The following is a 72,089-nucleotide window of genomic DNA, read 5'->3' on the forward strand; positions in this document are numbered from 1 at the left end:
GAGGTGGGTGTAGCGTCCCAAATTTGCTAATAAGGCTTAGGGCCTTGATTAGCCTGCCTGGAGGGAAATAATTGATTTATTGTATTAATATGTGAATTTGATGAGTATGTAATTAGAAATGCATGTTTAGGTGAATTAAATATGCATGTTGGCCCCATTTGGTTGTTAGGGGTATGTTTTTAATTTTAGCCCGCTATGGGCCATAAATGCAATATTTGTGTATATTGTGGTTGACACCACGTGTGAGTGGTGATATATTTGTGATGCATGAACCGAGACAGTCCTAGGGAGCGGTTTAGCTAGAAAGTAACAACGGGGTCAAATGCCCAGGTCGGGAGGAGCATGGGGGTATTTTGGGCATATAATATGTGTTTGGCAATTATTGAGTAATGGATGTAACTTATCAATGATTTAGTATGTTGGGATTAAACGAGGGTTTATAGGAATACTCGAGGGATTAGCGGGACACGACAAATGACGGAATTTCCCATGGGGTTACTTAAGGGTTGTGGTTAAGCTTAAGGGGAAGTTTGGTCATTTGGCAGGGGTATTACTTAACTGAGATAATTTGAGAAACTACTGGAATTAAGTAAAGGAAACAAAACTCTCAGCTTCTCTTCACTCAGTCGGTTCAACACTTCTCCTCTTGGTGCTTGGTTTTGAAAGATTTTAGACCAGAAATCTAAGGTTTGGAACTTGGGAGGAGTAAGCTTGGGAAGTTGAAGAGCAAGTGTAAGCTTGAATTCATCCTTGAGGTAAGGAGCCTAGCATTAAATTATCTAAGTTTCTGCTGAGATTTCGTTAGAATTATAACTTTGCATGTGAATTGGATTCTTAAGTTTAATTTGGTTATGGGCTGAGTTTATGTGATTATTTATGGACTTGTTATGGAGCCTAGATTGTGTGGTAGGGAAGTCCAAGCTTTATTATGGGTTTAGATATTAAGTTGGGTTAATTTTAGAAGAGTTGGCTCGAAGGAAATGCAGAAAAAAATGGAGGTTTTCTGGGTTCGGAGGCTCGAGCCGCGGCCCAAGGCTGGGCATGCCGTGGCCCGTGTGTGTGTGAAGGCTTGGGGAGGCCTCTGTTCTTGAGGCACACCATGGCCCATGTCTCCCAGTAGGGAGGCACTTTTCCTCTGTTGGAGGCATGCCATGGCCCTTAAGGGGCTGGGCCGTGACCCTAGTTCAAAGTGTTGGTTGTTTGGAAGTTTTTGGCTCGGGAACCCAAAAGTTAGGGCTCGGGATGGATTTTATCACCCCAATTGATAGAATCCAAGGTCCCGGAGACTAGAATTATATCCCAAAGTTATTTAATGAATTAGAGATTGATGGATAGCTTTTGTCAATGCGTTGTGACTAGGTTTCAGCGAGGCCGGACTAGAGAACTGTGCTCGGGATAGCGATGCTCAGGAAGCTTGGGACACAAGTAAGAACACTATTGTACCCGTAGAGCAGGGCGTGGCATTGTAGTTTGTATTACAGGGCACGGCCCTATGTGATTGAATTGCAGAGTGTAGCCCTATTATTTATGTTCTGTATTTGTTTAAGTATTTCTTGATTATATGCTATGTATTGCATACTGGTGAATGAACAGCAAAGGTCGGGAACGGCGAAGGCCGAGAACGGCAGGAAGCCAGGTATGGAAAGGGGCCGGGAATGGTGTTAAGCACGTGGAGTGCAAGGCTGAGTACGACAAGGGGCCGGGAGTGGCATTGAGCACGCGGAGTACAAGCCGCTAGGGTGAAACCCTTCATAGAAGCATGAGTCATCCTCACGGTGTAGACAGCGAACCCAGGGCCTAATAAAGTGCCTGGGATGGCATTGTCGCTATGTGTCTAGCCTATTGGCTGCTTTGTTATATGTTTATTGATAGATATGCATATGTTAATTGTTTGTGTTGAGTTTTCTTGCTGGGCTTCGGCTCACAGGTGCTCTATGGTGTAGGTAAGGGCAAGGGAAAGGCAAACCAACCATGAGTACGGAGAGCGTGAAGCGATGTGTACATGTTAGGCCTGCCTGGCTGCCACGGACAGGGGTATTGGAAATGTGATGTACTAACCTGAATTTTGTTGCCTAGTCGACCTTGGTTGCATTTTGAGTTGTAAATATTTTCTAAACAATGTTTTGGGATCCCAACTGTAAAACTTTATGAGATTTCAATGAGTAACCAAATGTTTTATATTTTATGACTGAAACAATTTTATTCCAACTTAGCTACACTTTTAACCTAAAACCACGATTAACGAGTGATTAGCACATTTTAAACTCACTTAGTAACTGCTCTAAGGAAGTAGGGCATTACAGTGGGTTAGAGTGTTACCAGTAGAGATAGACTGTAGGGAGTTGTCTATGGATTCTATTGAACTGGTGATGGATGACTTTGATATGATTCTGGGGATAGATTGGTTAGCAAAGTATGGGGCGATGATACACTACAAGCGAAGAATGGTCACTTTTGAGTAGGAAGGAGAGGAACCATTCGTTTTTCTGGGGATAGTGAGTGGACCACAAGTACCTATGATCTCTGCATTGAGAAATAGAGACCTGTTGCAAGAAGGTTGCATAGGATTCCTAGAAAACATAGTGGATACCTCTAGGGTCGTTTCAGTTGGACTAGGTTGGTGTGTGAGTTTCCTGATGTATTTCCTGCAGACCTTCCAGGATTGCAACCACACCTAGAGATCGAATTTGTCATAGAATTGGCACTGGGAATAAAACTAGTATCGAGGCACCTTATAGAATGGCTCCAGTAGAGTTAAATGAACTGAAGATTCTGTTGCAGGAATTACTGGATCTAGGATTCATTAGACTCAGCTTTTCACTGTTCGGTGCTCCAATGCTATTTGTCAATAAGAAGGGTGGGTCCTTAAGAATGTGCATCAATTACAGAGAGCTGAATAAGTTGAATATTAAGAATAATTATCCACTACCCACGATTGACAAATTTTTTTATCAACTACAAGAGAAGACGGTGTTCTTTAAGATCGACCTTCGGTCTGGCTACCATCAGCTGAGGATTAAGGAGGAGGACATACCAAATACCGCTTTCTGTATGAGGTATGGGAATTATCAATTCTTGGTCATGTCTTTTGGGTTAATCAATGCCCCAGCAGCCTTCATGGATTAAATGAATAGGGTATTCAGGGATTATTTGGATAAGTTTGTAATTGTATTCATCGATGATATACTTGTTTAATCCCAATCAGAGACAGAACACGAGCAACATATTCGTTTGGTACTACAGCGGCTGAGGGAGCATAGGTTATATGCTATGTTCATTAAATGTGAATTTCGATTACCCAAGTAACATTTCTAGGCAACATTGTGAGTAAGGAGGGAATTCTGGTGGACCCAACCAAGATAGAGGTGGTTAGAGATTGTCTGAGGCCGAGTAGTGTACCAGAGGTTAGAAGCTTCCTGGGGTTAGCAGGGTACTATCGACGATTTGTAGAGGGATTCTCTAGAATAGCAACACCACTGACTGAGCTGACACATAAGAAGACAAAGTATGTGTGGACAAATAGATGTAAAAACAACTTCAAGGAGTTGAAGCGGTGACTGATCCCCGCTCTGGTACTGAGTGTTCCATTAGATAAGGAAAATTTTGTGGTCTACTGTGATGCTTCGATGTAGCTTTTGGATTGTGTATTGATGCAAGTTGGAAAGGTGATAGCCTATGTGTCTAGACAGCTGAAGGAGTATGAGCAGAGGTATCCCATTCATGGTCTAGAGCTGGCAGCGATGGTATTCGCACTGAAGGTATGGAGGCATTACCTGTATGGAGAAAATTTTGAAATATACATTGACCATAAAAGTTTGAGGTATTTCTTCACTCAAAAGGATTTGAAAATGCGCCATAGGCATTGGCAGGAACAAGTGAAGGACTATGATTGTGAGATTTTGTACCATCCAAGAAAAGCCAATGTGGTGGCTAACATATTGAGTCAGAAGGGCCCAGGGTAGTTATTTAGTTCGAAACAGATATTAGAAAAGCTATCAAAAGAAATGACGAGAGCGGGAATTGAAATGGTAGTTGGTCAGCTAGCCAACATTACTCTTCATTCACACTCTTTGAGAGAATCAGAGAAGCGTAGAAGGAGAATCTCAGTTGAGGAAACACAGGGAGAATGTCTTAGCAGGACTGGCTAGGGACTTTTCTATTTCAAAGGTAGATTTACAAAGGTATAAAGGTCGAATTTAGTTTTTGATGGATTCCGGTATCAAACGAGAGATTCTGGATGAGTCTCACACCATTCCTTATTCCCTACATCCGAGTATGACGAAGATATGCCAAGATCTAAAGACTATGTATTGGTGGTCAGGAATGAAGAAAAATGTAGTGGATTATGTGGCCAAGTGTTTAACCTATTAGTAGGTTAAGGTTGAACATCAAAGGCCAGGAGGGGTGTTGTAGCCTTTAAGGATTCCAGAGTGGAAGTGGGAAGATATTACCATTGACTTCGTGGTTGGACTGCCAAGGATAGTACGGAAACATGATTCTGTATGGGTGATTGTGTATAGCTACACCAAATCAGCTCACTTTTTGCCTCTTAGAATGAATTTTACGGTGGAACAGTATGTTGAGTTGTATGTGAAGGAGATTTTGCGTCTCTATGGGGCTCCAAAATTGGTAGTTTCCAACAAGGACCCCACCTTCACCTCCAAGTTTTGGGAGAGCCTACGAAAGGCTATGGGCATGCAGTTGAGGTTCAGTACCACTTATCATCCTCAGACGGATGGATAGTTTGAGAGGACGATTCAAATACTAGAGGATATGTTGTGGGCCTAAGTACTAGATTTTGGGGGATCTTGGAGTAAGTATCTCCCTATGATTGAGTTTTCTTATGTTGACCTGTGAAATTGGCCAATGGTCGTGTGTGCGGTACATGACACCTTTTGAATGAAATAAATATAAATATACAGCAGAGTTCAAATATCTAAACAAACGCACAGAAATTTATAGTGGTTCAGCCCTGTTCTGATGAACAGTAATAACCTAATCCACGTAGTCTTTAGTATTGAATCACTCGATTGACAATTACAAATATGAACTGAAGAGTTCACTCATCACAAATTTACCCAGATTCTCTTCTCCAAATATATATTTCCTAGCATCCTCCTTTTAATTGAAGCCCCTTGTCCTTTATTTATAGTACCCAGGGGATGTTACATTATCAGCAAGACTGGGGATCGTAGTTTGGTACACGATCATTGGGAGTGGAGATTCATGTCCACCTCCCCATGATTAGAAGATCGTGGTTCTTCTCGTTGTTTCTCTGGCTCGTGGTTGATGATGCATGATTGAAACCTTCGAGAAAATACTATGTCTTTGTTGGTCTATGAGACTTATGGGCTAGGCCCGGTGACCCTTTAGAGCTTGAGTGCTAGGCTTGTTGATCTTCTCGGTGCTAGGCCTGTTGATTTCAGCTTGAATGGGCGTGAACTTTATCCAGCGAAGTGTGTTTGGGAGTTTAGGTCGACCACCCTATGAATAATAGGATGGGCAGACCACCTCATGCAATCCTTGAGCATGCCAGGCCAACCACCCTTAGGGGTTGGGGTTAGGTCGACCACCTCTAGGATGTTTAGGCCTGGTCGACTTCCCTATAGGTCCTAAACCTATCCATTTTTGTTGATCGGTCTTTTTTCAATACTTTGTCATTTTTCAATGACTTGTGATGCCACCTGTCGCTTTCTCATTAGTCGTGTCATCTCTTGAATTTTGAGGGATAACATTTTCCGCCCAATTTTATCGTACTATGTTCAACATTACGATAAACTTGATTTGGCCCGAGAAACATATCGTAGCAGTACACTAACAGCAAAGTCCCTCGGGAAATTATGTAGCACATATTTTTCAAGGATAATTGTAATTCCTAAAAATAATTATATTTTTCAAGGAAAATTTATTTCCTAAAAATCTAGTATATTTTTCAAGGAATTTTGAAGTCCTAAAAATATAATATATTTTTCAATGATATGAATTCCTAAAAATATAAATATTTTTCAAGAAATCTGAATTCCTAAAAATATAAGATATTTTTCAAAGAATTTGAATTCCTAAAAATATAAGATATTTTTCATGGAATTTTAATTTTCAACAATACCAAATATATTTCAAGGAATTTGAATTCCTAAAAATATGGTTAGCCTGAGAGGCTATAAGTAGGGTCTCACTCATCAGACCCCTGACCCATGCTCCTCGTTCAGGAAATTTTGAGCTGTCGAATTCTCCAATTCTTCATCAACTATGCTTATCTTCTCTTGGGTAAGTATTCTCTCCCAATCTTTATGCCTATGATGAATCTTTCTGAATTTCGTTGCTTTGCTCTATTTTGATTTAAAACAACTAACTAGTTTGAATCACAAAACTTGCTTTTAATCAAAGATTGGCTTGATCCTTTTTTGTTTTTGCATGATACTTTAGGGTGTAGAGGTATGTAGGCCTACTACCCTTAGTTTTTCCTTAGCCTAGACGATTTCCAGGACTACAAATCCCTCATAGGCCAACCACTTCTAGGTTTTCATGACTTGTGCGATTTCCAGGGCTACACATCTCATCATGGCCAAGCACCCCTAGGGCTTATTTAGTCTGGGCAATTTCCAGGCTTGTAAACTTCATTATGGGTCGAGCACCCCTAGGGCTTCCTTAGCCTGGGTGATTTCCAGGCCTAAAATTCCAATCATAGGCCAACCACCTCTAGGGTTTCCCTAGCCTGTGCGATTTCCAGGCCTATAATTCCCATCATAGGCCGACCACCCGTAGGGTTTCCTTTGCCTATGCAATTTCCAAGCTTTCAGATACAGGCATAGGCGATTTCCAGGGTTACAAATCCAGGAATAGGCGACTCCTAGGGTTACAAATCCAAGTCTAGACTGCATTTCCCATGTCCTAGGCGATTTTTCAGGGTTCCTAAGTTTGGGTGGTCAACCCAAACCTTAGCATAGACCGACCACCACACTCCCTGGGCGATTTCCAGGGATCCAAGATATGGGGTGGTCGGCCCAACCATAGGCCAACCACCTGGGATCCTAAAAAAAATTCCTTTGATTTGTTCACTTTTTCTCCTTAGTAATGGACATGCCCCTATCCATTCAACTATATGGTTCGTGGAAGGGAGTTTCATTACACCGATATACTAACTTTAGTTTTTGTCATTTCTTTGTTGTAGATGTCCAACTCCTCTTCGTCTAACAAGTCTTTGAGCGGGCATACTCCCCAAGAGCTGTTGAAATGGGTGAAAAGGACTCTCCTCTATTCCGCTCTATATTTATTAATTGACGAAGATTTTTTGAAAATGTATAGCCCAATGGCGAGAGTAAAACAAATGACTCGGAAACCTTCCAAAGATAAACCTCACGTTGCCAAGCACATCACTCAAATCTTTTCGCCTGGCTCCTCTTAGATCTCTTCTCAGCATAGTACTCCCCGTGGCTCTCAGGGCACATCTCAGCGAAGTCATTCTTCTTAGCGGAGTCTGTCTGGTCAGCGAGACTCCTCGGAACGCCCTTTGCATCAGGACACCATTCGAGTTCCCCATCACTCTTTTTCTCAGCAAGAATATACCAAGGGCTCTCATCGCCAGGCTACTCACCCTCAAGAGAGTTCTATTCACAGGTTTTGGCCTAAGGTGGCTCGCCCTTCTCCCAATATCAAGACAGTCTCGCCGACTGCGTAGCAAAAGAAGAGGTGACAAAAAGAGCTCCATTCATTCTGGGGCCACCTTTGCCAGTGATATCTTATGGAAACCGGTTGAGAAGCCTCGCCCTGTTGATTATGAGGTGGTTTGGTTCAAAGGGGTTGCTCTGACATGACTGAAGAGAAGGAAAAGAACTTAAGGAAGGCCTTCGACCTTTCTAGCGTTTCCATTACTATCCCTAGTTTGGATGACAGAGCTAAGGACCCCCCTTTGGGTATGTGCGCTTGGAAACGCTCTGCCATTAAGTCTGGCGCGTGAGGCTACCGAGGCTCAAGGCAGTCTTTCAGATGATACTCCTCGTCCTAGTTAGTCTTCTTTTGGTATTTTATTCTTTGTCTTTCCTTTTGTGCCATTGATGGGGCACCTTGTACTTGACAGTTCTTACATACAATATTTTATGCCGATATGCTTTTTTGTTATGAGTACTTAGCGTATTGATTGAATTTTTTTATTTCCAATGCTTACTAAGTATATCAACTCACAACCCTCATTGGTTCATGTATTAGTATACTCTGAAGACATGTATTTCACGTGTCATACTAACTTTACTCCTTTACGTTTTTCATGCTAACAACCTTGGTAATGCGAGTAATACAATACTTCACCAAGTACCACGAACTAAAATGGTAAGGTCGACCACCCCATGGGTGATAGGCTGACCACCCTATAGGGTGGATGGTCTGGCTGACCGCCCTATAAGGGACTTGGCTAGGAGTCTCCCTACCAATGCCTTTTTTTTTTTTTTTTTTTTTGCAATTTTGGAACATATGTTGAACAAATGTCCTAGAAAAACTTGAGCTTGCTTAGTACTTAGGGTCACATCCTCCTTGCTTGTCCATAAGTCGATCAGTATGTACTACCAAGTGATCATGGGTTTAAAAGCCTTGGTCACTTGCTTCTTGACCATGCCTTGCTTCAAGCGTTTACACACATAGTACTATCTTTTTCACTCAATGATGCAAGCAGCAAATGCTTGTCCCTCATTGGTAGTCGGGTGATGGTTTCATACTCAGTAGTTGTTGGGAAACTTATGCAGGATATTTATTTATTTTCATGTAGATCTAATATTAAACAAATTAATATGAGATAACCTAGAACATATTTCTAAAATTGAGTTCAAAGTGAAACAATGATAAGAATACTTACAGTATACGCAGCGGGATGAATGAGTATTTCCTTCAGTTTCTCTAACCCTTGTATCCTTTCTGTCGCAGAGTATTACCAAGAAACCAAACCGATCTCTTATAATCTTCACAGTCTTCCAAAGTATCCTTAGAATCACCTATACTAGAGTGAGAAATTCTCAACACATGAGATAGATACAGAGAAAATAAGAGAAAATAACAAAGATGCTTAGAAAAGGACTTGTGTTTAGAGAGAATAAAAAAACTGTCAGAAAACCAATGTTTGTCTTCTTGTGACTTATGTTTTCTTCTCTCACTTAGCACTCCTTTTATAGGCTCAATTAGGCCGTTTAATTTAATTAAAAAATAAATAAAATAGTAGCCAATTAACAGCCCTAGGTCGAAATTATCATGGGCTTTAGGCCCGTGAAATTTCTCATTTGATTATAAGCCCATTGGACTTAAAATCCAGGCTTGTATTATTTTCTATAGATTTAATTAGTTAATTAATTATTTAAATCCTTTATCAAATTAATTATTTATAATTTGAACCTTGATTTAAACTTATTTATTAATTTTGATACCAATTTATCTTAATTAATAAATCTTCCCTAATTTCTCTTTTCTTCTCTAAATTACATAACTCTCTGAAACTATCCAAAATAGACCTAGTCAACTTTGATAATTCTAATTGATAATTAAATCAATTAATTGAGACTATCTAGATGATTTTATCGAAGGTGCAGTGGGGACCATGGGCCTATGAAATAAAGCTCCAATAAGTTATCATAAATCTAACAAATAAATTTACTAACTTATTAATTCCTTGTGACTCCACTAAAGACTCGGAATTGCACTCTTGATTTATAGAATGCTCTATAACAAATATAGATACGATATTAATTATACATTGTTACAACTATAATTGTCACTCAATCCTCTATAGACGGTCTACAATAAGATGGGACTAAAATACCATTTTACCCCTCATTGTATTTTATCCTTAAAACACTTAGTTCCTTGTAAATAATATTTCAGTACACTAATATTAATTACTGAAATGAGATCTATATCATTTAACACCTTGAACCAAACTAAAAGGAAACCATCATTTTACTTCTTCATCAGAAACTATAGATGTTCATATCTATGATTAACACTCCCACTCAATTATACTACCGAGTTCCTAAGATGTAAGTATGGGCTAGTCCATAGGGTAAGCTGGTAATGAACAAGTCAAAGAACTCAAATAATACAATCAATTAGATTACTAACCACTCAGAATTAAGATTGAATTGACCTATGGTCAACTATATGATATGACTAGAATAGATAATAACATTATGTTTACTTATCCTATCAACTGTCAATATCGATCCAGGCCAATGTACCAAATACATCCGATCTTATCTACTTTGCTAATATTCTAGAAAGAACATAACACCACAATGTGTAAGTAGATCATATCGTAGATTGGCAAGTCAGTGTAAATCATGTGCATTGACTAATCTTAGGACTAACTTATTTTGAACATATAATCATATTTATATTCCACTGTGATTATGTCACTATAAATATGATTAGTTATATGCTCGGGATTTAATAGAAGTTTATATTAAACAGATAATCATAAAAATAAAACATGTGAGCAAAGTGATTGACCAAGTCAAAAAATGATTTTTATTCTTTTATTGATAATAAAATGAGATTACAAAGAAATTGGGTTTTAATTATAGCATAAAACCCTAACAGTAGTAACGATACCTATACACAGATTCAGATTGTGTAGCAAGTGTCGATCAAGATCTATGTAATCTCTCGTGTACTCGTTATAATGATTGTAGATAGAAGTGTCTAAGTTGGACCAATAAGATCTTGATGGGCTAATCAGGCCTGTAACAAGTCTTAGATCAAATTATCGATCGGTCCCTCAAGGACCAGATTCGATTCTGATCCGATGATGGCGACTGGTCTTCAGACCAGCCTCTTTTTTATCGTATGGGTCGATAAATCCTTCAAGAACCATGATCGAACATGATCAAATAATGGCGACTGGTCTTCGAACCAATCTCTTTTATTGATTGTATGGATCGATAGGTTCCTCAACAACTAGGATCGAACATGATCAAATAATGGCGACTGGTCCTTGGACCAATCTCTTTTGTTGATCGTATGGGTCGATAGGTTCTTCAAGAACCAGGACCGAACATGATCAAATAATGGCGACTGGTCCTCAGACCAGTCTTTTTTTTTGATCGTATAGGTCAATAGGTTCCTCAAGAACCATGATCAAATGATGGTGACTAGGTCCTAGGACCAGTCTCTCTTTTTGATCGTATGGGTCGATAGGTTCCTCAAGAACCATGATCGAACATGATCAAATAATTTGGCTGCAAGGTCCTAGGACTAGTCTCTTGTTTGGATCTTATTTGTCGACAAATCCCTCAAGAACCAGGATCAAACATGATCCATATTGGCAACAGGTCCTCGGACCAGTCTCTTGTTTGGATCTTATTGGTCGATAGGTCCCTCAAGGACCAGAATCGAACATGATCCGATGGGGTTGACAGGTCTAAAGTGACCAGTCCCTGGTTGAAAGAAATTTAAATAATTCATCAAAGCTTAAGAAATCAAATTCATTCATTCATCATAAGAACAATGGATGTTAAATAGATAATTCTAATATAATACATTTGCAAATTAAAAATTGTGTCACCGTTGAATAGCTTCACTGATAGTATCGGTTGAATTGTTCGCCATTCGAGTAGTTTTTTATTAGTTCTCCATTCAGCCGAGCTATCTTGTATGTCCTTGGTGGGATCACCTCCTCCACAAGGTATGGCCCTTCCCAATCAGGACCTAGTACCCCTGTTGTAGTGTCCTTAGTGTTTAGGAATACCCTCATGAGTACTAAGTATCCAACATGGAATTTTTGATCTTTCACCCTGGTGTTGAAGTATCTGGTCACTTTTCGCTGGTGTGCTGCTACTATGAGACTTGACTTTTCTCGTCTTTCTTTGATTAAATCGAGTGATTCTTCTATCAGTTGATGGTTCCTCCCTTGATCGTATGTCTCTCTTCTATGCGATGGAGGAGTGAGTTCAACTGGCAACATGGCTTCATACCCAAACGCCAAAGAGAATGGTGTATGGCCTGTTGTTGTTCGAGCCATTGTTCGATGTGACCATAGGACCTTCGGAAGTATTTTTGACCAGGCTCCTTTGGCTTGTTCAAGGCATTTCTTCATAGTGTCTTTGATAGTCTTGCTCACTGCTTCTACTTGACCATTGGCTTGGGGTGTGCAACCGAAGAAAAGCTCTTTGTGATTCCATGCCTCATACAAAAGTTTATGAACATATCACTATCGAATTGAGTCCCATTGTCTAAGACTATCTTCTTCGATAGACTGAATTGACATTTGATATTCTTTACCACAAAGTCTAAGACGTTCTTCGATGTGATAGTGGTGAGCGGTTCTTCTTCAATCCATTTGGTGAAGTAGTCTCCGGCTACAACGGCAAATTGGACTCCTCCTCTTACCGTGGGTAGATTCCCGATCAGATCGATTCCCCATATAACGATTGGCCAAGAGCTTTATATTTTTGTTAATTCATTAGGTACCTCTCAGGGTATCTTAGAGAACATATAACACTTGTGGCATCTTCTCACATACTCCATCGAGTCTTCATTCATTGATAGGCTCTACCGCCCAGCATTATCTCCACAAAACCCCTCGTGTACCTCGATCATTAACAAATTTGACTGGCCTGGTGTAACACACCTTAACAATGGTAGGGAGTACCCTTGTCGGTATAGGACCCCTTCGACCATCATATATCGTGCAACTTGTCTCACCAACTTCCTTGCTTTGTTCCGATCACTTGGTACTACTCCTTGGTTGAGATAGTTAATAATAGGGGTCATCCATGTATCTCCTAACTCAATAGGTAGTGCCTCCTGCTCAGTTATGCTTCTTTTCGCCAAGTATTCGACATGAATGACATTCAGGGTGTCTACGTCTTTGGCACTGGCCATCTTGGCTAAGGCATCAACATTGGCATTATGCTCCCTTGGGACTTCTGTAATCGAGTATCTCTTGAACTGTGCCAACAAGTCCTTCACCTTGTTCAGGTATTGCACCATCCTAAGTCCCTTGACTTGATACTCTCCCAATACCTGGTACACTACTAGTTGGGAATCGCTGAATATCTCCAGGGATTGTGCATGCACATCTCGAGATAATCGTAATCCTACTAGAAATGTCTCATAATCAGCCTCGTTGTTTGAAGCGTTGAATCCAAATCTGAGAGCGCAATGGATTTGATGATTCTCTAGGGTGATCAGTATGATTCCTACACCTGAGTTGTATTTATTTGATGCTCCATTAACATATAGCCTCTATACGGGAGTATCTCCTTCCTTCTCGGTATCTAAATTCTTCGATTGGTAGGAAGGGTCTTCAAGGTTGGTGCCCTTGGCTATGAAGTCTTCCAATGCTTGTCCTTTTTATCGCCCTCCTTGGATGATAAGTGATATCAAATAGTCCTAACTCCACCGGCCATTTTCTTAACTGTCCCGATGCCTCTAGCTACTGAAGAAATTGTTGTAGCAGTTGATCGATTAGGACTCGAATCGAGTGAGCTTCGAAGTATGGACGCAACTTCCGAAAAGCATTTACTAAATAGTAGGGTATCTTTTCAATAGGGGGATACCTAGACTCCGCACCTACTAGCCTTTTATTGATATAGTACACAAGGTGTTGTAGCCTATTCTCTTCTTTCACCAAAGCAGCGTTGATTGCATGCTCGGTGATTGCCAAATAGATGAATAAAACCTCACTGTCTATTGCCTTCGCTAGGAAGGGAGGTTGAGTGGTATTCTCCTTTAATGCTTGGAAAGCTTTCTCTCATTCCTCAGTCCATTTGGATCATTTTGTTTCCCCTAAGTAAGTTAAAGAATGAGACACACTTGTCTGTAGACTTCGATATGAACCTACTGAGGGCAGCTACTCTCCCTGTTAAGCTTTGCAGTACTTTGATTATGGTAGGTGACTTCATGTCAATCAATGCTTTGATCTTCTTGGGGTTAGGCTCGATTCCACGTGAATTGACTATGTATCCAAAAAACTTAACAGAACCAACTCCAAACGAGCACTTGAGAGGATTTAACTTCATGCGATACTTTCTAAGTATCTTTAAGCATTCCTTAAATTCTTGAACATGCCCTCCATCTTCTTTGGACTTGACCAACATGTCATCGACATATACCTCCATATTTTTGTCGATCAAGTCTCGGAACATGCCATTCACTAAATGATGGTAGGTGGCTCCTGCATTCTTCAAGTCGAATGGCATTACCTTATAACAGTACAATCCCTTGTCTATCCGGAAGCTAGTATGCTCCTCGTCGGGAGGGTGCATACTTATATGATTGTACCCAGAATATACATCTATGAATGAGAGTATTTCATGTCCTGCAATTGCATCGACCAGTTGGTCTATTCTTGGTAGTGGGAAGTAGTCTTCAGGGCATGGCTTGTTCAAATCTGTGAAGTCCACGCATGCCCTCCACATCACGTTTGGTTTTGGGACCAGTACGAGGTTTCCTTATAAAACTTTTTTCCTTGAGCTGCTCGACCTTCTCCTTCAAGGCTTGAGATCGGTCTTTGTCAAGCAGTCTCCTCTTTTGTTGCACCGGTGGGTAGTTTTTTCCCACATTGAGGACATGGCTTATCACAGACGGAGAAATTCAAACCATGTCCTTATGTGACCATGCAAAGAGGTCCTGGTTCTTCTTCAAAAATTCTACCAATCTTGCCTTAATTTCCACCTTTAGTTCCTTCCCGACTTTGATTACTCTAGTTGGATCCTCCTCATCTAGTATGATCAAGATCTTTGATTGTTCCTACCACCATGACGTCATCCCCAAAGTGAGGATCGATGTCGTTTCCCTCACTTTTGGAAACTTGTTACAATAACAAATCTTCGTTAAAAGGAGCCCTCGAATCCAGTAGAATGTTTCTTTCAACATCAACTTCCATGTTGACAACCTCATCGGTCCCTTCATTCCCTTCGTAGCAGGTCACCCCCATGTTATGGTCCTTTCTTTGTTTTGACCACCGATGCGTTATAGCATTCGCATGCCTCCCTTTGGTTACCTTGTACGCATCATTGCCCTGCATTTGTGGGAAACTTCAAAGACAGATGCCAGATGGACATTTTTTCGTGTAATGCCATCAGGAGGGGTCTCCCAAGCTCTACGTTGTAAGCCAATGAGCAATCTACCACAAGAAACTCTGTCATCACAATCTCGTGTCTAGGGGTATCCCCCACCATTACTGGTATTTTGATAGTTCCTTCTGGTGCTAGGAATTCTCTTGTGAACCCATATATCACTTGGAAACAAGGTGTTAGGTCCTTGATTGTGAGCTTCATCTTATCGAGGGATGATTTTTAGATGATATCTACTGAGCTTCCCGTATCCACCAAGCATCTCTTCACTCAGGCATTGGCAATTTGAATGGTAAGGACCACAGGGTCACTATGGGGGTACCTCACATGCCTGGCATCATCCTCCATACAAGTGAGAGTTTTACTTTCATACTTCAAATTTTTTGGAGGCCGCTCCTCGATTGCCATGCACTGGGAATAATCCCCTACCTCGGGTCCTTACATATCGCTCACGAGCATTGTTACTTTTTCCTGCTATGTGGGGCTCCCTACATATGGTGTCCAATGTGAAGTCCACGGCCGCTGGCTCCAGTGGTGGACAACTTTACCTTCGGAAATATGGATTCCTGCTCGAGGTTTCGGTCTTGACTCGGTACCTCAAGAAATTAGAGGAGAAACTCTATCTCATCCTTCAGTTGTTTGCACTCGTTTGTGTCGTGCCTATAATCATTATGGAACCAAAAAAACTTGTTCTTGTCCCTCCTTCCTTCTGAGTACAAGGGAGGTGGCTTTCGGTATGGTACCTCCTAGTATGTTGCCAAGAAAATCTCAGCCTTTGTTGCAGTCAGGACAGTATAGTTGGTGAACCTGGGTTTGTAGGGCTGGTGTTTACACTGTTTTTCATTTGGTGCTGACTTAGCCTTCTTTTATCCATCTTGCTCGGTGCCTGAGGTACTCCTCTTCTTACCATTTCCCCCATTGTTACCCTGAGGATTTGCGCCATTATTGCTTGCCTTGATAGTGGTCGGATGGTTTATGCCTTTTTCTTCCTTCATGATAGTGTCATCTAGCTTCATGTATTTTTCTGCTCAGTCCAGGAACTCTTGCAAGGTGTTGATGGGGTTCCTGTGGATGCTATCTCACAAGGGACTACGATAAATGATTTTTTTCGAGATGGCAACAAACTTCCCTTCATCTCCTACTATGGACACTCGATTTTCTTCTCTCATGAATCTTCGGATGTAGTCCTTCAAGGATTCATCCTTCCCTTGCTTGATGTTAGCTAGCTGATTGGCATAAACTGGTTGAATCCGTCCGGCACTGAAGACCTTGCTAAATTCCATACTGAATTGCTCCCAGGAAGTCATGGATCCAGGTTTGAATTTCCAATACCATTCCTGAGCTGAGTCAGAAAGAGTGGTAGGGAATACTCTTCACCTATAATCATGCTCCACACTGAGTAACTGTATCTGATCCTCGAACTTTCTGATGTGTCGCACTGGGTCCTCCTTCCCAGTGTATGTTGGAAGTTTTGGGGTCTTGTACTCTAGTGGTGGCTGAGCATCTTGGACTTGGCACTAAAGGGACACCCACTTCTATGAGCCAACTCGATATCGGAAGGTTTCTTTGTCAGGCCTTGAACAGCCGTGGTGAGTGCATCTATCTATTCCAGCACTACTGGTGGGATCATTCCTCCACGTGGGGTAGATGTCCCCGTACCCCCTTTTGAGCACTGATTCTTCTGTTGATGACTTCCCTCAGATCCTGAGGTTGTGCATCTTTCCCGAGCGTATCGAACACAGTATTGGTGTTGTTCATTGGTTCCTCTCCTTTGCGAGACTAAGGGTGTAGGGGTGGTAGTCTGCTTTACTCTTGCCAGTGCGATCCTGCCCCCGAGCCTCTCCTCCTATATGACTTTGAGACTTTGAGCGACCATTTCCCTTTTCAATCATGCCTCTTAGATGTCTGACCTTCCTCTCATGTGTCATTTTGTATGCCCCCCTGGGAGGGGACCTTCGGGTTGGTAAAATGACTCTGAGAGTGTCCTTGGGGTTCTACTCCTCCCCTGGGACTCCCTGTTACTACTGTCTCGCATCCCTGGTACTTTAGCCTGAGCCTCCCTCATCGACAGAGTAGCAGCTTCAGTGTTAGCTCAGCCTAACTGGGTAGCTACTTCTAGGGCCACAACAACCTCCTGGTGCCTTCGGCCAGCTTACTGCTCCCTTTGGATCATCCTCTGGACTTGGTCATCTACCTCCTGCCATTGTCGCTCCATAGTCGCCCTCTGGAGGGCAATTTCGGCAGCAAAGGCCTCCTACCTCGCCAGAAATTGTGCTATCTCCTCCTGGTGAGCGTCCTGTGGATCCTCCTCATTAACGGGATCGAATGGAACCTGAGTGGTGGAATCCTTGGGAGCCATCTTCTTCGTCTGATTGGGTTTTGGAGGCATCGTAAAACTGATGAAATTGTATTTTTTTATTTCGTACTCTCAACGAAAGCACCAAAATGTTGACCTGTGAAATTGGCCAATAGTCGTATGTACAGTATACAACACCTTTTGAATGAAATAAATATAAATATACTACAGAGTACAAATATCTAAACAAACACATAGAAATTTATAGTTGTTAAGCCCTGTTCTGATGAACAGTAATAACCTAATCCACTTAGTCTTTAGTATTGAATCACTCGATTGACAATTACAAATATGAACTGAAGAGTTCACTCATCACAAATTTGCCGAGAATCTCTTCTCCAAATATATCTGTCCTATCATCCTCCTTTTAAATGAAGCCCCAGGTCCTTTATTTATAGTACCCAAGGGCTATTACATGATCAGCAAGACTGGGGATCGTAATTTTGTACACGATCATTGGGAGTGGAGATACGTGTCCACCTCCACATGATTAGGAGATCGTGGTTCTTCTTGTTGTTTCTCTAGATCGTGGTTGACAATGCATGATTGAAACCTTTGAGAAAACGCTATGTCTTTGTTAGTCTGTGAGACTTAGATGCTAGACTCGATGTCCATTTAGAGCTTGGGTGCTTGGCCTGATGACCCTCTTGGTGCTTGGCCTGTTGATCTTCTAGGTGCTAGGCTTGTTGATCTTCTCGGTGCTAGGCCTGTCAATTTCAGCTTGAACGAGCGTGAACTTTATCCAGCGAAGTGTGTTTGGAAGTTTAGGCCAACAAACCTATGAAGAATAGAATGGATGGACCACCTCATGCAGTCCTTGAGCATGCCAGGCCGACCACCCCTAGGGTTTGGGGTCAGGCTGACCACCCCTAGGGACTAGGGCTAGGGCCAGGCCAACCACCCCTAGGAGGTTTAGGCCTGGTCAACTTCCCTATAGGTCCTGAACCTATCCATTTTTTTTCATCGGTCTTTTTTCAATACTTTATCATTTTTCACTGACTTGTGATGCCACGTGCCGCTTTCTCATTCGCCATGTCATCTCTTGAATTTTTAGGGATAACATCTTATAATAATAGTTATCAGGCGACTATTGGAGTGGCTTTGTATGGAATGTTATATGGGCAGAAGTGCAGATTGCCCATTCATTAGGATGAGATGGGTAAGAGGAAGTATTTAAGTCCTGAGGTCGTTCAAAGGACTAATGAGGCAATTGAGAAAATTAGAGCTAGAATGTTCGCCAACCAATGTAGAAAGAAGAGTTACTCTGACTTGAAACATAAAAGTGTAGAGTTTCAAGTCGGTGATCATGTGTTTCTCAAACTCTCTCCTTTAAGAGGAGGGAAATTTTTTTTAGTGGAAGGAAAGTTAAGTGCTAGATTTGTTGGTCCCATTGAGATTCTGGAACGAGTTGGAGAGGTGGTGTACAAATTAGTTATGCCTCCAGCTTTATCAGGGGTTCACAAGGTGTTTCATGTGTATATGCTCTGGAAGTATGTATCTGACCACGCACATGTGTTGAGTTATCAAAATCTGGAATTGGATCAAGATTTGACTTATGAGGACAAACCGGTTCAGATCCTAGACAGAAAGGACAAAGTCTTGCGGAACAAGACCATTGCCTTAGTGAAAGTTTTGTCAAGAAACAACAAAGTAGAGGAGGTAACTTGGGAGCTTGAGTATGATATGCGGGATCGGCATCCCAAACTATTCAAGTAAATTTCGAGGATGAAATTTTTGTATGAAGGGGATATTTGTAACGCCCCAAAGTTGCCAATAAGGCTTAGTGCCTTGATTAGAGTGCCAGGGGGATAATAATTGATTTACTTGCATTATTATGTAATTAATCATGATATATGTGTCTCAGTATTTGATTGCTTGAGTTATTATATGATATGACTAGATATGCATGTTTAGGTGTATTAAATATGCATGTGGGCTCGTTCTTGTTAATAAGGGCATGTTTGCGATTTTGGCCCGCTGAGGGCATAAATGTAATTGTGTATGTTATGCTTTTGACCATAGCATTGTAGAGATATATTTGAGATGTATGGTTCGAGGCAGTCTTAGGGAGCAGATTAGCGAAATAGTCACATTGGGGTAAGATACCCGGCTTGGGGTGATCCTACGGGTATTTTGCAGAGTTAGTGCGTGTTTGAGATTTTTCGGGTAACAGATAGTTATTTAGTGGTTATTTGGGTATGCTAGAATTAATTGGGGATTTATAGAACTACTCGAGGAATTAGCAGGTATATGGAAAATGACGGGTTTTCCCTTGGAGGCACTAAAGAGCTAAGAGTTGATTTAGGGGCAATGTGGTCATTTTGGTGCCAAAGGATAGACTTGGACTTAACACCTTAGGAGTCTAGAACTAAACAAAAGAAACATTTAGTCTCCCAGAAGGTCTCTCTCTCTCTCCCTCTATTCGGTCCACTCTCTATTTCCCATGTGTGCTTGGAAGTTTAGTGAAACTATTGGAGAATTGGCTCAGGTTTTGAGGATTTAAAGTTTGGGGACTGGGGTTGAAGCTGGGATTATGTGCAGCAACTCCGAGGGGATCGAATTCTCAGTTGAGGTAAGCTTATCTCTGTTTCTTGACAAATTTCAGCCATGGTTTAAGTGTTTTTCTAGGTTTAAAACGTTTGTTCTGATTCTATGTTTGAGGGTGTTTAGAGGGTTTTTTACGACTATTTTGTATTCTTTTTGTATTGCTGATGAAATTCTGTGATTTAAATGGGTTAGAATTTGAGTTTGCGGGGTCGCGCCGCGATGCTGTTCTTGAGTATCGCAGCCTACATGAACCCAGAAGGCCAAAGGGGGTTGCTGAATTGCCCAGGGGCCACGGTGTAGGTTAGGGCGCGCCGAGACCCGCCTCCCCCATGAGAGCGCCTTAGGCTCTCTGACTTGTAGTGCATCGCGGCCATAGGGGCTGGGTCGAGGCTCTAATTAAGGGAAATGGAAAAAATAGATTTTTAAACAAGGGAACCCAAACTTAAGGGCTTAGAAGGGATTCTACTAGCCGTTTTAGTATAATTCGAGGTCATAGAGACTAGTATTTTATTCCGAAAGCTTTTAGTCGGTTTACATTGTAATAATTATTTATTATTACATTTTGACTAGGTTTTACCGCTAAGGCTTGAGATTAGGGATCGTGCTCGGGATCACCCTATTCTGTCGGCTCTGGACTCAGGTAAGAAAACTTGTTGTGCCTGTAGAGCAGGGCATGGCCCAATTGTTTGTCCCTAGTGTTATATGTGAATGTCTGTAATTATTATGCCATGTATGTATAATGGGATTGAACGGCAAGGGTTAGCATCAGCGTTAAGCATGCTGAATGCAGGCTGCCATGGCATGGCCATCTAGGGTGTTGTGTTCACCTGCTCAGTTAGGACCGTGAACTCGGTGCCTGGTAATGCACCCTGATCGGCCTAGGCCATTGTTGTGAATTGTCTATTATGTGCTATGTGCAGGTAAGGGCAAGGGAAAGGCCGACCAAGCATGAGTTGGAGGGCATGGAGCGGTGCATACATGTTTGGCCTACCTGGCCGTCACAGCTTGGGTAGTTTTGAGGAACACTGTGCAAATGACTGATTTTGTCGCCTAGGCCAACTATACCGTAACTTTTGAGTTGTGATTACGTTTTAAACAATGTTTTGGGATCCCAATATAACACTTTAATGAACTTAATGAATGTCCAAAACTTTTCTATTAAAGTGTCAATAATGAGTCTTCACTTTAATTTAATCACACTTTTTGGTCTAAAACCTTGATTAGCAAGTTAATGGGACTACAAGAAAAAATTCTTTTAATAACACCGAAAATGTGTTATCAAAACATACGATAACACTTTCTGATGTGCTAAGACCGACTATGTTATCGTAGGTCAGGGTACTTTACATAACACTTTATCAGTGTTATACAGCTGTGTTATTGTACTATCAACGATAACACAATTTCTGTGTTATTTTAATATATAGATAAGTGTTTAATTATGTTATTTATAGTCGATTATATAACATTTTTTTTGTGTTATGCTACACTTTAGTATAACACTTATAGTCGATTATATAACACTTTTTTTGTGTTATGCTACACTTTAGTATAACACTTTTTTTGTGTTATACTACACTTTAGTATAACACATTTTTTGTGTTATACTATACTTTAGTATAACACATTTTTTGTGTTAGCTTAGAGAAACATAATCTTTTTTTACTTACACAAAACTAGGAAAACAAATATGAAAGTTGAAGCGAAATAAGGTAACATAAATAGATTTTATTAATTACTCAAATGTAATTACAATATTTAGTCTACTAGTCTAGGCTTAAGAAATCATATTACAACAGAATTTATGCCCAATTCAGATTCCTTTATCACTAAATACAAAACAAGAAATGTATACAAAAATTAGTGAAATACATTCTTCCATTCTAAAGGCCTCAACTACAAATGTTGTCAAAAATTGCTCCAAAGAAATCATCTCAATATACCTGCACATTGTAAAAAAAAAAGTCCTTTTATTATTAAGAACATAAGACTTAAGCTAGTTTCCACCTGTAAGCATATAAAGTTTAAATTAAATTTGTAATAACTCCAAAACTTGACGAAACAGCAGGGTATAGAAAGATGTACTACCATACAAAACAACGACTGAAGCAACAAAACATGCAACTTAAAACAAGGCCTAACTTCTGCCTACTAGTAAAAGCAACAATCAATAAAAGCCAAAATAATCCAAAGTTTGAAACTTTCGAACACACTACTTCCATGTCCAAATATTTTTTCTGGTAACAGAAAAAAAAAATGAGCAACCACTAGCCAAGTGAGATCAGATTCTTATATGTTTATTTTGTATCTTATAGGTACACATGTATATTATAGTGTTCAACCAAACCAATGTATATTTCGGGTGGCAAAAATCCAATTGTAAACTGCCCAACTGATCTTAGTTTTTTCTAGTGTGTAAAAATGAGATTGATTACAAAGATCATGACATATATATATATATATATATTCTCTGAGACATTCTTACTATTCAAACAAACAATCATTTAAAATATGCTTATAATTCTCTGAGACATTTTGTGAAACAAACAATAAGTTCAAAACATCAAATATTCTTAATATTCTCTTACACATTTTGCCAAACACTTGTGTGCTTTAAAAATGAAAAGCTGAGCAAAATAAAAGATTTGAAACCAAATGTCCAAATGAATCTTCTCAAGTGGAAACAAGATATTAAGCAATATATAAACCAGTAACCACATCAATTACTCACAAAAATATAAAGTATAAACCCACTGCTCAATTCTATATTATTTATTTTAGCATTCAATCTTCTCAATAATAACTATTTCAGCTTTCAATCAATTCGATAATAACAAAGAAAAAGTTGAATACAAAGAAAGAAGAGAGCTGACAGAACCTGTTGGAGGAGTCCCTTCCTGCGCCGCTGCAATTGGTCCGAATACAAGAGAATTTACAGAAACATAGATAACAAAATTTAAAGCATTAAAGAGATCTGCCTTTGACCAAACACCTTAACTATAGCCACTATATAGCCAGAATAAACCCAGAAGAAAAACTGGTAGGAGCTATGAACTAGGCTCACGGAAATTGGGAAAGAAAATAAGAATTTAGCCAAATGAAAAGTTGCCATGAAAAAATATTGCATAAAAAAAATGCAGCAACCTATTTGAAAACCTCAAACTATGCACTTTGTACATGCACTTGTGATTGCTGCAACAATCAGAGTGATTTTAACTAAGCACGAGGATAAAACATATAAACTTGTTGCAAGATCAGGTATGTAAAAATCAAATATTCTAGTGTTAGCTGTGTTTTAGTGTCTACAGAGTGATTTTATTCTACATGAGTAATAAATGGTTCAGTTAATGTGGTGCTATTCTTTGTTAGCTATGTTTTAGTGTCTCAATTTCACAGATTCTAGACCATTCATATGTAAGACAATGGCATCAGCCCCCAGCTAATCTGAGAAGCCTTTCCAGTTTCCATAATACTTTGCTTACTATTTTGTTTCTCTCATCTGTTTTCAATCAAAAATGTAGGATACCATACTAACCTATTATTTGTTACCTTATCTGAGTAAGGACAGTATGTTACCAGAAACTATTCTCAATTTTGGGATAGTTAAGTTATAGTCTTCTTTATTTGAATTTTTGTATGTCTATCATAAACAAAGAAGAAGAATAAATCTCTCTACACTCCAGACACCAAGAATAGAGTTCATTTTCTCTCTATACGATATAGCAATATATGATCATCAACATACATACACTCCACTATTCTCCAATCACAAAACCAAACCAATATTTGGCTCAAAAAATACCTCAACTCATTTGATAATAATTAATACTTTTAAAGCATCGCCTCTGCATCTCAAAAAATAAAATAAAAGACATCACCCCATCCTCTGAATGTTGATTTCTTACAAAAATACAAACAACAAAGAAATGAAACCCAACTTTTCATTATCCTCATTCTCAGGACAACCAATGAGAGCAAGAAAAATGATAATTATAAAATCAAGAACATAAACAATAAGTGAAAAAAGAACAAGAAAATCAAAGCCAGTAATTCCCTTTGCTCTGTCTAAAAACAAAACAAACATATAATTGATGCTTTCCAGCCACAACAATAGTTCAGTACATTTGGCTGAAATTTAAAGTTATGGAAGGATTACTGATAATAGCACCAAACCACTTCAAACTTCATTAAAACCAGCAGCAAAAGATAATTCCTTGGTGAGATCAAACAACTTAAGATAATTCAGAAGTGGGTTCTTAGTTTTATGTTGTGATCAGATTTCAAAAATCCTACATCATTATCCATTGTCAAAACCAAGAACCATGAGTCTCCAGCAATTAAAAGAGAGACTTCATCCTCGAAATCCTCTAAAGGTACAGAACATAGTAATATAGAACAAGGTAGCATCATAAGCCTATTAATGTGAGAAATTTTAAAGTGCCAAGTTAACAAGCTTCCATGCTCTCAACTTGACATAAAAATAAGCTCACAAAAAATCACAATAAAATCCAAACTGCAAGCATTGCACACAACAAGTATAAGCATGATTCAAGTTAGATCTGAAAGAATAGAATCATTTTTTGATCAATAGATAATTGAGATAATTATATGCAACTAAATACTTGGTAACATTTATAGAGGGTTTAAGATGATAAAAATAATTTCAAAGCAATTAATGATCCGGATTTAAGACATCTCTCACATTTAATAGCAGTGAGAATAGAAATTATTTAGTCAAAACTATGAAGAGAAGATAGCATAAAAGTGAATTACAAGTCCAGGAGACTAGATGATTTCTTAAAAGAACACACAATGAACACCTCCATTCCTATGAGGTGTTTATCAAAATTAATAGCTACTGAAATAAAATGCAATTTAAACGTTCTTCCACATAATTTATAACATAGTTTGCCTTGACTATATTAAAGTAGAGCAGAATCATTTTAGCCACTTTAGACAAAAAAAAATCACCACATTCAACAACATACTATTAACACAACAAGAAATCAAGCAAGCATGGCACAAAAACTTGACTTAAGTCATATCATTATACATTATGAAGCAAACATCTAACCAGGTTGTAAGCAAAGACATGTCAACCAAATATTATGCTCGATGCAGTCTTAAAGCTTTCTAATGCAATGAAATTCCAGCCAACAAACTAAACTACCAATTCCCAGGATCAAGTTACTAACAATTGATTGAGACATAAAGTGATGCAACAACTACAGTATATTTTATCTTTTTCATTCTTGCTAAAATAAAATTTTATTTTTGACCAAGGAAAACAAGCTCCAAAAATTCAATAACAACAAAAATATAAGTAGAAACTCTTCAGTTAGGTCAAATCAAGAAAATTAAAGGAGAAACTATATAATGAAAAGTAAAATCATGTTAATTTCAAGGAGAAACTATACATGACCCTGAAATTTTCATAGTATTAAAACAAAAGTGACCTTCCAATTTGAAATTCAAGTTATAAATGCTAACCCAAATGCTAAAAAACAAAATCATATTTACAAATTAAAAAAATAAGGCTTGCTCTCTAATAAAAAATCAGTTCTATTCATACTAGTCTCAAGAATTACATGCTATAAAGTCTATTGTTTACTTGGTAAATTATTTTATTTTGAAAAATAGACCAATCATAAACTAAGCAAAGTGAAAGAAGTCAAAGATAAATTAAAGCATAGTATTTACATCAAGTAATATTTGATAGAAATTGTTCCTTTGTGCTGTTTAGATCAGAAAGCTAATAGCCCAAAAGATAGCATTGTGTTAAACCATCAAAAAACACAAAAGAGAAACAATAAGCTAAGAGATGAACGAAGAGAAAATTCCACTGCCAAACAGAGTATCCGCTATCGCTGAATTCCAAGACCACTAACAATAGAGGTACAAAACTAAAAATTAGCTTATAGGAAAAAAAAATCAAAAATAGAATAGAGCTTCTTCTATTTTTGTAAGCAATTAGTAGATTGAAGCAAACAAGGTTCAAAAATAGATTCCACTTTTTAATTATCTTTCATTCCAATACAAAATAGCAAATTAAACTCATAGACACGCTTCAACCATTATCAAATATAACCATTAGAAATAAGTAAGCAATCCAATTCACCTACATGCATTACAGTAGTCATTATGTATAGTAAGTACACATATGAAACCATTAATATGTTTACTAGAAAAGCTCTAGTATGCTTTAAAATAAGTTCTACAAGAAAATAATATAATATCAAGATCCTTAAAAGAAACTAGAAGGCAACACAGAGACAGATGAAGTGAACCAGCAACAAATTTTCAGTAGTCCATATAATATATTCAAGAATTTCATTCTCTGCATTTCATGAAATCACCACAAGCATTTAAATTAAAATGTATAAAAAATCAATGGGTAGGACATTCAAAAATATTTAGGTAAAAGACAACTCGATAAATAATTAACACAGAAAAAAGACCTTACCTTCAGCACATAGTAGGATCAAAACATTATAGCAAGCAATATAGAATGCTATTTATAAGAGTTTGAAAATCCCATAGTTCATGCTTCATCATAAATTTTATGTCTTTTATTGTTTTAATTAAGAAAAAGGAACTCAAATATTGTATGCATACCTGTAAAATCCAGCCACCACCTGCAAACCCATAAACAGAGTCAGCCCTAACCAAATCCCGGGAAGACCAATGACTGCCGGAGTATATAGCAAAAATGCAGAAGACATTCCTCCCACCACCATCTATGAAAAAAAAAAACAGTAGTCAAAATGAGCAAAATATGCAATCTTCGGATCAGACCCAAAAAATAAAATTTTTGAGATTTTCAAAAGTTCAGCATACCATGGCACGGGCAGCATATGCAAAATCTGAAGCACCATAATGGAGACCATAAAAAGCATAAGCTAGTGCGTTCAGAGGTTGACTAGCACTGACAAACTGTAACAGTTTTAGAGAGCGTCATTATGAAGTCTATACATGGCTAGTTACCCAAAGGCAAATGAAAAGCAATTAGACTTATGAAAAACAAATATACACATACCAATACTCCAGTACCAACAATTGCTAGTACTTCAGCATCCTTGGTGAACAGAGTAGCTAATGAACCAAAAGATAGACCCAAAATTGCAGACAAGGCAAGACTTGTGACCAATCCTACCTGATAGACAGTTAAATTAAAATGTATAAAAACTCAATGGGTAGGAAATTAAAAAATCTTTAGGTACAAGAAAACTCGATAAATAATTAACGCAGAAAAAAAGACCTTACCTTCAGCACATAGTGAGCAATTTCCTTCACTGTCTTATAGTCACCTTTAGACATATAACTTGCAGTCAAAGCCTACAAGTAAACAACTCATAAATTAACAGAGACAAATCATGTGCAGACGCTGACTATGCAGAGAGAAATTTCAACAGATTTAAAACTAAAGTATCCCTCTATTATTGACCAGTATGAGCAAAAAAAAAAACAATAATAATAAGCAGAACTTTGCCAAAACTAGTGGTCCAAAACAAGGGCAACTTTAGTAGGATCAAAACATTATAGCAAGCAATATAAGTCAAAGAAAGAGATAATACCTGTGCAAATGCACCCAGAGCATCAACCAGAAGTGAAACAGCCAACCATACTTGTATGCATATCTGATGAGCAGCCATTGCAACCAGGCCTTGACGAGCAGCCATTGATGTCCCCAAAGTCATGGTTGTTAGAACAGCAAGAGTTCTTCCAAGAAGAAAACCACCTATAACATCCCAAAATATATGAAAGAATCAAATAAAAATATAACACCTTAGTTATAACAGGCAAAGAAAAAGGTCAACATGTCTAAAACAGAGAAATGGGTAATATTTTTGCTAAAGAAAGGTAAACTAAAAAACAGAACATACTATATATCAACTGACTGGTTATGCTTTAGTCAAATTGTAAGACAAGAAAGCATCTTCATACAAAAGAGGGAAGTTCAATAACATAAGGATTATTTTTATTTTTTAATATTTTAAGAAAAAAATGAAAAACAAAACCAAATTTACCTGATTTTATGTATCCTCCAAATTGTAATGATCCCATCTTTGGAGGCAGTAGTATTGCTCTCTTATTTAGAAACCATAGCATTAAGAATGTGACAACATATCTGAAATATAAACATTCGAGCAAGATCTTATGTCAAGAGTTTATCACAGCAAAAACTAAAGAAAATTTGCAATGCTAGTCAAAGAACACGTACTGAGACACAACTGTGGAAATTGCTGCACTAGTTGCACCCATTTGGAAAGAATAAATAAGTATGGAAAACAAAATCAGAGCTACAAGATTCCCAATACCTGCATACACAGCACCACATGAACTGACAAGAAGAGTGGTTCAACTTTGAAGAAATGGAAAAGAACACAAGGACAACAAATTGAAGACAAAATATATGATTTTCAATAGTTCTGTCAAATTGAATGGTTTATGAAATCTAAAATACAAATTAAACTAAGTAAAATGAAGCAGCTACTTGATGAAATTGCTGTAATGATTTGCATAAATTACAAGCAAGCAATTCAAATATACCTGAACAAAAATTAGCTTAGAGAGGTGGGACTTTCCTTCAGCTACTCTTTGATACCCGAAAATTCAAATTCAAATAAAAAAAAACTTACAGTAGAACCAAAGTCGGGTCTAATGAGGTAGAACAAAAGAGATTAAATCAGACTAAAAATTGAAATGAAAATTGAATTGAATCGAAATAGGAGATGAAACTCACTAGATTCAACGACCATGCAGTAGGAGAAATCGAAACCGTTCGTTCCAGTAGGCCTTCCATATGTGGATTTTCTCTGCTGCATCTTTTCTTCTTCTTTTTCTCGACTATGGACAAAGGGCTTTAGCTTAAAAAACTTGCAAAATTTTGGACAGATCACTAATTTATTATTATTATTATTATTAAGAAATTTTAAATTACTTCACTATGATCATATAACACAGTTTACGGAAACGAGGGATAGCGATGAATCACAAACAAAATGTCGTAAGGAAAATGAAAAGAACCTTTCATCTTCTCCTCAACGGCGTAAGCTTGGTGATGGCCCGCGAATGGAAGTCGCACTGGGTCGAAGGCACGCAAAGGTGGGCTCGCACCTGGGGTCACTTGGTTCGAGGGTTGGGTTCACGGGCGCCTGAGATTTGGAGCTTAGCTCGGAGAAAAACGACAGTGAGGATGGTGGTTAGGTGGTCAGAGCTGAGGATGATGGTGGTTACAGGAGTGCGGCTAGGGCGAAGGGAAGAGAGAGACGAGAAGGAGAAGGGGAAAAAAGGTATGAGAATTGGGTCTCTCTCGGGTCTCACAAATTTTCAGGTCACAAATGAAAAAAAATATAAGTGGCACGGGATGGTGTATTATTACCGCCCTTTTTTTCACAAAGTGGCCCATTATAGTGCTCTAGTATAACACTTTTTTATTAGTATTATATTCATGTGTTATGGAAATGGGTATTTGGTGTAGTGTGGCATATTTTAAAATCTCATGGTAACGACTCTAGGGTAATAGGGCATTACATTGGGCTAGTGAGAAGAAGGTGTATAAGGTCGATAAGTATGTTGAAAAAAGAAAAGAAATCTCAGGTTTTGGAAAATTGGGCGAAAATTGGTTTTAGCAACATTGGCTTAAAGATTAGGGATCTATTCAGCAACATATTGTCTCTCAAGTCTAAAATTATAGCTTAGGTGTACCTCTTATGGAAATGGTTTATCTGAACAAGTGAGAATGGAAGTGACAACACTGTTATATTCACGATCCATTCCATATAAGAGATAGGACAAGTGATTCAATCATTAAACTAGTTCCCTAATAGGTGCAAGATGATTACAAATAGAGGTGAACTTTTGCAAATATTCAAAGATTCAGAGACCCTTTTTTTATGTTCTGTAGTGAGGTTCGAAGCTCAGACACGCGAGCCATGGTGGAAGCAGAGAAAATTTGTTTAAGGGCATCACATATCTCTTTAGTCTTAGTGAATTGAGCGATTTGATCCGGAGGCATAAATCCAACTAATGAGAAATCTATTGAAACGAGACCCGAATATATATATGCAAGAGTCAGTGTGGTGGGATTATCATTGAGAAACCATGGAGGACAAAAGATGAAGCCATCAAGATAGTTGTTGAGACCATAAGCAACGACTACATTCAAAAGTTGATTTTTTTAGATGAGAAAATTTGCGCTATCAAGTTTAATAGAAAAAGAAGTTTATTTATTGAGAATAGGGAAATCGAGAGAGCCATTTGGAGTGAAGGGGGCTTGTGGGGTAAGAAAAGAAGCATTAGTGATAAATGTGGTAGCAGGGATTGTGGGTTGTGACTCTGATGCCATAATAGAATATTAAGATAGAAAGAGAGAATATAGAGTGAGCTAAATATTGTTAGAAAAAATCATTAATGAATAGTAATTTTTTGTTGTCCCACATTGTTTATGAATGAAAAATCTCCATAGTTAGAAACTATTAATAGACCTTAGTGGTCTTAGTTTCTTTTACACCAAAAACTTATACTTACATATATTTGTCTTCCTTTGAAGATTAAGATATATATATTTTCAATATTGTTTTTCTCTTTTTACTCTTTAGAGTTCTTAGATCTGTTGGAGTGTGATAGAGTTCGGGCATATTTGGTTTGGCGAAGTAATTGAGTTACTTGTCGTTCACTGTTGTATCCTGGGAGATAGACGTCGAAACCTCGTAGAGGCAGCGAATCTGTTTTAAGGAAACTGTGTGTTACACAGGCCTCGGCATTTATTTTTTTCTTTATAATTATTGTCTAACTTAATTATAATGTTATTTATATTATAGTTATTTATATATTGTTATTTATAATTATAATATTGTTATATATATATTATAGTTATTTATATTGTTATTTATAATTATAATATTGTTATATATATTATAGTTATTTATGTTGTATTATTTATAATTATAATATTTATGTATCTTTAATTTAGTAGATATAAATATTGTATTTATCATATTGCATTTATTCAAGTATTATATACGTTATGATTTTCCTACAATCTTAAAACAGATTATTGTTAAAATATAATATTTGAATGTTAGATATATTTTATATTATTATAATGTTTAATATATCTATCAGTGATATTTCTATATCTATATATTGAAAGATATTGTTATTGTAAAATTTTTGTTTTAACTTAAATTTCACTAGAGAAGTTCTGGGAACTGAATATTTTCAAAGAAACTAGACTGCTGAGGCAGGGGCTAGACCCTTCTTCTAGTATTCTTTGGAAATTATCTAGTAGAGATATTTGAGGCTTAATAAATACTCAAAGAAATATTCTACGAGAGGCTAGACCACGAATGGTTGGGTTTTTAACCCTTCCAGGCTAACCAAAGAATTTTCTTTAAGTTTGATCTAATAAATCTATCAGCCATGGTGTCTGAGATAAACCTAGTAAATTCCAACCCAATGGAGTGGTGGATTGATACTGGGGCCACTCGGCATGTATGCTCAGACAAGAGTCTGTTCAAAGCTCTTGAACATGTAAATAATGGCGAGAAGATTTTCATGGAAAATTCTGCCACATCTAAAATTGCGGGTCAAGGAAGTGTGATACTAAAAATAACTTCTGGAAAGGAGCTGACTCTGAACAACGTACCGTACGTACCAGAGATCCGGAAAAACCTAGTGTCTGGTTCACTGTTGAACAAACACGGATTCCGAATTGTATTTGAGTCAGACAAAGTTGTTCTGTCCAAAAGTGGAATGTATGTGGGAAGGGGTTATGTAACTGATGGGTTGTTTAAACTCAGTGTAATGGTTGTTAAACCAATTATCAATAAAGTTAATAACTCTTCTACTTACTTGCTTGAGTCTTCCAATGTTTGGCATAGTAGACTAGGACATGTTAATTATGATACTCTACGGAGATTAATTAACTTGAATCACATACCAAAATTCCACATTGATTCAAATCATAAGTGTGAAACCTGTGTTGAGGCAAAACTAACAAGGTCTTCCTTCAAAACAATTGAAAGGAATAATGAACCCCTAAATTTAATCCATAGCGATGTATGTGATTTAAAATTTGTTCAAACAAGGGGAGGCAATAAGTATTTTATTACTTTTGTCGATGATAGCACGAAATATTGCTATGTGTATTTGCTAAAAAGCAAAGACGAGGCTATAGAGAAATTTGTTCTCTATAAGACTGAAGTTGAGAATCAACTTAACAAAAATATTAAGGTGTTGAGAAGTGATCGAGGTGGTGAGTATGAATCACCATTTCGTGAATTCTGTGCAAAAAATGGAATCATCCATGAAACCACTGCACCTTATTCACCACAGCAAAATGGTGTTGCTGAACGAAAAAATCGTACATTGAAAGAGATGATTAATGCGATGTTGATTAGTTTTGGATTGCCACAGAACATGTGGGGAGAAGCTATCTTATCAGCTAATTATCTTTTAAATAAGATACCCAAAAAGAAAGAAGATAAGACCCCTTATGAGTTATGGAAAGGAACGAAACCTTCCTTCAAATTCTTAAGAGTGTGGGGGTGTCTTGCCAAAGTGGCTGTACCTTTACCAAAAATGGAAAAAATAGGTCCAAAAACTATTGATTGCATTTTCATTGGTTATGCACATAATAGTAGTGCGTATCGGTTTTTGGTGTATGAGTCTAAAAAATCTGACATACACAAAAACACGATAATGGAATCCAGAAATGCGTCATTCTTTGAACACGTATTTCCTCTTAGATCAAAAGAGGATTCAAGTTCGCTGAAACGAACACATGAGACTATTGCTGAAAATAGTCAGGGTCAAAGTCAAGAATGTGAGGATGAACCTAGACGTAGCAAAAGAATTAGAACAGAAAAATCTTTTGGTCCAGATTTTCTGACCTATTTGCTAGAAGGTGAACCTCAAAGCTTTGATGAAGTTGTGAACTCCACTGAAGGCTCTTTATGGAAAGATGCTATTAATAGTGAGATTGAATCCATACTTCAAAATCACACCTGGGAGTTAGTAGATCTTCCTCCAGGATGTAAGCCTTTAGGGGCCAAATGGATTTTCAAAAGGAAAATGAAATCTGATGGTTCAATTGATAAGTATAAGGCACGGCTTGTAATTAAAGGTTATAAGCACCATGAAGGCCTTGATTACTTTGACACTTATTCTCCTGTGACGAGAATAAATTCCATTAGGATGATACTTGCTATTGCTGCGTTACGCAATCTTGAAGTACATCAAATGGATGTGAAAACTGCTTTTCTAAATGGGGATTTAAATGAAGAAATTTATATGGAACAACTCGATGGGTTTTCCTCCCCAGGTCAAGAAAGAAAAGTATGTAAATTGGTGAAATCTTTATATAGTTTAAAGCAAGCACCAAAACAATGGCATGAGAAATTTGACCAAACTATGCTGGCAAATGGCTTTAAAATCAATGAATGCGATAAATGTATTTATGTTAAAGAAATAGATAATGACTATGTCATTTTGTGTCTTTACGTAGATGACATGCTCATTGTTGGAAGCAGTGATAAGATGATCAAATCTATCAAGAGTATGTTGAACTCAAAATTTGACATGAAAGATATGGGTCTTGCAGATGTCATTTTGGGGATTCAAATCTCAAGGACATCTGATAAGATCATTCTAAGTCAGTCACATTATGTGGAAAAAATTCTTGAGAAATTCAACAAAGAAGATTCTGGTGTATCCAGAACCCCTGTAGATTCGAGTCTACATTTGTTCAAGAACAAAGGGGAGAGTGTCTCTCACGTAGAGTACTCTAGAATTATTGGAAGTCTAATGTACTTAATGAGTTGTACAAGACCTGATATAGCCTACGCAGTTAGCAAACTGAGTAGATACACGAGTAATCCAGGGTCTGACCACTGGAAAGGAATAACAAGAGTACTTAGGTACTTGCGATTTACTCGTAGCTATGGGCTGCACTATACTAAATATCCAGCAGTACTTGAAGGGTATTGTGATGCTAATTGGATATCTGATATGAAAGATTCAAAATCTACGAGTGGATATGTGTTCACACTCGGTGGTGCAGCTGTATCATGGAAATCTTCTAAACAAACTGTAATAGCTAGATCCACGATGGAATCTGAGTTTATTGCCTTAGACAAGTGTGGCGAAGAAGCTGAATGGCTTCGTCAATTTTTAGAAGATATTCCAAAATGGCCTAAACCAGTGCCAGCTATTGTCTTACATTGCGATAGTCAATCTGCAATTGGTAGGGCGCATAATAATATGTATAATGGTAAGTCTAGACATATACGTCGTAGACACAATACCATTAGACAACTACTCTCAACTGGAGTTATCTCTATTGACTATGTGAAGTCAAAGGATAATATTGCAGATCCGCTAACCAAAGGGTTAAATAGAGAGTTGGTTGAAAAATCATCGAGGGGAATGGGTCTAAATCCCATGAATGAATAAAGTCAATACAGTAGACACCCCACCTAGTTGATTGGAGATCCCAAGATCTAGGTTCAAAGGGACAACTAAAACTGTAAAGACTATGTTGGATCACTGTGGGGGTTATCCTCATTGTCCATTCCTATGATGAAATAGTGATAACCGTAAGGAAAAGGTTAAGTTATGCTTTTAATGATTTCTTATGCATCGAAATGTCAAGCAGAGTAATACGGGTTACTCTTAATTAAGAAAATCACCTATGTGAGAGAGAAGATGGGCCGCTTCTATAGGATTGAATAAAGGCTCAATTCCTAGAATATCTCTTGCAGAACCAGGGAAATGTTCAGGGCCAAAACGAACATAATATTGAGAACCAATATATGTCAGGAAAAATTCATGTGTGTGGTATATCACCGTTTACGGCAGAACAGTTCAAAAACATCGCGTCTACTGATCAGCCAGTAAAGTAAATATACTTACACAAGGGAAGGTTCAAAGGGTAACACCTACCTATCCTATGCGGGTTTCTAATGTTGAACTCTATCACCTAGGTCTAAACCATCTGTTGGTTATTCTTGTGTCAATTTTCATTCATGTGGGGGATTGTTAGAAAAAATCATTAATGAATAGTAATTTTTTGTTGTCCCACATTGTTTATGAATGAAAAATCTCCATAGTTAGAAACTATAAATAGACCTTAGTGGTCTTAGTTTTTTTTACACCAAAAACTTATACTTATATATATTTGTCTTCCTTTGAAGATTAAGATATATATATTTTCAATATTGTTTTTCTCTTTTTACTCTTTAGAGTTCTTAGATCTGTTGTAGTGTGATAGACTTCGGGCATATTTGGTTCGGCGAAGTAATTGAGTTACTTGTCGTTCACCGTTGTATTCTGGGAGATAGACGTCGAAACCTCGTAGAGACGGCGAATCTGTTTTAAGGAAACTGTGTGTTGCACAGGCCTCGGCGTTTATTTTTTTCTTTATAATTATTGTCTAACTTAATTATAATGTTATTTATATTATAGTTATTTATATATTGTTATTTATAATTATAATATTGTTATATATATTATAGTTATTTATATTATAATTATTTATATTGTGTTATTTATAATTATATTATTATTATATATATTATAGTTATTTATATTGTATTATTTATAATTATAATATTTATGTATCTTTAATTTAGTATATATAAATATTATATTTATCACATTACTTTTATTCAAGTATTATATCGTTATGATTTTCCTACAAATATAAAATATAATGTTACATTTCACTTTATTTAATTTGTACAATTGTGTGAGGCCTATATAAAGGCACTGTAAAGGGAAAAGAAGGACAAGTGTCGATAACCTCTTGGAGAAGTGATAACTAACTATAGTGAGAATTTACACAGTATATTACTAATTAGAAAAGGCTAATTATCTGTTAACAACTAGGAGAAACTAGTCAATTGATTGAACTGATATAAATATGTATGTTTCATTTAATAAAATTACATAATTATCCCTGATCGTATATGTGCTAAAAAAGGTGGACAATAAGAATTTCCAATCATAAACATAGCCTAATAGTATTATACTTTTCCTTTGAAGAGGAAGTTAAGTTCGAATTTCCCTTCTTTCAAGTCAATATATATGTATATTGAATTAGCTTTTAAGCATTAAAGGTTATAAGTATGGATTGGTGCAAAATGAGCAAGTTGTGAAAATTTTTAATTTTACGATCTGAAAAAATGGCAATCCTTAATAGCCCAATCACGAGGTGAGTTGGGTGGATTTAAGAAGTTTCATGATCGAGTTAGATTATGATAAATGTATAATTAAATCTTTTTATAATAATGTGAAAATATTTAAAATTAATGTTCATATATCTATTAACTTTTATCTCACTTTTTAAAAATATTTTATGCCAATTTTGAATCTGTGTAAAAGAAAAGTTATCACGCCAATTCTTTTGTCCAACCCTCACCAAATACTTGTCCCACCTCTAAAAATTTGACATTTGGCTTTAATTAGAAATATATATCTATATATTAAAAAGAGCAACAGACGTTAGTTTCCTTCTTTTCCTCAATATTTATCTCATTCCCTTCTTCACCTAAATGAGCTTAAACGTTCCACCCTCACCCCTGCCACCACCGTAGTTGGAAGTGTCAAACTTCAAAACATTTTATTTTAAAAGAAAGAAAGAAAAAGAACTTCAAACCTTCCAGTACGAGGTCAAGTCATCAGACTTCATTACCATTTAATCTGATATGCATCCACATAGAATTTGCTTAATGAAACCAAACTGCAATATTATTAAAGCCTAAAAAACCAATAAGAAAAAATAATCATGCAAAAATATATAATAAAATCTAAAAGAATATTGATGATTGTATTGACTGCCAGATTTTATAAGACTCCCACTAGTGTAGTCAAGCTAGTAAGTATGGTTGATCTTATACTTAGGTATGGAGAGAAAGAGATTTGCGAGTATGGTGGTGGAAAAACAGAGTCTTATATAAATGTGAGTTTAACATTTTTTTGTTGGGTTCAATATTTTTTTTAGTAATGTTTTAACAGTAAGAATAAACACTGTTAAATACCAAAAAAAACTTCTTTGCTTGCATATCAATATATAGTAAAAATTAAAGTTTCCTTATCATTGTATATCAATGAGATTATTACATGTATTACATATCAATATACATAGTAAAAATTAAAGTTTCCTTATTATTGTATATCAATAAAATTATTACATATCAATAATATTATTATACGAATAAAACTTATTTTAAAAAAAAATGTTATTAGTTTGCTATTTTTAATGAAATCTGTACGGATATTGTATATATTTTATAATACTCTAATGTAATGAAAAAAAATAGAAACTGTAAAGAAAATGCAATATATATATATAGTATTATTGTATAAGTCAAATATTATTATATTTATTATAGTGTGTATACGTATAAGGTAACGTCCTACTCCCTTAGAGCCGTTACTAAGTGTGTTTAAAATCGTGCCTCAACTCGCTAATCGAGACTTTGAATAAAAAAACGTGTAACTAAACCATAATTAAAAGAAAACATTAGAGAAAGTAGATTTCATAACTAATCATAAAAGTTTACACTTGGGATCCCAAAACAAGGTTTAGAAAATATTTACAACACAAAACTGATCAGAGTCGACTAGACGACAAAACCTAGGTTCCTTTACAAACATCTCCCAAAATCCCCTAGTTGTGGCAGCCAGGCTGGCCGGACATGTACACGCCGCCTCACGCCAGCTGTGCTCATGGTTGGTTGATCTTCTCTTTACTCTTACCTGTACCACAGAGCATCTGTGAGCCGAAGCCCAGCAAGAAAACCCAAAACAGATAACATATGCAAAATACAAGTCGAACATATAAACAGGCCACCAATGCCTAAACACATACGGCCTAGCCGCCGAGGCGTTTACCAAGCCCTAGGTTCGTGGACCACGCCGTGAGGATATCCCAGGTATCCTTTTAGGGACTCGCCCTGGCAACTCGCACCCCTCGTGCTCAACGCTGCTCCCGGCCCTCTGCCGTTCTCGGCCTTGCACTCAACGTGCCTGATGCCGTTCCCGAACCCACGCCGTTCCCGATCTACACCGTTCCCGGCTCTTGCCGATCACACATATAATATCAACACAGTATAGCAACAGGCACATAATTCAAGCATAAACAAATAAAGAGCCATGCTCTTCAACTCTAGTATATAGGGCTCGGCCCTGCATGTCATTTCCATTCAATATATTGGGCTCAGCCCTGCACATAAGCTCTATGGAAACAGGGGTTTTCTTACCTGAGTTCCGAGCTACCTGAGCACCGATGCCCCGAGCACAGTCCGCCAACGTGAGTCTTGCCGGACCCCTAGTCACAACACATAACAATATCCGACCATCAAATTCCAACCCAACAAATAACCTCGAATTGTAACCCTAACCTCCGGGATCTTGAATTCTATCACTTCGAGTGATAAAATCCATCCTGAGCCTTCCCCTTAAAGTTCCCAAGTCAAAAATATCATTAAATTCCTCACTGACACTAAGGGCCGCGGCCCCTCCCCCTAGAGCCGCGGCTAGCCTCAAAACAGAGGCTAGCTCTCCACTGACCAACACGCGGGCCGCAGCGCGCCCTGCAAGCACTGCGGCGCGCCCGAATTCCTTCAGCCTCCCACGGCTGTGCGCGCATGCGGGCCGCGGCACACCCCTCCTAGGGTCGCGGCACTAACAGCAAACCCAGAATTTCCATCAACTTTTCATCCCTTCTTCAAGCCAATTACCACCAAAACCAAGCTAAGACTCCTATATATTCAACACAGTTACTCCAGCACAGAAACAACATCAAAACCTCATCAAAGCATGCTCCAAAACTTAGCTAAAACACCCAAAGATCAAGCAAGCTTAACTACATGCAAACCTCTAAACCAACAGAAAATTAAAGACTAAACCTTAGTGTTTAAAGCTTACCTTGCTGAGCTTAAACCCAGAATTATGATCCTCAATCCCAAAGCTTCAAGCCCCTAGAGTTTCCCAGCTGAACCCCTTCAATTTCCCAAGCAATTCCTTTAAGTTCCTTCAAGTTTAGCCTTAGAGAGAGAGAGACAAAAGCTATTTCTCAGCTCAAGGAAGATATGAGTCGGTTTCCCTCAGTTTCTGTACAGTTCAATTTTATTTATTTGTTTTATATGACTTAAGTCTAAAGGTTCCCTCAAGGCTCGGGGTACCAAAACGTCCCGAGGCAAAAATGGTAAATTCCCCAAATATTCCCGCCTAAACATTCTATCCTCAAATATATCTTCAAATATTTATTTCTATGTCCCGATAATCCCATAACTCAACTAATACCAGAATTACCCCGAGACTCGCCCCGAGTCCGAATCTCAACCCCGTTGTGACTCCCTGGCCCACTGCTCCCCAGGACTGTCTCGGATCGTGTTGTACAGACATATCACACATATACAACATGTATTTCATTTATCACATTTAACTCAATTAACATGCATCATAATCATATATACACATAGATTCACATATAAGCATATCTAAACCACTTATTGCCCTCCAGGCATACTAGTCAAGGCCCTAAGCCTGATTAGCGAATTCGGGTCGTTACAACTATCCCCTCCTTACAGAAATTTCGTCCTCGAAATTACCTGAACAATTCGGGGTACCGCTCCCTCATCTCTGACTCAAGTTCCCACGTCGCCTCCTCAACTTTGCTGTTCCTCCACAGCACTTTCACTAAGGTGATGGTCTTGTTCCTCAAAACCTTATCTTTTCGGTCAAGAATCTGAACCGGCTTCTCTTCGTAGGATAAATCCTGATCAAGCTCCAAATTCTCAAAACTTAAGACATGTGTTGAATCCGACATATACTTCCGGAGCATAGATATGTGAAATACATCATGAACCCCCGATAGAGCTGGAGGCATCGCTAAGCTACCTCACCAACTCGTTCCAGTATCTCGAAGGGGCCAATAAACCTGGGGCTCAACTTACCCCGAACACCAAATCGTTTCACACCCCTCATGGGTGAAACCCTAAGGAACACATGATCACCCACCTGAAACTCCACGCTCCTGCGTCTCAGGTCTGAATAACTTTTCTGTCGACTCTGGGAGGCGAGCATACGTGCTCTAATCTTCTCAACTGCCTCATTGGTCCTTTGAACCATCTCTGGACCCAAATACTTTCTCTCACCTGTCTCATCCCAATGAATAGGTGATCGACACTTTCTTCCATAAAGCATCTCGTACGGAGCCACACCAATAGTCGCTTGATAACTATTGTTGTATGAGAATTCGATTAAGGGAAGATACCTACTCCACGATCCCCCAAAGTCAAGCACACAAGCCCGCAACAGATCCTCCAATATCTGGATCGTCCTCTCGGACTGCCCATCCGTCTGAGGATGATAAGCGGTACTAAACCGTAATCGCGTGCCCATGGCCTTCTGCGAACTCTCCCAGAACTTGGAAGTGAAGGTGGGGTCTCGGTCCGATACTATTGACCTCGGAGCCCCATGAAGTCGAACAACTTCCTTTACATACAACTCAGCGTACTGCTCCACAGTATAAGTTGTCCTAACAGGCAAGAAGTGGGCGGATTTAGTATACCTATCCACAATCACCCACACAGAGTCATGCTGTCCCACAGTTCTCGGTAAACCAACCACAAAATCCATAGTAATATCTTCCCACTTCCACTATGGAATCCCCAAAGGCTGCAACAATCCCCCTGGCCACTGGTGCTCAGCCTTGACCTGCTGACAAGTTAAACACTTAGCCACATAATCTACCACATCCCTTTTCATACCTGACCACCAATATAAAACTTTCAAGTCCTGGTACATCTTCGTCGTACCCGGGTGCAAAGAATAGGGAGTGGTATGCGATTCATCCAAGATCTCTCGCCGGAGATCAGAATCCATCGGAACACAGATCCGACCCTTATACTTCAGTAATCCCGTCTCTGAAATGGAGAAGTCCTTTGTCGCTCCGACTAAAGCACTCTCTCTATGACCACGCAACAGAGAATCCTTCTCCTGCGCTTCCTTGATTCTCTCAAGGAGTGTAGACTGAAGAGTGATGTTGGCTAACTGACCAACCACCAACTCTATACCCGCTCTGGTCATCTCCTCAGCTAACTTACCAGATATCTGCCTCGAGCTAAACAACTGTCCTGGGCCTCTCCGACTCAATGCATCTGCCACAACATTAGCCTTCCCAGGATGATAAAGGATATCACAGTCATAATCCTTAACCAACTCCAGCCACCGCCTCTGGCGCATATTCAAGTCCTTCTGGGTAAAGAAATACTTTAGGCTCTTATGGTCAGTGTAAATCTCACACTTCTCACCATAAAGATAGTGCCTCCAAATCTTAAGTGCAAACACCACTGCTGCTAATTCTAGGTCATGTGTAGGATACATCTGCTCATACTCCTTTAACTGTCGTGATGCATAGTGTAATGCCCTGGATAGCCAAGACCGTTACACTGTGTGTTTATAAGGTGCCAGACTTGCTAATCAAGTTATTTACGTAAAATCGTGTTACTGAATCAGTAGAGGAACTAAGGTTAAAAGTGTTTTGGTCTCAAAAGTTATATTTTCATTACTAAGCATTGTTTATTTACATGGGATCCCAAAAATGACAGTTTAAAAGCCCTTTACAAAAAGGTTACAAAGTTTAAACACACTGACTGGCCATACTAAGGCAAAAACGAGCAGTTAGGTAGTCCCTGTCCTGGTCCACTCCTCGATCGTGGTGATCGAGCAGCTAGCTATGTACATTTCACCTTGGAGCTCTCCACCTCGGGCTTGGTCCAACCTGCCCTTGCCTTAACCTACACCACGTAGCACCCGTGAGCCAAGGCCCAGCAAGAAAGCATGATAACATAGTAAGATCAGCAACACTTAACAAATATTTCACAATGCTCAACCGAGAATTCAACATTTCATACATTTATCCAATCAGCAATAACAGTTGTCATTCAGACAATCAATTAACTATATTCACAGCACAACATTCACGTTCATAACCAATAGATTGCCATACCCATCAAATAACATTCAGGGTTGGCGCCCTTAGTCGCACCCTCTATTTGGCACACTGTCTTCGGCTCAATAGAGCCGCCCCCAGTGTAATACTCACTGACTCTGGCCAGCTTAACCAAGCTCAGTGATAAACAAGCTGCCTCAGCTCCCAGTGGCTGAGCCGCGCCCCAGTGCGCAAATAATGATTCCGACACCCTTAGGCCGGTAATCGCATGTCCCATGGCGTAATAATACCATCTCACGACATGATAAACAAATATAGGGAGCTCTTAGTCCCATCGTGTCCACATGATTATTCATATTCACATAATAATGCATACAAACATAGGGAACACTTAGTCCCAACCTAACCACATACTCAGGTGCAGCTTTCTTACCTTTCAATTTACTGGTTCCCGATGCCACGTAGCCACAAGCACGGTCCTCTACCCCGAGCCTCTCCAAAGTCCTAATCACAACACAAACATAATATTCTTTGTCATTAACCAATCCAAGACTACCTTCCCGGTACCTAACCCACACTTTCGGAACCCCCAAAACCTTAGAACAACACCCCGGAGACATCCCCCAAACCCCCGGAGCAAAGGCCAAAAATTGCAAAATATAACACCCTGAAATTTGCCTTGTGCCGCGGCACCACTTTCTTGTGCCGCGGCACCCATCAATCAGAGACTCCAGGCCGCGGCACACAAAACCCGTGCCGCGGCACGCCTTCGCAGCCCAGAATTCTGGGTTTTTCCTTCGCATTTTCCCGAGCTCCAACCTCTCCAAATCACCCCAAACCACATCCTAAGTCCCAAAACCAACTCTAAACCCCTAACAAACCTCACAACAACCCAAAGACATCATACCCAAGCTCACTCACACCTTCAATCCTAAAAGTCACTCTTGAATTTCACACTTAACAACTCAAACCAGAAAATTAAGAACAGCTTGAACTCAAACACAAACCACACTCCAAACTCCCTATACCTTAACAGAAACAAGCCTAATAATCACACAGAAACCTTACCTTGAGTGGTGAGTCCAACCTCCAGCTCTAAACCTCCTTCCCCCTTGATTTCCCAATTCTGAGTTCATACAAAACCAGCCACCAATTTGTTTCAATTCATATTCATCTCTACAAATTCAGACTTGAAACTTAAACATATTATAGCCAAATCCTTACCTCTGAGTTTTCTTGGCCTAAGCTTGGTTGACAACCTCAATCACCCCCTTGATTCTCCTTCCAAGAGCTAGAGTTCAACTTCTCTTTTCCTTCTTTCTTTTGTTCTACTTCTAGGTCTCCAACATTCAACATAAACCAACTCCCAAAGTGTTATACGTAAATGTTATTCCTTCAGCTCAAACTCATCTATTTACTACCAAATTACCATTTTAACCCTCCATTAATATCAATTACTAACTAAACCTCAAGGGCTTATTTGTCCTTTCCCTATCTTTACAATTCTACCACTTTCCCAATAAAACCTGTTACTCTCTATAGTTACTAACAGTTACGCAGGTTACCAAATCACCAGTTACCATTATCTAGTTTCCTAGGACCGTCTTGGCACGTGCATCACATTTGTATCACAGCACCCACACAGTACAATTCACATATCATAAATATCACATAATATAATTCACATATCATATAACATGCTTAAAATCATAGTCATCACACATAATTCTCATCATGCCCTCCCGGCACACTAATCAAGGCCCTTAAGCCTTATTAGTGAATTTGGGTCGTTACACATAGGCTATCACCTTACCAGCCTGCATCAACACACACCCCAAACCCTGCCTAGACGCATCACAATAAACCACAAACTTCTCATTCTCTGTCGGCAAGCTAAGTACTGGTGCAGTGATCAATCGCCGCTTAAGTTCCTTAAAGCTGTTCTCACATCTATCCGTCCAAACATACCTGGTCTTCTTCTTTGTCAACTCTGTCAATGGCGTAGCTATTCTGGAGAACCCCTCAACGAATCGCCGATAATACCCTGCCAAACCCAGGAAGCTTCTCACCTCAGGAACATTACTCGGTCTAGGCCAATCTCTGACCGCTTCAATCTTACTTGGGTCAACCAGAATCCCCTCCTTACTAACGATATGGCCCAAAAATGTAACTTGTGGCAACCAAAACTCACACTTACTAAACTTAGCATACAACTTATGCTCCCTCAACCGCTGTAGTACCAATCGCAAATGCTGCTCGTGCTCCATCTCTGTCTGAGAGTACACCAAGATATCGTCAATGAACACAATCACAAACTTGTCCAGATAGTCCTTGAAAACCCTATTCATCTTGTCCATAAAAGCTGCTGGGCCATTGGTTAATCCAAAGGACATAACCAGGAATTCATAGTGTCCATACCTCGTTCGGAAAGCGGTCTTTGGTATGTCCTCCTCTTTAATCCTTAGCTGATGATTACCTGATCGGAGATCTATCTTGGAGAACACTGTTCTACCTTGTAGCTGATCAAACAAATCGTCGATCCTAGGCAATGGATACTTATTCTTGATGGTTAACTTATTCAGTTCTCTGTAATCAATACACATCCTGAGGGACCCATCCTTCTTCTTAACGAACAACACTGGAGCACCCCACGGCGAGAAACTCGGTCTAATGAACCCCAAATCAAGTAACTCCTGTAGCTGAATCTTTAACTCCTTTAACTCCACTGGAGCCATTCTATAAGGTGTCCTGGATATTGGCTCCGCTCCTGGTATCAATTCTATGACAAAGTCAATCTCCCTCTGAGGCGGCAACCCTGGAAAATCCGCTGGAAACAACTCCGGAAACTCACACACCACCCTTGTCTCACCCGGTCCAACCGGCACCACCCTAGAAGTATCCACAACGCTCGCCAGGAATCCCATGCAACCTTCCTGCATCAGATCCCTAGCCCTCAAGGCTGAAATCATTGGTACACGTGGTCCACTAACTGTCCCCACAAACACAAAGGGTACCTCCCCTTCCGGTTCAAAAGTCACCATCCTGCGCCTGCAGTCTATCGTTGCCCCATACTTGGATAGCCAGTCCATTCCCAAGATTATGTCAAAATCATCCATCTCCAACTCAATCAAATCAACAAACAATTCCCTACCATCTTCCTCCACAGGTAATGCCCTAATCCACTTCCTAGAGACTACCAACTCCCCTGTTGGCAACAAAGTCTGGAATCCTCTAGCATACACACCACTAGGTCTACAAAGCTGATCTATCAACCTAGCAGATACAAACGAATGGGTAGTCCCAGAATCAAACAATGCAGAATACAAAGAATCAGCACTAAAGATCTGACCTGTCACCACTGAGGGGCTAGCCTCCGCCTCAGTCTGTGTCAAAGTGAACACCCTGGCAGGAGCTAGACTATCACTCTGCTTCTGCTCCTCCTTCTTTACTTGAGGGCAATCCCTCTTCAAATGACTGCCACTTCCACAAACAAAGCAGGCCCTGATTCTGCACTCACCCTGGTGTCGACGCCTGCACCGTGGACACATAGGAAAACTCCTCCAACTATCACTGCCACCCTGACGGGCGGTGGTAGCACCCCGCACTCTCCTATCAAAACCAGGAGAAGTAAATGAATCTGGAACTCTCCTTTTCTGCTCACTGGGGCCACTGCCCCGACTGGTCCCAACAAAAGAAGGCACTGTCCTCCTGGCATCGCGCCTAACAGCGCTGTCCTTCAATATTTGATCCTCAGCCCTCTCAGCAGTAAGGGCCTTATCCACCGCTTGGCCATAAGTGGTAGTCGCTGGATCCAAGGTAATGTTCACATCACGGGCAATCATAACATTCAACCCCCGCACAAACCTATCCCTCCTAGCCGCATCCGTCGGCACTAGATCTGGCGCAAACTTCGCCAATCTATCAAACTTGATTGCATACTCTATTACTGTCAATCGATTCTGAGTTAGATTGACAAACTCATCAACCTTCGCAGCTCGCACTGCCACACTGTAATATTTCTCATTAAAAACACTTTTAAACTCCTCCCATGTCATAACCGCAACATCCCTCCGCTGGCTCACCACATCCCACCAGATGCGAGCATCAGCCCTGAGCATATAGCTTGCACAGTCAACCCTGTCATGTCCTTTGACCCTCATAAAATCCAAAACCACAGAGATCAAGTTCATCCACTGCTCTGCCAGCAATGGGTCCGAACCACCCTCAAAAGTAGGAGGTTGCTGCTTCTTGAACCTTTCATACAATGGTTCCAACCTATTCTCCAGAGTAGACTGAACAGGCACTGGCACTGCAGCCTGCTGCATTGGCAGCCCAGTAACCTGAGGCGAGGCCTGCTACCTCATCTGTCGCAGCTCTTCCTCTGTCCTCTGCAGTCTGGCCTCCATTTCGACCATAATCTGTTGCCAATTCTGTGGGGTAGGCGGAGGTTCCTGACCCTGGTTGTCATCCTCGGCCCTACTGCCGTGGAGTCTAGCTGATTGACGAGGCATCTCAACAAATATGCCTGCAACCATCGACGCCGCTCATTAGGCAAGACAACAACATACAAGACCACCTCCCAGGCACATCAGAAATCCACACAAAGTAGCTCATATAACATATAACACACAACGGGCCATGCCCTAACATCATGCATATGTTAACTAATTCATCATGCTCTATAAAAAACATACAGGCATACAGGGCATTTAAACACGTATTCAAGCATACCAACCAATCTTACCAACCAACCCTGAGTTAAGCCTGTCACTGACTGCGTGTGTACATGTTCGGTCAATCTCCAGAATCAATAACCTTGGCTCGCTTTGATACCAAGTTGTAACGCCCTACTCCCTTAGAGTCGTTACTAAGTGTGTTTAAAATCGTGCCTCAACTCGCTAATCGAGACTTTGAATAAAAAAGCGTGTAACTAAACCATAATTAAAAGAAAACATTAGAGAAATTAGATTTCATAACTAATCATAAAAGTTTACACTTGGGATCCCAAAACAAGGTTTAGAAAATATTTACAACACAAAACTGATCAGAGTCGACTAGACGACAAAACCTAGGTTCCTTTACAAACATCTCCCAAAATCCCCTAGCTGTGGCAGCCAGGCTGGCCGGACATGTACACGCTGCCTCATGCCAGCTGTGCTCATGGTTGGTTGATCTTCTCTTTACCCTTACCTGCACCACAGAGCATCTGTGAGCCGAAGCCCAGCAAGAAAACCCAAAACAGATAACATATGCAAAATACAAGTCGAACATATAAACAGGCCACCAATGCCTAAACACATACGGCCTAGCCGCCTAGGCGTTTACCAAGCCCTAGGTTCGTGGACCACGCCGTGATGATATCCCAGGTATCCTTTTAGGGACTCGCCCTGGCAACTCGCACCCCTCGTGCTCAACGCTACTCCCGGCCCTCTGCCGTTCTCGGCCATGCACTCAACGTGCCTGATGCCGTTCCCGACCCCACGCCGTTCCCGGTCTACACCGTTCCCGGCTCTTGCCGATCACACATATAATATCAACACAGTATAGCAACAGGCACATAATTCAAGCATAAACAAATAAAGAGCCATGCTCTTCAACTCTAGTATATAGGGCTCGGCCCTGCATGTCATTTCCATTCAATATATTGGGCTTAGCCCTGCACATAAGCTCTATGGAAACAGGGGTTTTCTTACCTGAGTTCCGAGCTACCTGAGCACCGATGCCCCGAGCACAGTCCGCCAACGTGAGCCTTGCCGGACCCCTAGTCACAACACATAACAATATCCGACCATCAAATTCCAACCCAACAAATAACCTCGAATTGTAACCCTAACCTCCGGGATCTTGAATTCTATCACTTCGAGTGATAAAATCCATCCCAAGCCTTCCCCTTAAAGTTCCCAAGTCAAAAATATCATTAAATTCCTCACTGACACTAAGGGCTGCGGCCCCTCCCCCTAGAGTCGCGGCTAGCCTCAAAACAGAGGCTAGCTCTCCACTGACCAACACGCGGGCCGCGGCGCGCCCTGCAAGCGCCGCGGCGCGCCCGAATTCCTTCAGCCTCCCACGGCTGTGCGCGCATGCGGGCCGCGGCACACCCCTCCTAGGGCCGCGGCACTAACAGCAAACCCAGAATTTCCATCAACTTTTCATCCCTTCTTCAAGCCAATTACCACCAAAACCAAGCTAAGACTCCTATATATTCAACACAGTTACTCCAGCACAGAAACAACATCAAAACCTCATCAAAGCATGCTCCAAAACTTAGCTAAAACACCCAAAGATCAAGCAAGCTTAACTACATGCAAACCTCTAAACCAACAGAAAATTAAAGACTAAACCTTAGTGTTTAAAGCTTACCTTGCTGAGCTTAAACCCAGAATTATGATCCTCAATCCCAAAGCTTCAAGCCCCTAGAGTTTCCCAGCTGAACTCCTTCAATTTCCCAAGCAATTCCTTTAAGTTCCTTCAAGTTTAGCCTTAGAGAGAGAGAGACAAAAGCTATTTCTGAGCTCAAGGAAGATATGAGTCGGTTTCCCTCAGTTTCTGTACAGTTCAATTTTATTTATTTGTTTTATATGACTTAAGTCTAAAGGTTACCTCAAGGCTCGGGGTACCAAAACGTCCCCGAGGCAAAAATGGTAAATTCCCCAAATATTCTCGCCTAAACATTCTATCCTCAAATATATCTCCAAATATTTATTTCTATGTCCCGATAATCCCATAACTCAACTAATACCAGAATTACCTCGAGACTCGCCCCGAGTCCGAATCTCAACCCCGTTGTGACTCCCTGGCCCACTGCTCCCCAGGACTGTCTCGGATCGTGCTGTACAGACATATCACACATATACAACATGTATTTCATTTATCACATTTATCACATTTAACTCAATTAACATGCATCATAATCATATATACACATAGATTCACATATAAGCATATCTAAACCACTTATTGCCCTCCAGGCATACTAGTCAAGGCCCTAAGCCTGATTAGCGAATTCGGGTCATTACATATAATATCTAAATATGTTTATGATAATATGTAAATGTATGCGAATAAATTCTTGCAGACAATAAAAAAAGGGAAACATATGAATTAGGCCCAAATGTATTTCATTTTTCAGGTTAATGGAACGATGTGTTTTGTTTGATAAGAGGAGGAAGTGTTCGGAAGCCAAAGAGCAAAGGCAGACCACCAATCTAGCCTTTGCGATTCGGATCTGTAAGAAGGCATTTTTGGCGGGAAAATCTGTTATGCAAACGACTAATCAGAAAGTCCTTCCCAATTGGGCGCTTCCTAATTTCTCCTATAAATAGTACATTTGAGGATTCATTTAGGAGCATGACTCTGACTTAAGCATCGGAGTATCTTTCTTGTAGGTACCTCCAGACAGTTCAACAGTCATCGTAGATCCCAATTTGATCGGAGAAGATCGGAGAATCGACGAGTTTCGAGAGAGTACTTCTAGTAATAGAAAGATCAAAATTGTTACATCAAAAATTTGGCATCGCCTATGAGAAGAACGAAAGAATCAAGAATCGGTTCTAATACTTCACGCAATTCTGGCAAGGAGAACAACCCCTCCCTGAAAAGTCTTGTGAAATCAAGAGTCGATCGAAGGTAAAGACATGCTGTCGAAAACCAGTGGAACACCAACCACGGTTTCTACAGCTACGACTACTATTGATATCTGCGAACATGTGGACAAGATGTGTAGACTGAGGCCAGCCAACAAAAGTATGACGAGGCCATCAAAGCGATGAAGGAAGCACATGCAAAGATGGAAGCATAAATTGTTGAATTTAAGAAGAAGAATGTCGAGCTTCGAAAGAACCAGGACAAGAATTAGTCCAACATTGATCGATCTAGAACTCCCATTGTCATAATTGAGTCGCTCGAAGATGACACTCCTCTTAACAGGTTTGGATCCCAAGTTGCGAGACCACAGTCGCATGCTTGCCAGCAACCAAAGGCAATTGATCATTACGCAGAACCGCAAGAAACACACGAAGATCCAAACGTAGAACTACCATAAGCCTACCCCACTGTCGCTGAACGTAGATTCCCACGACCCACTAGTGGAGTTAAGACAGAAGCAAAAAACGAGAACCCAGGCCCAACAACCAGATTCCTCAAGAATTGGAAATAAGACATGTTGGAGTAAGTGATGGAAAAATCTTAGAAACAAGACCACAACACTGGTTGAATTTAATAGAACTGGTCACTATAGGCGCGGATAAGTCCCCATTCACTGAATGGATCCGGAATGAGCCCAAGCCCAAAGACTTCATGATCCCCTCTCTGCGCGCCTTCAATGGAAAAAGAGACCCACTTAGTCACCTTTTTCAACTTCAACAAAAGAGGGTGTTGGAGGTTAACAATGAAGCAATACATTGCAAAGCATTTTCCATTACATTCTCTGGGCCAGCTTTAGTGTGGTTCCATGAACTCAAACCAGGATCAACCAACAGCTTTAGCAATTTCTGCAAATCATTCCTGCATCAATATAATGCCAATCGCGAAGCCCCGAGATCTATGGCAGATCTTTATCGAATAGAAGAAGGAGAAAATAAACACCCACAACCGTATTTGCAATGATTCATTGACTTGCTTCACCAAATCCACGACGTGGATCCCACTATAGCAACAAACTTGTTTGTCAAAGGCCTGCAAGTGGGGATCCTCTTGCATGAAAATCTCACTCTCACTCCGTGGAAATGCGTCTTTCACGTGTTAGAATGCCATGAACATGCCTAAAAGAAGTCAACAATTATCTCTAAACCACCACCAGAAAATCCCTTACCCCCCATCAAGAAGAGACAAACGCAAGGGGAACGACCCACCTCCACAAAGGGGAGGCAAGAGATCGAGAGGCAGCATTAACACTTCAAGATTTTTTTTCTTTCAAGTTTACGGTCCTGCAAGAAGTCATATATGAAGAAAACAAAGATCGCCCAATATGGCAAGAACCTTACAAAATCACCACATCGCCCGAACGTAGAGACGAGAATCAATTTTGTACTTTCCACAAGGATCACTGGCACACAATTTCAGAATGCCATAAACTCCATAATCAGATTTAGACCCTGATGAGGAGTGGACGATTGACTCAGTACATTAAAGGCTCAACGGGAGCTACCATTACACAACCAACAACCATTGTGCCTGCCCCGGCAACAATGATAGCTCCTGCTCCAATAACCGTGACTTCCATGAGCGCGCAAGAGCCTCTGAAGCAAGTCCCCATTATACATGGAATCGTAGAGCCCTCTGTTGAATATGAAAGAAGAACTAAATGTCAGAAGCGAATGGAAGAAAGAGTTAAATGGTATCGATCCCTCGGGCACTCAGTCAACTCTATTATAGTAGAGGAGCAATGTTATCCTGCGGTCACTGTCACATTCATAGAAGCATATCTATGTGGCATCCACCTGCCACGTGACGATCCCTTATTTATCAAACTCCAAGTGCATCGATGCCAACTGGGCAGAGTTTTAGTTTACGGAGGTAGCGGCGTAGACATCCTATTCTGGGAAGCCTTTCAGAAGATGGGCCTCGAAGAAAGTCTCATCAGAACATGTACAGCGCTAGTACTGGGATTCAATGGCCTCTGAGTCTACCCGAAAGAAGCAATGAAATTGATTGTATTCGCGGCAGAGCGTATCTTGGAAGTTGATTTCTTGAGCCTCGATTCCCTTACTAGTTACAATGCAATAATGGAAAGGAATTGCATTCACTGTATGCAATGAGAAGTTTCTAATCTAATCGGTCGACGACCACTATACCATCAACATTAAAGGTTGCAAAAAGTAAGCCAAGAAATTCTACCTGGCCCTGAAAGAAATTAACAACTTCGACGCCCCTGCTTCTGAGGACACTAATCCCAAATAGCAATCAAATGGCAAGTTACCAGCATATCTCAAATAGATAGAAGAGGAAGAAGAGTACAATAAGTTGCAATCAACACTTGATGAATTAGCAAAAGTTTGTATAGATCTGAATGATCCATCTAAGAAATTGCTAGTAAATGCCTGATTATCAGAAGCCAAGAAGCAGAAGCTGGTTAGATTTCTCGCGACATGAATAAGAACCTTTGCCTAGACCCCACATGATATGCCAGGAATTGACCATAATGTCACGTCCCATAGCCTTAACATCTCCAAAGACTTCCCAGCTATTAAACAAAAGCAACGACGGTTCGCTTCTGAAGTGAATCAAGCAATCCAAGATGAAGTAGAAATTTTATTGAGCATCGGCGCAATTGAGGAATGTTTATACCCTAGTTAGCTTGCTAACCCAATTGTGGTCCCTAAGAAGAATGTGAAGAAGCTGGTGTGCATCAACTATACAAATCTCAACAAAGCTTTTCTGAAAGATAGCTATCCACTCCCAAAGATCGCCCAGATGATTGACGCAACAGGGGTTACAAAAGAATGAGCTTCCTCGAAGCCTATTCAGGGTATAACCAAATCCCAATGAAACAAGAAGATCGAATCCATACTTTGTTCACTACAGAGCAAGGGCTATACTGATATAAATTCATGCCTTTCAAACTCAAGAATATTGGGGCTACATACCAACGGCTAATGAATAAGCTATTTTCTGCACAGCTGGGCAACAATATGGAGGTATATATTGATGACATGGTGGTTAAATCCAAATCAAGCTCCACTCAGGTGGAGGACTTAACTGAATGTTTTGACTTAATCGAAAAATACCAAATGAAGGTTAACCCTGCGAAATGTGCCTTATGAGTCGCCTTAGGACAATGCTTGGGGTATATAGTTAACAAAAGAGGCATCGAGGCCAATCCAACTCTGATAGAATCACTATTAGAGGTCAAAGGACCTAAAACTATATGCGACATCCAGATAGTGACAGGCAAGATATCGGCTCTGAGTAGATTCAAATCACTGCCAGCCATTCTTTCAATGCATAAGAAAATCTGCAAATTTCATATGGGGTGATGAACTTAAGCGAGCTTTCTAAGAATTAAAAAGTTACCCCAGCACTCCACCTAAATTAAGCTATTTGATCTCGTACGAAGAGCTCTTCATGTACTTAGCAGTGTCCGTCATCGCTGTGAGCTCAGTCTTATTTTAAGAGGAAGAAGGAAAATAGAAGCCTGTATTTTATTGTGGAAAGATGATGTTAGACGTCGAAACTCAATACAACGCAATGGAGAAGTTCGTACTAGCATTAGTAACGGCCAAGAAGAAACTAAAGCAATATTTTGATGGCCACACCATCACGGTGTACATGGACTACCAACTCAAGCAAGTACTTTGCAAGCCTGACCTTTCCTGCATGTTATCCAAATGGGCTATTGAGCTCAATGCGTATGACATCTGGTTCTAGCCTCGTAAAGAAAAAAGTGACAAGTGCTAGCCGACTTCTTGGTAGAAATACAGTCATTCACGCCCGCAACTTCGCCCCAATTTCAAAACGCAGAAGAAGAGTGGATATGGAGTATTAGCACTGATGAAGCTTCTAACTCGTGTGGTGCTGGAACAGGATTAGTATTAGAGGCCCCCTCCGAGTTGAAAGTCAAAGAAGATCTGCAAGTTAAACATCTTGCTACTAACAACGACGCTGAGTACGAGGCTTTGATATATGGATTGGAGCTAGCACAAAACATGGGCATCAAACGAGTAAGAGTCAGAGGTGATTCCACGCTCATGTCAGAATAAGTGGCTGGAATTTTCATACCAAGGCACCTCGCCTGGCAAGCTTCTTGAAGAAGGTTTCGACTCTAAAATCACAATTTCTCCTTTTCAAACTTACCCAAATTCCCTGAGAATTGAATCAGAGGGTGGATGCCTTAGCCATGAAAGCTTCAGCGAGCAAATATACATGTCACTCCAATATTTCAATAACTCGCTCCTTTGACCAACCACAAATTTTCTTAATTTTCATAGAGCCCAAATGTTGGATAGACCCAATAATGCGATATTAGTCTACATCAGAGGTGTTGTTTGATAAAAAGGAAGCCAAATTACTACGCCTAAAGGCACAATGATACTCCATAACAATTGTTATTCTGTACATATGCTCCTTCAATGGGCCATATTTATGATGCCTTCGACCAACTGAGGCAAAAAGGTTGCTTGAAGAAATTCACGAAGGGGTGTCAGCAACCACACTGGTGGACGTAGTTTGGCCCACAAGGCATTGTCGACAGGGTACTACTGGCCATACATGACGACAGAGTCCTGTGATTATGCTAAGAAATGTTATAAATGCCAGAACTTTGCCCCAACAATCCACCAGCCTGCGCAGCTTCTACACTCAGTTGTCGCTCTGTGGCATTTCGCTAAATGGGAAATGGATGTAGTTGGACAGCTGTAATGCCCTAAACTCCAGGGACCGTTACGGTGTGCATTTTAAACAGTGCTAAACTTGTTAATCGAGTCATTTGGACATAATCGTGTAACTAAGTATGATTAGAAGTTTAGGGTTAATTTTTTTTGTTAAGATACAACGTTTCACTAAAACGTTTACCATATACATTGGGATCCCAAAAATATAATTTAAAGGTTAATTACAACAAAATATTTACGACTAGCCGACCTAAGCGGAAAAATAGGATATAACCCTAGTTCCTCTTTCAACCCTTGTCTGTGGCGGTCGAGCAGCCGCATATGTACACATCGTCACCTAAGTTCTCTAACTCAAGGATGGTCCAACTTTCTTCTGCTTTTACCTGCACCACATAGCACCTGTGAGTCGAAGCTCATCAAGAAAACTTAATATGCTCATGAACAAGTAATAACATGTTACTAAGTCATAACAGGCATGCCTAACAGTAATAACCCTACTCATGCATGCAAGCAGGTACAAATAAATGTTTGTGGAGTCCTGCGCTCTGAGTAGATGACTAATAAGTCTCTCTTAAGTAAACGACTAATAAGTCTCTTTGAATAGTTGACTAATAAGTCACTCTCTAAATATATGATTGATAAGTCTATCTCGGTCAGATGACTAATAAGTCTATCTCGGTCAGATGACTGATAAGTCTATCTCGATCAAATGACTGATAAGTCTATCTCAGAGGTCCTATACCCTCCTAGCCATGTGACGTGTAGATCACCTTAGCCTTTTGGCTTTGGCTCTAAATAACTAGCCTTTAGACTAGACAAGCACTTTTGGTTTTCATCGAAGTTAAGGTTGGACAAGCATTTCATACTTTTAATGATAATGCTTATGTCGATTAGATCTAATCTTTTCGGCTTGCGTTAAACACGCTAATACTGTTCTTGACTCATAAGCCAATACCATACGACCAGTGCTCAGTACTACTGTTGAACTTGACTAATGAGTCACAGCTTCATAGTTAATACTGACACCATTGCCAATTCTGACTAATAAGTCAGTACCATTCACAGATAGAAAAATGCCAAGCACTTGATATGCAATCAATGTCCACATTTAAACACTCAACATGCCTCATTAATAACCATGCATGTCACATATGGGGTGTGTTTTCTTACCTCTGGTTCGAGCGAGAAATACGTTAAGAACGACCCTTGAGAATGATCAATCCTTTAATTCCTTAACGGTCACCTAGTCATAACCAAATATGGAATCCAATTAATGAAATCAACAATAAAAGGTTCTTGACCTAAACCTCACTCCCGGGACCTCGAATCGTACCCAAACGGTGAGTAGATTCGATCCTGAGCCTTAGGAATTGAAACCCCGAGCCAAAAACCCTCAAAAGTGCCCAAAATATGCATCAGGAAAAATAGGCTAGTACTACAGCGCTGCCCCCCTAGCGCCCCAACGCTACAACCAGGGTAGTCTGGCCCTAGACAGCGCTGTAGCGCCCTCCCTTGGGCCCTACAGCGCTAGGACCAGGCTGGAATAGCCCTGGTTCCTCCTCCTTCGAGTTTTCCATTTCCAACCTGAAAAATAAGCTTCCAAACCCCCAAATGAACCCAAATATCCACTCTACATGTCCTAGGCATCATAACCCAAGTAACCCTTGCCAAAAACCTCCATCAATTCCCATTATCCAACTCAAAAATCCAACTGAAAACCAAATGAAAAACAGGGAAAGAACCAGAGTTTTAATGGCTAAAATCTCACCTCAATCTCAGAATCACACCCTCTTCAATGTATAACATAACCCTAGATCATCAAAGCATGGTGTAACGCCCTGGATAGCCAAGACCGTTACACTGTGTGTTTATAAGGTGCCAAACTTGCTAATCAAGTATTTAAAGTAAAAGCGTGTTACTTAAATGGTAGAGGAACTAGGGTTAAAAGAGTTTTGGTCTCAAAAGGTACGTTTTCATTACTAAACATTGTTTATGTACATGGGATCCCAAAAATGACAGTTTAAAAGCCATTTACAAAAGTTACAAAGTCTATATACATCAACAGCCATACTAAGGCAAAATGAGCAGTTAGGTAATCTCCGTCCTGACACACTCCTCGACTGTGGTGATCGAACGGCTGGCTATGTACATTACACCTCGGAGCTCTCCACCTCAGGCCTGGTCCAGCTTGCCCTTACCCTTACCTGCACCACGAAGCACCCGTGAGCCAAGGCCCAGCAAGAAAACACAGTAATAACAGAGCATGAACAATTAGCAATCAACTCAGTTACTCATACAGCATCTCATAAATTCAAGTATACCACATACAAAGCATTTCAACTCATGATACATATTGCACAGACGATAACCAGGGCTAGCGCTCACAGGCCGCTCCCACTGTTATCCTATTGTTTCTGGCTCCCAGTGGCCAATTCGCGCCTCGTGCGCTAAAAATCATGAACGGTACTCTTAGACCGCTTATACGTGTCCCTTGGCATAATACCAACGATGACACAATACAATTCTCGGGAGCACTTAGTCCCACCACAATCATACATTCAGGTGCAGTTTTCTTACCTTTCAATTCACTGGTTTCCGATGCCACGTAGCCACAAGCACGGTCCTCTACCCCGAGCCTCTTCAAAGTCCTAATCACAAGACAAATATAATATTCTTTGTCATTAACCAATCCAAGACTACCTTCCCGGTACCTAACCCACACTCTCGGAACCCCCAAAACCTTAGAACAACACTCCGGAGACATCCCCCGAACCCCCGGAGCAAAGGCCAAAAATTGCAAAATGTAACACCCTGAAATTTGCCTTGTGCCGCGGCACCCAACACCAGAGACCCCTAGGCCGCGGCAAGCAAAAGCTGTGCCGCGGCACACCATCGCAGACCCAGATTTCTGGGTTTTCCTTCGCGTTTTTCCCGAGCCTAACTCACTCCAAATCACCCCAACTTCATACCCAAGCCCCAAAACCTGTTTGAAACCCCACATAGACCAACCAACAACTTTTAAACACTATAACCCAACTCAACTACACATTTACCCACAGAATTCACACCTAAATTCAGATTTAAACCATTGAACCAAAGCTTGAGAAATGTGTAAACCAGCCCCTTTAGATTCTTAAACCATAACAGCTACGAAAATTTAAACATGATACACTCTTACCTCAGTCAAGTACTCAGCTTGGATTCTCCCCAACTCTAGCTTCAAATCACCTTCTCCTTTTGATTACTCCAACTCTAAATTCATGCAAAACCAGCCACCAACTTGCTTCAATTCATATTCATCTCTAAAAATTCAGACTTGAAACTTAAACATATTATAGCCAAATCCTTACCTCTGAGTTTTCTTGGCCTAAGCTTGGTTGATAACCTCAATCACCCCCCTTGATTCTCCTTCCAAGAGCTAGAGTTCAGCTTCTCTTTTCCTTCTTTCTTCTGTTATATTTCTAGGTCTCCAATATTCAGCATAAACCAACTCCCAAAGTGTTATACGTAAATGTTATTCCTTCAGCTCAAACTCATCTACTAACTGCTAAAATACCATTTTAACCCTCCATCAATATCACTTACTAACTAGACCTCAAGGGCTTATTTGTCCTTTCCCTAACTTTGCAATTCTACCACTTTCCCAATAAAACCCGTTACTCTCTATAGTTACCAACAGTTACGCAGGTTACCAAATCACTAGTTACCATTATCTAGTTTCCTAGAACCGTCTTGGCACGTGCATCACATTTTTATCACAGCACCCACACAGTACAATTCACGTATCATAATTATCACACAATATAATCCACATAGTCATATAACATACTTAAAATCGTAATCATACATCTTAATCATAATAACCACACATAATTCCCATCTTGCCCTCCCGGCACACTAATCAAGGCCCTTAAGCCTTATTAGTAAATTTGGGTCGTTACACATGGTTCCCTAGCTTGGTTCCTCAAAAGGAGCTTCAAAATTCAAAGAAAGAAGGAGAGAAAATGATGAACGATTGAAGAAGGAGCTATGCTTTATTTTGGTTCAGTCCTACATCCTTAATGGTTCATATATATCTTAAGGTCAAAAGAACAAAATGCCTCCAAGCCTAATTAAAACCCTTAACAGCCACCAAGGGCAAAATCGTCCTTTCCCGCCTATCTCGTTAATCATAACTAACACCCTTCAATTCTCGTCATTTCCAATATTCTCAAATGCTAATAAATCATATCCCATTACCTTTTAATTTCCGGTAATGTTCTAATCCTCAAATCACCCTGAGACTCACCCCGAGCCCCGAAATTAACCCCATTATGACCAGACCAATAACTTGCATTCAAAGATCGTCTCATACCGAATGGCTCAAACAAATCCACATTATGATGTGGTCTTATTCATAATTCACAAACATGCATGAAAAAACACAATTACGCCCTCAACGGGCCAAATTACCAAAATGCCCTTATTATTAAAAGTGGACCCAAATGCATGCATTTATCATCATATAATAATATAATTCACATAACACATGCATATAATCATTTAATGGCATAATAAATCAATTATGGCCCTCCCAACCTCCTAATCAAGGTCCTAAACCTTATTAGGAAATTTGGGTCATTGCAACAACTACCCAGGGAAGCAGGAGAAAAATGTTATCCTCTACTACCTACCGATTATTTTATGAAGTGGGTGATCGCATAGGCCTATAACACTGTCAGTAAAACCGACACAATGTGCTTTATATAAAAGCATATCATTTGTCAGTTTGCCATCCCTTGGGAAATAGTGGTAGACAACAGAACACCTTTCCAGAATGCAAAGGTGTAAGAGCTCTGTGATACGAAGCATATTAAGTTAAGCTTCGCCTCTGTTACCTATCCGCAAGGAAAGGGGAAAGTAGAGGCCTCTAATAAAGTCATTTTCACAAATATTAAAAAGAATTTGGAGGACAAAAAGGTTCTTAGCTAGAAGAATTACCTAAGGCGTTGTGGGCCTACCGAACCACTAAACACGCATCTACAGGAGAATTACGATACACAATAGTGTACAAATTAGAGGCCATCCTACCAACAGAAGTGGGCCTTCCTACCCTCCATACAGAAATAGACTTTAATCAGTCTCTAAACATCAAATAGTTATCGCACAACCTGGATCAACTAGATTAATTTTGAATTATTATGAAAATTAAGCCTGAAAAGTATCTGAAGGTTGCCAACCACTTTTACGATAAGAGGGTAAACTCGCATTCTTTCAAGAATAGCGAATTGGTCCTTCAGTGCATTACTAGTAATCAAAAGAAGCTAGAACCTATTGGGAAGGACCATATGAAGTCACAAAAGTACTAGGCAGAGGCTTTTACATGCTCAAATACATTTTCTCTGGACGAAAAGTACCGCGTACTTGGAATTCTATGTCTTTAAAACATTACTATTGTGACCCAAATGTACTAGACTTGAAAGTTAATAAAACAGTATTCCTTTTTTCGAGCATTTTTTCAACTTTTTATTTATTATTTGCAACAACAACTTTGCATCTCTTACATACGCATATCCATTACCACGCGAAGAATCTTTTATGACATAATTTGAATGTATAACCACGTGAATACCTATCACATCTCTTGAGTTTTGTCATGTAATAACTCAGTTAAATGAAGTTATTTCTATAGTCAAAACAAGGCTTACACACTTATAAACAACCTACACCTAACTCGCCTACTTATTCTTCACATGAGCAAAATTTTACCTACTTCACAAAGTATATAAAGAGCAACTTACATATTACTCAGACACAAAACTGATATCACCTACATGTCCACACTTATGAGCTCAAAATTATAACCCATGTTTATGCCTAACTATCAGTATAGACTACTACCTGATTGAGTTTTTCCCTTCGTCGCACCAATTAACTCAGGTGCCTGCAATCTAATATGACCAGACTAATGTAGTAGGGAACTAGGGCAAGGCATTTCGTAGTCTAGTCTGCCCTGACTACACAGAACCTGTATGTCCTGGTGCAGTCCAAGTGATTCTACTCACACTCCTTAGCCTTTTCTCCCCTTCTCCAACAATTTCTCGGGTGGCTTCTGCCTAATCCGAGGCCTATGGACAAATTGTTCAAAAAGGTCGAATACTAAGGGGTGCCACCATCACTTCGCGACCCATATACACGCGGCCTAGTCTGCCTTGACTACTACTCAAGAACCCTTGGGTTTGCCACTTCAGAGCGTATTCAACTACGGATGAACTGGTTTGACAATCCAAGAATGGGGTAACTTTCAAAGCACTCTAGTTGTGCTGCCCCTGTGGCCATATTTGTTGAGGTTCCCCCTCCCTTAGGATGGCTTTCCCAAAAAATGGCATCACGTAGAGTGTGGTATGGGTGCAATGGAAAGATTTGTGTACCATCGTCATCCTTCTCGGCTCAGCCTCAGCTCTAGCCCCATGTACCACACCTAGCGTGCATCTGGGGCTAGGTTGCACCCTCTCGCAAATGATAGAGCATCAGCTCCCCTACTCTTTCATATGCTCAAGGGTATGCCTGTGTGCTAAGACTACTGCAACATCTCTCATGCTCGCTTTGCTTGTAATAGTCCAAGTTCGCAAGGAAAATAGGCTATGGACCTCTCCAATTTCACAAGGAAAAAAATGTAATTGCATACTTTTGTAATTTTGAAAAATACTTTGTAAATACGACTATCTATTAAAATTAACGTTTCCTATTACAAGTTCTTTCTACAAGACTACGCAAGAGTTTTTAAACACAAAACATTGCTTTCTTGTGCTAATTAATCCCATTCAATGTGACAATGATATTCAGTCGTAGCACTTTAGGTGCCATAACCCATAGCGCTCACATAATATTTAATATGGAATCCCACTATTTATGAGCTCTAACAACGCCCACGTAGAATATAACCACCCCGGTCCCATAAAGATTCGCCTTAGAAATGACACTTTCACCCAATATCGGTGCTCACTTGTCAAACAAGCACCATTAGTGGCTACACCACATTACAAAAAAAACTGAATCATTAACTTTACAAAAATCACTTAACTGGGTATTCTCACCCACCATCTATATGGCCTCCCAGTGTACCTTTTTGAAAATGGTCTAAATGGTATCTGCAGGCTTTCTATCATAACATGACAAGCGCATCCTATGAATTGAAAGTTTCAAACTATACGCGATTAACATAAGGATCACAAACTTGCAAGTGTGAAACTACTTAAAGACAATCATTACCATTGCGAAATCCAAATTCAATTTACAATTCCAAAATGTCACAACACTTTCTAACAAAAAGTTACAGAAAATAAATATTTGTGCTACCTACAAAATGTTCTATACAATACCTTTCTCGCAATTCCTAATAGTTGCCTAGGCAGAACTTGGTTGTCCACTTGCCTCTAGCATAGTCACTTCTACAATAGAGGTTGCCTCCAACCACTTGACCACCTTGCTAGATACTTGCGTCTACTACAGAGGTCACCATTTTTGTTACCTCATCCTCTTCAATGGGATTGCCAAAGTGTTCTTGTGGATACTCACACAATAGTTTTGCAGCTTGGCCCATTTTTCCTTCGGCATCTGTTTGGTATTCCATAGTGCCATATCCAGATATTTTTCCATATCCACCTCGGCTATTTGGATGAACTTACATTCTATAATTTCTTGATCCTTAATACACCGCCCGGTTGCCTCTACTTTGATGTCGTCAATTTCCTGCACACAATAACAACATATCATCAAGATTTTACCAATGATTAACAACAAGTACCACATGAGAACACACAATACATATACCTCTACACAAACTTAAGGCAATAAGTGTTAATTAGCTTCATCAACTCTTCCACGCGTCGCTCACTTTTTGACAGCTTTTGTTCAGCATTACTGTCACTTGCGCAGATGCTCTAAGCTTTTCTTTTGCTATCGCCCAAAGACTCCTCCACCTCCATATTTTGTTTATGTTAATTTATCAAGTTAAACTCCAAATTATCTACTTTCTTCCTCAGGTCTTTCCTCCCTGCCTCAGCTTCATCTTTTTTCCATTTGTTCGTTAACAACCTCATCATGCATATCATCAACTTCATTTAATAATTTCTCCACCTGATCTTTGTGCTTATGGCATAGTTGTTGCTTCTCCATCCAATTGTTGGTCACGCTAACCAGCTCCCTCTTTAATCTGTCTCACTCTAACTAAACCTCCACAGAAGACACTAACTTAGCCTTGCTAGCAACAGCTCTCGCCTCACCTCTGATAGCTCCCCTTTCAAATTCTTTATCCCTTCCGCCAGGGAACCGCACCTCTCCTCAATGCTTCTCCTTTCTATCCTCTCCCTCTCCAATGCAGCTGCTTGTTCAGCCAGTTTCATATCGTTCACCATCGATGTAGCATAATCCTACCTAGCCGCTCAAGCACATACATAGCTCTACACAGAATAACATACAGTTAATATTATCAATAAAATGCCAAAATAACATATGTACTATTGCTAATGTAACAATAACAACACTCATCATCCAAATATGATATGATGCTTGTTGTAGAAAATCTCCATGTGCATCTAGCATGCCAAATGCCTCTACAGGTAAATGTGGTCGACTGATGTGCAGCATCTCTTCCAAAAAAAATCAATAGAAGAAGCTTCCCCATCCTCAGATGCTTCTACCCTTCTTGATGCATTTACAAGTGGTAACAACGATTCACTCCTTACTATTGCCTCCATGTCAGCTACTCCTGCCACGGATGCAATGGGGGCAGACATTACCTCACCCACCAATGAGGCCACAACTATGCTATCAAATGGCACCGCAGCGAGCCTTAAAACAGGAAAACATGGAATAGGAGGGTGAGAAGTTGGCACCTAATCTTCATCTTCACTAACATCAATGGGAAGAAAATAAGGTGTTTGGGTAACAGAGGAAACGAGCTAGTCCAAAAATGTGTTTGGGGAAATAAAACAAAAAATAAACGACATAGACGAAGCCTCAGTCTAGGGTAGAGGCTCCTGAGACAGGGGCATTCCCTCTTCCATAACTGGCCCCACCACCATATGTGCGACAACCTCTGATCCACTTGTTTTGAATATAGAATTCAAACTTTGTGGAATCGATGGAAGTGGAAAAGAAGCCTAAGTGGACGATGAAATACTTGGCTTAGACTGATCAGTTAAAGTCTGGGTAGGTTTTGACCTTTAGGGCTCGCTACAGCATCAGAACCACTAGAATTCAGGTCTTGAAGCACATTGGTGATGGCTTGGCTCACATTAACCAAACCGAAGGCACTTCTCGTGGTGTTATTGTCATCGCCAAAGGCATCATCCAAGATACACCTTTTATGAGAAGCAAAGGCAGAACGTTTCCCACCAGAACCTGGTAAAGTAACCTGGTGAGGATCTGCACACTTTGTAGCTTTGGTAGCAATGGGTCTTGTATCAACATAACTTTAAGGCCCTATACCCAGTGGTCCTATGCTCTGAGATGCCGAGTCAAATGATTTAACGTTCATAGGCACCCCATTTGAAGTTTTGATGTAGAGGGGCACATCTTATGATGTTGTACTACTCGGGGGAAAGAACCTTGATGACACGACACTTGAAGGCACAACCTCTATCACCGACACACTTCAGAAGCTAGTTTCAGATAGTTTAATGAAACTAGAAATACCTTTTGGTGAGGATTTCTAGGAAGATATTGTTGAATAAGACTTTTTCTGTTGGACAGTAGACACCTAACCCATCGCCTTGGCATGAGGCGGTACTATTTTTCCAAACGGCGCCTTTGGAAGCACCGGGGCAGAAGCTTTGGCCAATGTCTTCGATGGCTCAGAAACATAGGCCTTGGCCATTTTAAACTTGACTGCCAATTCTTTGCCATCATCCGAATCATTGTCAGGGGAGTCTTCATAAAGCTTTCACTTCCTCTAACTCTCCTCAGATAGTGGTACTTGTTGTAGAGGCTCCACAGATAGAGCCTCTCTAGATGATGATGTTCATTTCCTTAAATGGGTCATCTTGCACGATGTTTCCAAAGATGACTTATCTGTGGAGTCGTTTGAAGAATGAGATGGCTCTAAACTGTCTCTCATTCTGAGCTCCGGAGTAGGTTGACGTCTGGCGCACGCTTTATAAGTCTCAGAGCATGCTCTGTCAAACTCAGCTTTGTTTAGCTCAAGAGTGTAAGAGGTAGGAAGTCTACTGGAAAAATCCTTTAAACATTTGACACATAGAGCCATGACATCGGCTTCGTGTTTATCATCCCAGAGGGTCCGAACACGAATGACACTTTTGTCGAATTTGTTTTGGAAACAAAGGAGAGTCATGATTTGCATGCAGTAGGGGTTGATAACTCCTCTGATACTAATAGCAGATTCCTTTGATTCATGGAGAATCCCATTCTCCGTTAAGTAAGCTCGCCTACTATAACTCATACTGACATTAGGCCACGCAAAATCTGCAGCAATAGAGAAAGCTAGTATATGCAGAATCGCTAGTTAGACAAATTTGGGATTTATGCAGCATAACAATGAGCGGAGTCAAATGATTATAAAAATGCAAGGGAAATAAAAAACCTTCAATAAAGGTTCTGGCAAGAGGAAAGACCTCCTTAGGCAGGAACCTTGGGTACCACTTTCTGCCGACGGCGAAGAAATTTTCATCCTAGCTTTTGTGTAAGCAATCGAAATCGGTGAAAAGGGTCCTGTACACCCTGAAAATCAGTACATACCTTTTTAAACAACTTGGGTACAGCTGGCACGCAAAAGGATATAATTGATGTTCCACGTGTCCACCTTTTGTCAGGGGAAGTCTAGCATGATTCCCTAGACATAATGGCACGAGCTGATGAGTTTGTGGAAACATACTGTCTAGAATCACTTGTTGAATACAGCATTCATTGGCACAATCTTACAGTATGCTAGCTCGTGGTACGCCAGAGGTCTGACATACCCCAGGGTCTTTATAACGTTGACTACGCAATGTAAACGTGCGTGAACAAATGTCACGTGTCTGTTTTATCCTGAATTCCCGGATACGCAATATAAACGTGCATGATCAGATATCACATGCCTAAATTAGACCATGCAGCCCATGATCCATTTTACCTAATGATTAGACCACACTTTAATATAAAATGTAAATATTAATCATTGATGCAACAGAGATGATGCGAGGGATCGAGGGATCAAGGGATCATGGGATGACCCCAATGCCTACCCAGGGATCATTCTCCTATAAATACCAAAACCCTGGGTAGTGTTGAGGGTTGGATTTTCTCTGTAATGCAAGGGCTATAAATTATAGAAAGAGATACAGTAATAACACCAACTCGTGGACTAGGGGAATTTTAACCTTCGAACCACGTAAAAAGGAGTGATCATTTTCTTTGCATTTGACTTCCAACATCCTTGAGTCTTATCACTTTCTTAGTACGGCTTATCATTAAGCACTAATCCATCCTAGTTATTCATATAATTCACTGTTGGCTAAAAACCGCGTCAATAGTTTGGTCGCTTTCATTGAGAGGATTTAGATTAGTGCTATCACGAAAAGTTTATCATGCTGGTCACTCGTTCAAGGCATGGTAACGAAACGGATCAGCATGGTGGGCAGGAGGCTCACCATACCGTTGTGTCCAACGAACAAAACCCAGAGATTCAGCAACGATTGGTAAAACAGCCGATGGGCCATGATGACACCGAAATTTTAGCGCCCCTATCACCAAATCCAAACCCGAGTGACTTGACGTTAATGGAGATGGAAAATATTCAGTTGAGGAGCCATCTGGCCAAAGCAAATAATCAAATCGAGGAAGTCTTGGCTTGGCTACCCCCACTTGCAACCAACGTTAACGTCTGAAAGAGGCAAAGCAAGACTCACAAGTCCCGCCGGGATAGTCGGCCCAGGCCCAGTCAATCGGTTAGAACCTTAACCCCGAGTTTTGCGCCCATGTCGCACCATCACCAGGAAACTATGTTTGATGATTTTCCCAGGGACCATCAACGAGTTAGGCAGTTAGTCATAACTTTAACCCCAAGTTTGGGTCCACCTTCAAATGCACCTAGGAGAGCTCGTGACGATTCAAGAAGGAGGTCTGGGGGGAGCTCGCGTGGCCAACCTGCTCCGGCTAGCCCTCCCGCATAGCGATTGGATCGCCAGACACAGAGGGCTGGACGCGCTGGAGCAGAGATTTGGGATAAATGATCTTGGGATTTGAGGATTTGGGATGCTTGGGATGAATGGAGAGTGTTCATAAGCTTGATTTTGAGTTTGGTAAAGATTTGGGGAAGTTTGGTATGAGATTGGGTGAAAGAAATCGCAGAAATGCGATTTTGGGTTTTCTGGGCTGCAACTAGCGCTACAGCGCTAGTCAGTGGGCGCTGTAGCGCTAGTCCCTATTTCTGGAGGGGTGTTCTGCTTGTAGCGCTACAGCGCCCTCTTTAGAGCGCTGTAGCGCTGCACTGTTCACAGAGGGGAATTTTTGAGTTTTGATGAGGGATTTTGACCTAGGGTTCGGGGCTTGTTTCCGCCACTTTGTTTTGGGGATTTGGGACTTCCCGGGGGCTCGGGATTGGTCCCGAGGCTAGGTATTCGGACTTGGGGTTCGGTGTTGACTTTGACCTATGTTTGTGCCTAGGTGCGCGCGAAGGCTCGAGTGGGATCGTGCTCAAGGAGTCAGGTGATTTTAACTATCGCATTGTCAGGTAAGAAAACTATAACACCCGTAGGATAGGGCGTGGGCCCATAGTATGATTGCGGGGGCGCGGCCCTATATTGCATCACATGTTAGGGTGCAGACTTAAATGAATTAATATTTGATTGCATGTTGTTGTGTTATATGATATGTGTGATTATGATGAAATGAACGGCAAGGGCCGAGTACGGCGTAGGCCGGGGCGGCCGTGGGCCGAGTACGGCGTAGGCCGGGGCGGCCGTGGGCCGAAAGTAACACCTAGCACATGGGATGCTATATTCAGGGTGGGACCCAAGGGATACATGAGTTATCCTCGCGGTGAGAACCGATACCCCAGGGCTTTGGTAAGGGTCCTGGGGCGGCATGGCCGTGTTTGCTTAGTCTAATGATTGACTTGTTTATTTGTGGATGATCTGTTATGATAAGCTGTATACATTGCATATGTTATGTTCTGCATGAGTTTTCTTGCTGGGCTTCGGCTCACGGGTGCTCTGTGTTGCAGGTAAGGGCAATGACTGAATCAACCAACCATGAGTACGGAGAGCGTGAAGCGGCGCATACATGTTTGGCCTGCCCGACTGCTTTGGTTGGGGGTTTATTTGAAAATGGCTGTAATAATCTACGATTTTATGATTTATCGACTGTAAACTTATTTCAAGATGTAAATAGTTTTCAAACCTTATTTTGGGATCCCAAATGTTTAATAATAGAAGTTTTAATGAAATGACGCATTTTCAAAGATTACAGCCTTAACTTTTAATTAGTCACACTTTTGTTTCAAAACCTCGGTTAGCGAGTCCATTGCACACTGTTTTGTCTTAAAAACTCACTTCGTAACGGCTCTAAGGAAGTAGGGCGTTACAACTTGGTATCAGATCGAGCCAAGGTTTATTGGTTCTGGAGATCGACCGAACATGTACGCTCGCTGTCAGTGACAAGCTCGACTCAGGGTTGGTTGGTATGATTAATTGACATGTCTGAATATATGTTTGAATGCCCTGTTTGCCTGCTTATTTATATGGAGCATGAGGAATGAAGTGACATATGCATGAGATACTGATAGGGCCTGGCCCTTGACTATTGCATGTTGAGATTGATGCATGCTGAATAATACTATTATGCATATGGATGAATATTGGCATAATGGTTCGCATATTGAGTGTATGTGGTTAATTTTCTGAATTTATTCATTAGTTATATCTGTTTATTTGCTTGTGTGAAGCATGTTGAGATCTGGGTATACTTAGTGATGATAGAATCTGGTAGCTAAATGTATGACATTGTGGATTTGATCTAGTATATGCTTGTGTGTGCATTTTTCTGGTGGATATTTGGACCTAGTGGTGGTTTGGTTCAGGGTATGAACCACAGAGTTCAGGAGTTGGGTCAGTTTTGACAGATGAACTCGTGTTGTTTGTTCCTAGAAGGGTTTGGGGACCTGATATCGTGTTAAAAAGGGGATTCTAGATATAAGTTGGGGTTGGGATCCCCAGTTATCCCTGAAAGTTGCAGCAGAGAGTCACTAGTGTGTGAGTTAGCTGTGGGGTTGGTTAGTTGAGATGGGATGGAAGAACAGCGGATTTCTCTGGGGGAAATAGCTGATTTGGATGTTTTAGCAGTAAGGTTACCGGTGTTGGTTTACTGTGAGGTATGGACAGATAAGGGTATTAATGAGAGGCTTAAAGGGTGTTATCCTCGGGTTTTGAGGAGAGTTCGAGTTGACAAGGAATTATCAATAGACGGGCAGACTTATAAGTTTGGTTTGGGCTGTTAGGGTAACAACAGCATAGATCAATGGGTATGGTGAATTGGATAATTCATTTTGGGAATTTATACTGATGGATGTATCTGGAATTGATGGCGACCCATTTAAGGAATTGAGATTTGGAATAGTCTAAGGAGTTTGGGCTGTTCTGATGTAAGGACTTATCGTCTGTATGTGGATGGCAGAGAGAGCCATGATGTCGAGGAACTGATGGTTGATGATTAGAGCATGAGTGCTAGAGCCGCAAGGGCAGTGCTTCCTTTGATGGAATTAGTAAAGATAGATTCGGGACAATCAAGTTAAAAGAACCCCGGATAGGGTTGTGGCTTCTGGAATTGCCAAGAAAGCGGAGAGGTCTGGGTGAAAGGATGGTACTTTTATTTGATAGAACGCAGCAAGGTTGGATTCACGATTGTTGAGGTAGAAGGACCCCAGACAGTGCTTGGGCACCTAATTTGAGATTTGAACGAAGCTTGATTGCTAAGGTGGTTGTCGAGCTGGCGACAGGAACCAGGGAGGTTAGTTAGTATGCGCTTGGGGGAGAGGATGCCACCTGAGAGGAGGTCAGGTGAGGACTTCTACATAGAACGACTCGATATGTTGGGATGGATTTCCCATGGTGAGGGAACGGAGAACCAGAGTGCAGCGATACATTCAAAGTTCGAGGCTGGGTCCTCAAGGGTGAGTATTTAACTGATGAGCTTATGCTTTGGTCATGTAGCGAACTGGCAGGATTCGGTGTTGAGAATGCTCCGAGAGGGTGATGGACATAGAGAGGTTGCCTCAATGGTGCCATTCGAGAGGCTGAGGACAGTGATACTTATTGAGAAGGAATTGGAAACTTTGGCAGATGGATTGTTGAGGATATCATCTGGAGTATGTAAAGGAGACAGAGCTGATCAGTGGGAAGATTGCGTGGGTATGTAAAGAAAGATTTAGGGGATACTTCAAGGTCAGACTACAGATAGGATTGGTATAAGAAATGTTGTAAAAGACGGTTTGGCCGACAGAAAGTCTATTGAAGCGATCGAAGGAATCTGAGCCTGGTGTAGTGTAGTCAGTGTGCTATACTGCGGGGATTGTTGGCATCATCGGGTTAGAACAAAAGTTTAATGTTGGATACAAGGTGGGACGATGTCTCAAAGAGGGATCTATGACCTGGTTATTACCAGTTGGAAACCAAGGATAAAGACATTTCGTGAATTGTTTAGTTTGCACCGGATAGGATGTGAGGAGCTGGTAACAAAGACTCTAGAATGGTTCAAGCTACAGCAGCATAGGTAAGTTCTTTAGGCAGAGAATGCATGAACGGTTTGGACAAGTCCCCTTCAAGCTCACGAGCAGTGCGTGTGGATTACTCCCAGACGGAAATGGCGAGCAAATGACTATGCGGAAGGCGTTTGTACCCAGAAGGCAGAGTCTCAGGTAAGGTTCTACGGAGTATTAATTTGGGTGTCGTCAAGAGTACTCAGATTGGAGCTACAAGAAGAAAGGACAGGTATGAGAAGATTTGATCTGAAGCCGCAAAGAAGCCAGTGATGAATATCTGAAGAATTGAAGGCATAACAAGACTGGTAAGCGCGTCATCTATTGCACAAGCACCTCCGGAGACAACTACATCAGAGATGAGGAGAACAGTAAAACTTGAGGTTAGACGGACTGAGTGGCGTCAAATCAGAAAGAAATTCAGAAGACAGGTAAGAATCGATTGATATCTGGCAATGCTGGAATTTGTGTATGTTAAGGTTTAGTAAAGAGTGATTGCATAGAGGACCTGATCTATGGTAAGGACATGGAAGTGGGGGAGTGTACCACGATTTGGGCACGCCCAGGAATTAATTGACGCGAGGATAGATTGAACCTTGCGGGAGGCGACTAAATGGATCATGGTTGATAAACTTGGAACGTTAAGTCGACTGTTGTGCAGGGCATAAGGTACCTGAGTGTTGGGTATCAGTAAGGAAGGTAGCGTTAAGACACAGATGTGGTGAAAGGTATCAGATGGGTGATCAGTGTTTGAAATCCTCGATTGAGCGAGGGGAGATTTAATTGGAGGCGGGACTCCTAGCTGTGAGGCGTGTGTCAGTCAGGTAATAACGCCATAGATTATAATGGAGGACGAGGCAACGACTGAGATTGGCGTAACGTTAGTAGGTATGATTAGCTGGTGAGTGTCACTGAGCTATGGAATCCGAAGTGTCGACTTTGGGTTGAAGCAGGGAAGGACCCTGCTAAGGTGGTACAAGTTGGGATACCAGGAATGGATGAAGGATCCAATTAGATTTGGTTTGCGAATGAGGATTCGGAATGGATATCATTCCACCTCCTAGGGTACGTCGTACCGGGAGGGTCGAGCGGGTGACAGAGTCTAGTGTTTTCCTTGGACCCTGAAGGGTTAAGTGATGTGGTAGTGTATCACGGGAATAGACAACTTTGGACCTTGAGTAAAGTGTTTGGACATGAAAAGTTTTAACTCGGTGGTTTGAGTTAATGTAGTTGGTTCAGGTGAACTGGTAGCAGGGTAAAACGTCGATGATTCGGAATTGAGACCCAAGAGTATTTTAAATTTTGGAATGGGTCTAAAGAACGAAAAGAACAGAGTGGGAACCTGGAATTGTCAGTTGATTGCAAGTGAATTGGCAGTCTGAAAGTTATCAAAGATCTTAAAGAATTAAGCGCTGAGTAGGCGAATACTTGAGGTATTAAGGGAAGTGTAATCCCTGACGAGTTAGTCGCGGTGGCAGTCGTTGGTGTCTTGTTAATGTAACGCATAATGAATACTATGGTTTGGCTTTGGTTCAGAGAGAAAGCCAGAGAGGTTGTTGGAATCCTTAAGGCAGGAGTGTCTGCATATTCGAAAGAATAAAGAGCAGGTAAATTGTTAAATGTTGAGGAAATAAAGTTCCGGAAGGAAAGATTTGTAGCTCTACGTAATAACAGACGAGGATCTGTAAGGTGTTCAGAGAAAGAAGGGAGAGTTCTGACTCTTGTTTCAACATGAAATTCAGAAGTTGTACTAAGGGTTAGGCCAGCGGGGCCTACAAGCTGATCCCACCTAGTAGAGGTGATGAATTGGTCAATGAATTGGCTATCGAGAAGACAATGAATTGGTCATTGTAATCTAGGCAGGCCCTGAGGCTTCAGCAGGGTTGCTGTGTAAGCGAAAGGCTATCGGGAGTATGGCCGTTAGACAAGATCTTGAGAGGCAAGATTGTTACTCCTGTAGGACTGTTGTTGAGAAGTAAAGTAAAGGCGGTGGACCTTGGAAGTTATGGTCAAGAGCTGCGGGTTTATTGATTGATATGTTGGACAAATTTCGAGGACGAAATTTTTATGAGGAGGGGATAGTTGTAACGACCCAAATCCGCTATTAAGG

At 40.3% G+C, this 72,089-nt stretch overlaps 1 protein-coding gene across 1 annotated transcript; it reads right to left on the reverse strand.

The window, feature by feature from the left end:
* Positions 1-21,669: 21,669 nt before the first annotated feature.
* On the reverse strand, positions 21,670-28,781 carry LOC133832735 (protein DETOXIFICATION 45, chloroplastic-like). Its single transcript, XM_062263043.1, has 9 exons — positions 28,700-28,781; positions 28,178-28,274; positions 27,984-28,084; positions 27,531-27,694; positions 27,220-27,291; positions 26,993-27,109; positions 26,794-26,889; positions 26,572-26,693; positions 21,670-21,899 (listed from the first exon to the last, which is right to left on the reverse strand). The coding sequence occupies exons 1-9, from the start codon at positions 28,779-28,781 to the stop codon at positions 21,770-21,772; spliced, it is 981 nt and encodes a 326-aa protein (XP_062119027.1). The 3' UTR covers positions 21,670-21,769.
* Positions 28,782-72,089: the final 43,308 nt, after the last annotated feature.

Source organism: Humulus lupulus, chromosome 4, assembly GCF_963169125.1.
Source record: "Humulus lupulus chromosome 4, drHumLupu1.1, whole genome shotgun sequence".
Taxonomy (NCBI): Eukaryota; Viridiplantae; Streptophyta; class Magnoliopsida; order Rosales; family Cannabaceae; genus Humulus; species Humulus lupulus.

Coding starts and splice junctions, on each gene's coding strand:
- LOC133832735 (XM_062263043.1), bottom strand. CDS start 28,781: ATGCAGCAGAGAAAATCCACATATGGAAGGCCTACTGGAACGAACGGT. Junction 28,085..28,177: donor ATTTCCACAGTTGTGTCTCA/GTACGTGTTCTT, acceptor TTTATATTTCAG/ATATGTTGTCACATTCTTAA. Junction 27,292..27,530: donor CTCTGGGTGCATTTGCACAG/GTATTATCTCTT, acceptor GTTTACTTGTAG/GCTTTGACTGCAAGTTATAT.